Here is a 72,089-nt window from a genome sequence, read left to right on the forward strand (position 1 = left end):
CAGCAGTCCGTGGACTTCCAGGGGCTCGTGACTCAGGGGCTGCAACATCAGCACAGCATGCTGGTGAGTAACATCCCACACACCAGTATTATATGTATTTGAGATATAACATCCTTTAATGGTATTTGGCCTACTAACAAAAACATCTACAATTATATTTCACATTAAAGGGACATTAAACCAAATCTTTTTATTTCATTATTCAGATAGAGAATACAGTTTTAAACAACATCCCAATTTACTTCTATTATTTAATTTGCTTCATTATTCTGATATTCTTTGTTTATTAAATCTCAATGCACATTGGTGAGCCAATCACGAGGCATGTATGTGCACCCACCAATAAGCAGCTTCTTAGCCTATCTAGATATGCTTTTCAGCAAAGAATATCAAGAGAATGAAGCAAATTAGGTAATGGAAGTAAATTAGAAAGTTGTTTAAAATTGCATGCTCTAGCTCAGTGCTTTCCAAACTCTGTGTCGTGACACATTAATGTGTCAGCGGTAGTGTGTAGGTGTGTCCCTGCTTCAGCACAAATTTGTTTTTAATTTAATTTTTTTTGGTTTCTGACTTTCTGCCTGCCTGCTACGCATATCACATGGTTGACACGTGATTGATACATAGTGGTTCATCTTAACCTATTGGCGCAGCTCAGTGGAAACTGAAACTATTCCCATTGGCTCCGAACTACACGTGTAGTCTCTTCAATCGGCTCGTGACTGCATGTGTAGTCAGTGATTGGTACAGCAGTGTGTTTGCAGCGTGGGCAGCAGTCAGTCGGACTCACAGAGCTCTGAGGGCAGCAACTTAAATGCTGAGCTTAAGTCAGAAGTCAAAGTGTTGGGTTTTTTTTGCAGCTAGCTCCTGGTAGTGCATTGCTGCTCCTGCTCTTGATATATAGATAGGAAGGGGAAGCTTAAAAATGCTTGATGATGAAATGCGAGTATCTTTATCTAATATTTCACCAAATATTCAGAAACTGTGTTTATCCCATCAACCTCATACATCCCATTAAAATAGAAAGTAGCTATTGGTGTTATCAAACTTTTTTTTAATTCTTGCGCATACATACTGTTACTTGTTAATACATTTCTTTATTATATAATTTATGTATGTGTCCGTATCTCTTAAAATTAGTTAGTTTAACCTCCTGTTTGCTAGTACAACTGAATTACTGTGTCGCAAAATTATGTAGGTCTAAAAAGTGTGTCACCAACATGAAAAGTTTGGAAAGCTCTGCTCTAGCTGAATCATGAAAGAATAAAAATGGGTTTAATGTCCATTTAATGCTACTTAAAACATTGAAATTCATGATATGAGGTGGAATAGTGAAATACTAACATGTCTCAGAGTAACACAGGCCACATGCCACATGTAGAGTTTTCAGTAAATGGACACTATAGCCATCACAATACTTTTAGCTCAAGAAAGCACGTTATGTGCCTACATCAGGCTAAAGGAAATTGTGTGACCATAGTGTCACTTAAAGAACACATTTTCTCCATCACTGACATGTACACAGAACTATTGTATGAAACACATACATGTATAATTTGCATATTAAAATCCCTCATATCACAAATCACAATGTGCACATGCATGTTATAGAGTTTGACATGAGAATGAGTATAGGTCCTAGCATGTATCAATGTACATTGTATGCCCACATGGATATATATATGATTGTACTAATACCTCTCATCATTTGACTCCTCCACAGAACCTCCTGTCACCAGGGTGCAAACGGGCATGCATCCACCACAACCACCAGTCCAGAGAATGCCTCCACCGCAACCACCAGTCCAGAGAATCCATCAACAAGGACAGTATGCTCCCAGGCATGAGCTGGGTTGGATTGCCTCTGTTGAGGAGCCAGACGTCATGCCACCAACATTGCCAGACGAGCCCTGGCAGGATCCCTGGCCGGAGGATTGTTCTTTTGGCTTTGAGGGGGAGCCAAGTCAGCCCCAAAGGGTACATGTCTTTACCCCCCCCCCCCCCAAATATCAGGCCAGTCAGGGCTTTTACGTACAGGAATGCAAACTGGACAGGCTGAGTGGTCGCACACCAGTCGTCAATGGGACTACCAGTCCACCCGGAGAGCTTCACCATCCGCTTCCCTTGGAAGAGCTCCAGCATCTTAAGAGGAGCATATAGGTGTATTTGTCCCTGATGCAGCACCAGCTGTAGTAGTTCCTCAGGCAGCACCAGCTGTAGTAGTTCCTCGGGCAGCACCAGCTGTAGTAGTTCCTCAGGCAGCACCAGCTGTAGTAGTTCCTCAGGCAGCACCAGCTGTAGTAGTTCCTCAGGCAGCACCAGCTGTAGTTGTTCCAGATGCAGCACCAGCTGAGGATGTTCCAGATGCAGCAGAAGCTGAGGATGTTCCAGATGCAGCAGAAGCTGAGGATGTTCCAGATGCAACAGCAGCTAGAGGTGAACCTGTGCCTAGAATCCCTGCTGGTCAACAGCCTGTAGATCCTCTGTATTCTCCCATGGGCGACAAATGCAGAGAAACCAACGCAGGTTTTACAGGAGCCAACAGACTTTACTCTAGCATTCCATTGAGCTGCAACGGGACATGGCAGCATCTTTAAATGGTATAGTACAAAACCAGTCTTACATGATGAGAGTTATTTCGGATATGCAGATGTAGACTGACAACAGATAGCGGGAACAAAACCAACTGTTGGGTGTGTTGGTGGAGCATTTCACACACCAGCAGGACACTGCCTCCAGCCTCTCATCTGTGGCCATCACTCCTGCAGAATCCTCTGAATCCACACAACCCAGGAGACCCACTCCAGGCACCTCAGCCCCCTCATCTAAGAAGCCTAAAAAAAAAAAATATTGTTATATTTCAGCATAAATCTTGTCCTCTGTTATTTACCATATAATTGTCATCCACATCCATGTGAGGGGTGTTTTAGTACACTAATATTGTTGAAACATATAATAAGGCCTGTGTGGAAATGGCCCAAAAAAGGTAATATCATCATGTTTATGACATATTCATGTTCTATAAACCACATCACATAGTTATTCTGAGAACTAGAAGGGTGCAAACGCACTACACAAATATTTGGGGGATGCTAGTAAAATGCCTACTGTCGGTAGACTTTATTTGTTGGCTGGAGTGCTTATGCATAAGACAATGGTTTTGAACACTATTAGTTAAAAAAAGGAATTGTAACTCGCTGCAGGATGCATTTTGATAGCACTTCCTTCTCCCCGGGGAGAAGGAAATGCTATAAAAATGCATCCTGCAGCAAGTTAAAATTCCTTATTTTAACTAATAGTGTTCCACATCACATAGTTGTGTATGAAGGGTACATATAGTGATATTCAGTTATAAGATGTAAATCAAGGTTTCTCACATCCAATAGAAATTGACACATGTGCAGGGATAGGCACGAGCCAAGGCTGTGGCGGACATTTTCTAAGGTAAAGACCTTTAGTGAAGGACACCTTGCCTATCCCTGCACATGGGTATATATATCTAAATAATAATGTATTTACAGGTGTGAACATAAGGTATAAACATCCATTTTCATTCTTCTAAATGATAGTCAATAAATCATAGTGACCAAAACATGAATTAAACTAATGATATATTTTCAGTAATTAGGGTAGTTAAAGGGAAATTGAACCCACATTTTTTTCTTTCGGGATTCAGATAGAGCATGCAATTTTAAGCAACTTTCTAATTTACTCCTATTATCAATTTTTCTTCGTTCACATGCTATCTTCATTTGAAAAAGAAGGCATCTAAGCTTCTTTTTTGGTTCAGTAACTCTGGACAAACTTTTTTATTGGTGGATGAATTTATCCACCAATCAGCAAGAATAACCCAGGTTATTCACCAAACATGGGCCGGCATCTAAACTTACATTCTTGCATTTCAAATAAAGATACCAAGAGAATGAAGAAATTTTGATAATAGGAGTAAATTAGAAAGTTGCTTAAAATGGCATGCTCTATCTGAATCACGAAAGAAAACATTTGGATTCAGTGTCCCTTTAAGTGAATGGGGGTGTGATGTAGTAGTTTCACTTACATGCAGTGGAAATCCGCAGTATGTAATTCGATGACCAGCTGCAGCAGGGGCAGCACCATGACCAGGGACCTCAGCAGCAACTATAGAATCAGCATGTGTAGACGGAACAACAGGGGATTGTAGAGCTTCCAGCACCCCTTGTGCCCAATGATGCACCCTTGTGCCCCATGATGCACCCCTTGTGCCCAATGATGCACCCCTTGTGCCCCATGATGCACCCCTTGTGCCCCATGATGCACCCCTTGTGCCCAATGATGCACCCTTGTGCCCAATGATGCACCCTTGTGCCCCATGATGCACCCCTTGTGCCCAATGATGCACCCTTGTGCCCCATGATGCACCCCTTGTGCCCCATGATGCACCCCTTGTGCCCCATGATGCACCCCTTTGTGATTGGTTTGACACACTTGCAGGGGCAGGAATAATAAATGCTTTGAAGAGGTTAACTATTTGTGATCAAGCTGCTGATATGTATGTTGTTAAGCATGCATTTGTTAGGCTTTCAGAGTTACGTTGGTTTCTAAGTCAGTGCAAGTGCTCCTGCGCCTGCAATTTGTGGCGAGATGAGAATGGAGTCGATTTTCTGAAATCTGCGCGCGTAAGTCCTTACGCTGTATATTGGATACCAAACTGCGCGTGTTTTGTATGTCAGTCTATGGGCCAAAAAAATACGGGCAAAGGCAGAAATATACGCGCATAACTTCTAAGTTACGCCGTATATAGGATACCAAACCCGCGCAAAATTTGGCGTTGCAGGCTTTTGCGGGCGATGATTTATATTGGATCAAGGCCTAGGTGTTTGTTAAGGCTTCCAGGGAGTTACGCTGCTTTTTACTGTGCGCAAGGGTTGCTGCGTCTGCCTATGTGTGGCGACCTGAAAATGGAGTAAAATATATCCATTCTGTGCTCGTAAGTCCATGCGCTGCCTTTGTGATATCGACTGGCGATGCCAGTTCTATGTTCGTTTATCGGTGTAAAAACTGTGCGCACCGTGTAAAATCTACACACGTAACTTTCTGCGCTGGGTTTGTGAACACTCGATTAGAGAAACATTTGGTGATGCTGGTTTTTGCGCACATCTCCAAGTATGTGATCGAGGCACAAGTGTATTTTTGTATTTTCTAACTAGAAATATCAGAAGCTAAATAATTGTACATATAAATATGAGTGAAATCTAAACATAGCAAAATTATAAAAACGGCCTTCTGTGTTAAACAAACAAAAACTCAATCCCCTTAAACTGGTTTTTCTCCTGTTAAGTGTAGTCAGTCCACGGGTCATCATTACTTATGGGATATTAACTCCTCCCCAACAGGAAGTGCAAGAGGATCACCCAAGCAGAGCTGCTATATAGCGCCTCCCCTCTACGTCACACCCAGTCATTCTCTTGCACCCAACTAATAGATAGGATGTGTGAGAGGACTGTGGTGATTATACTTAGTTTTTATATCTTCAATCAAAAGTTTGTTATATTAAAACAGCACCGGAGTGTGTTGTTCCTTCTTAGGTAGAATTTGAAGAAGAATCTACCTGAGTTTTTGTATGATCTTAGTCGGCGTAACTAAGATTCATCTTGCTGTTCTCGGCCATTCTGAGGAGTGAGGTAAACTTCAGATCAGGGGACAGCGGGCAGGTTCACCTGCAAAGAGGTATGTTGCAGTATATTATTTTCTGAGGAATGGAATTGACTGAGAAAATACTGCCAATACCGATATAATGTAAGTTCAGCCTTAAATGCAGTAGTAGCAACTGGTATCAGGCTGTTATGTATATATGTTTACACTTCAGTATTCTGGGGAATGGCACTTCACTGGGACAATACTGTATGCATATAACTTTTAGCCTAACTTGCAGTGGGAACGACTAGCAGCAGGCTTTTAATGACATTTCATATTATTAGATTTTTAACGTTTGCTGGCATGTTAAATCGTTTAATTATCTGAGGTACTGGGTGAAAAATTGTTTTGGGCACTTTTTTTCCACTTGGCTGTCGTTTATTTTAAATTAAATTAAGACAGTTCACTGAACTTCCCTCACTGTTGTGTGTGAGGGGGAGGGGCCTATTTTGGCGCTTTTGCTACGCATCAGAAATTCAGTCACAAGTCTGTTTCTCTCCCTACATGATCTGGATCGTCTCTACAGAGCTCAAGGGTCTTCAAAAATTATTTTGAGGGAGGTAATCACTCACAGCAGATCTGTGAGATTGTGCATTTGACTGTGATAAAAAACGTTTATATTTTATACATTTTTTCTGCTATTAAGGGTTAGTTATCCATTACTAATGGGGGCAATCCTTTGCTAAATTTATGCCTTTACTGGGAAAAATTTGGTTTTTATAACTTCTCCGGTTCATTGTTATTCAACTGTCATAGTTTTTTGCTGTGCTTCTTAAAGGCACAGTACGTTTTACATATTACTTGTAAATTGAGTTGAAAAGTATTTCCAAGCTTGCTAGTCTAATTGCTAGTTTGTTAAACATGTCTGAATATCTCTGTGCTATATGTGCAAAAGCCAAGGTGGAGCCCAATAGAAATTTATGTACTAATTGCATTGATGCTACTTTAAATAAAAGTCAATCTGTACAAATTGAACATCATTCACCAAACAACGAGGGGGAAGTTATGCCGACTAACTTGCCTCACGTGTCAGTACCTGCATCTCCCGCTCGGGAGGTGCGTGATATTGTAACGCCGAGTACTTCAGGGCGGCCATTACAAATCACCCTACAGGACATGGCTAATGTTATGACTGAAGTTTTGTCTAAATTACCAGAACTTAGGGGTAAGCGAGATCACTCTGGGGTGAGAACAGAGTGCGCTGATAATAATAGGGCCATGTCAGATACTGCGTCACAATTTGCAGAACATGAGGACGGAGAGCTTCAATCTGCAGGTGACGGATCTGATCCAAATAGAGTGGATTCAGACATTTCAAATTTTAAGTTTAAACTAGAAAACCTCCGTGTACTGCTAGGGGAGGTGTTAGCGGCTCTGAATGATTGTAACACCGTTGCAATCCCAGAGAAATTATGTAGGCTGGATAGATACTATGCGGTACCAGCGAGTACTGACGTATTTCCTATACCTAAGAGGCTTACAGAGATAATTACTAAGGAGTGGGATAGGCCCGGTGTACCCTTTTCCCCCCCTCCTGTATTTAGAAAAATGTTTCCAATAGACGCCACCACACGGGACTTATGGCAGACGGTCCATAAGGTGGAGGGAGCGGTTTCTACTCTGGCTAAGCGTACCACTATCCCGGTGGAGGATAGCTGTGCTTTTTCAGATCCAATGGATAAAAAATTAGAGGGTTACCTTAAGAAAATGTTTGTTCAACAACGTTTTATATTGCAACCCCTTGCATGTATTGCGTCTGTCACGGCTGCGGCCGCATTTTGGTCCGAGTCTCTGGAAGAGACTCTTGACTCAGTAACTATAGATGAGATTTCAAATAAGCTTAAAACCCTTAAGCTAGCTAATTCATTTATTTCAGATGCCGTAGTACATTTAACTAAACTTACGGCTAAGAATTCCGGATTCGCCATTCAGGCACGTAGAGCACTGTGGCTAAAATCCTGGTCAGCTGATGTTACTTCTAAATCTAAATTACTTAACATACCTTTCAAGGGGCAGACCTTATTCGGGGCCGGTTTGAAAGAAATTATCGCTGACATTACAGGAGGTAAAGGCCATGCCCTGCCTCAAGACAGAGCCAAACCTAGGGCTAGACAGTCTAATTTTCGTGCCTTTCGTAACTTCAAGGCAGGAGCAGCATCAACCTCCTCTGCACCAAAACAGGAAGGAGCTGTTGCTCGCTACAGACAAGGCTGGAAACCTAACCAGTCCTGGAACAAGGGCAAGCAGGCCAGAAAACCTGCTGCTGCCCCTAAGACAGCATGAATTGAGGGCCCCCGATCCGGGAACGGATCTAGTGGTGGTCAGACTTTCTCTCTTCGCCCAGGCTTGGGCAAGAGATGTCCAGGATCCCTGGGCGTTAGAGATCATATCTCAGGGATATCTTCTGGACTTCAAGACCTCTCCCCCAAAAGGGAGATTTCATCTTTCAAGGTTGTCAACAAACCAAATAAAGAAAGAGGCGTTTCTACGCTGTGTACAAGATCTTTTACTAATGGGAGTGATCCATCCGGTTCCGCGGTCGGAACACGGACAAGGGTTTTACTCAAATCTGTTTGTGGTTCCCAAGAAAGAAGGAACCTTCAGACCAATCTTGGATTTAAAGATCCTAAACAAATTCCTAAGAGTTCCATCGTTCAAAATGAAAACTATTCGGACAATCTTACCCATGATCCAAAAGGGTCAGTACATGACCACAGTGGATTTAAAGGATGCCTACCTTCACATACCGATTCACAAAGATCATTACCGGTATCTAAGGTTTGCCTTCCTAGACAGGCATTACCAGTTTGCAGCTCTTCCATTCGGATTGGCTACGGCTCCAAGAATCTTCACAAAGGTTCTGGGCTCTCTTCTGGCGGTGCTAAGACCGCGAGGAATTTCGGTGGCTCCGTACCTAGACGACATTCTGATTCAAGCGTCAAGCTTTCAAACTGCCAAGTCTCATACAGAGTTAGTACTGGCATTTCTAAGGTCGCATGGGTGGAAGGTGAACGAAGAGAAGAGTTCTCTCTTTCCACTCACAAGAGTTCCCTTCTTGGGGACTCTTATAGATTCTGTAGAAATGAAGATTTACCTGACAGAAGACAGGTTAACAAAGCTCCAAAATGCTTGCCGTGTCCTTCATTCCATTCAACACCCGTCAGTGGCTCAATGCATGGAGGTAATCGGCTTAATGGTAGCGGCAATGGACATAGTACCCTTTGCACGCCTGCATCTCAGACCGCTGCAATTGTGCATGCTAAGTCAGTGGAATGGGGATTACTCAGATTTGTCCCCTACTCTGAATCTGGATCAAGAGACCAGAAATTCTCTTCTATGGTGGCTTTCTCGGCCACATCTGTCCAGGGGGATGCCCTTCAGCAGGCCAGACTGGACAATTGTAACAACAGACGCCAGCCTACTAGGTTGGGGCGCTGTCTGGAATTCCCTGAAGGCTCAGGGATCATGGACTCAGGAGGAGAATCTCCTTCCAATAAACATTCTGGAATTGAGAGCAGTTCTCAATGCCCTTCTGGCTTGGCCTCAGTTAACAACTCGGAGGTTCATCAGGTTTCAGTCGGACAACATCACGACTGTAGCTTACATCAACCATCAAGGAGGGACAAGAAGCTCCCTAGCGATGATGGAAGTATCAAAGATAATTCGCTGGGCAGAGTCTCACTCTTGCCACCTGTCAGCGATCCACATTCCGGGTGTGGAGAACTGGGAGGCGGATTTCCTAAGTCGTCAGACTTTTCATCCGGGGGAGTGGGAACTTCATCCGGAGGTCTTTGCCCAAATACTTCGACGTTGGGGCAAACCAGAGATAGATCTCATGGCGTCTCGCCAGAACGCCAAGCTTCCTTGTTACGGGTCCAGGTCCAGGGACCCGGGAGCGGTCCTGGTAGATGCTTTGACAGCACCTTGGACCTTCGGGATGGCTTATGTGTTTCCACCCTTCCCGATGCTTCCTCGATTGATTGCCAGGATCAAACAGGAGAGAGCATCGGTGATTCTAATAGCGCCTGCGTGGCCACGCAGGACCTGGTATGCAGATCTAGTGGGCATGTCATCCTGTCCACCTTGGTCTCTGCCGCTGAGACAGGACCTTCTGATTCAGGGTCCTTTCAAACATCAAAATCTAATTTCTCTGAAGCTGACTGCTTGGAAATTGAACGCTTGATTTTATCAAAGCGTGGATTTTCGGAGTCAGTAATTGATACCTTAATACAGGCTAGGAAACCTGTTACCAGAAAGATTTACCATAAAATATGGCGTAAATACTTACATTGGTGCGAATCCAAGAGTTACTCATGGAGTAAGGTTAGGATTCCTAGGATATTGTCTTTTCTACAAGAAGGTTTAGAAAAGGGTTTATCTGCTAGTTCCTTAAAGGGACAGATCTCAGCTCTGTCCATCCTTTTACACAAACGTCTGTCAGAAGTTCCAGACGTTCAGGCTTTTTGTCAGGCTTTGGCCAGGATTAAGCCTGTGTTTAAAACTATTGCTCCACCATGGATCTTAAATTTAGTTCTTAACGTTTTACAGGGTGTTCCGTTTGAACCCCTTCATTCCATTGATATCAAATTGTTATCTTGGAAAGTTCTGTTTTTGATGGCTATTTCCTCGGCTCGAAGAGTCTCTGAGTTATCGGCCTTACATTGTGATTCTCCTTATCTGATTTTTCATTCAGACAAGGTTGTTCTGCGTACTAAACCTGGGTTCTTACCTAAGGTAGTCACTAATAGGAATATCAATCAAGAGATTGTTGTTCCATCATTGTGTCCTAATCCTTCTTCAAAGAAGGAATGACTTCTACACAATCTGGATGTAGTCCGTGCCCTGAAATTTTATTTACAGGCAACTAAAGATTTTCGACAAACTTCTTCCCTGTTTGTCGTTTATTCTGGACAGAGGAGAGGTCAAAAAGCTTCTGCTACCTCTCTCTCTTTTTGGCTTCGTAGCATAATACGTTTAGCCTATGAGACTGCTGGACAGCAGCCTCCTGAAAGAATTACAGCTCATTCTACTATAGCTGTGGCTTCCACTTGGGCCTTTAAGAATGAGGCCTCTGTTGAACAGATTTGCAAGGCTGCAACTTGGTCTTCTCTTCATACTTTTTCCAAATTTTACAAATTTGACACTTTTGCTTCTTCGGAGGCTGTTTTTGGGAGAAAGGTTCTTCAGGCAGTGGTTCCTTCCGTATAAAGATCCTGCCTGTCCCTCCCGTCATCCGTGTACTTAGCTTTGGTATCCCATAAGTAATGATGACCCGTGGACTGACTACACTTAACAGGAGAAAACATAATTTATGCTTACCTGATAAATTCCTTTCTCCTGTAGTGTAGTCAGTCCACGGCCCGCCCTGTTTTTTATGGCAGGTCTAAATTTTTAAATCATACTCCAGTCACCACTGCACCCTATAGTTTCTCCTTTCTCGTTTGGTTCTCGGTCGAATGACTGGGTGTGACGTAGAGGGGAGGAGCTATATAGCAGCTCTGCTTGGGTGATCCTCTTGCACTTCCTGTTGGGGAGGAGTTAATATCCCATAAGTAATGATGACCCGTGGACTGACTACACTACAGGAGAAAGGAATTTATCAGGTAATCATAAATTATGTTTTTTTTCCAGAAATCTTCATTTGTTGAGTTGTATTTATTTTTCTGTAAAATGTCGTTTATTTGTCTTTTGTCGGGTAATTTTGATGAATGATGGGTTATTTTTTAAAACAACACCAAACATTTGAAAATCGAAAGAAATGTGTAAAAAAAAAAAACTGAACACGTGAAGTCCGCTCTAAAGGCATAACAAATTATAGTTTGATGTTTTCTTCAATGTATACTATGGTTACATATCGAGCAACTGCAATATTTTTATTCTAGAAAAATTAAATTCACTATCAAATATTTCTTAATAATAATAAAAAAAACCCAGAATACATCTTTTAATATAAAGAAAATAATTGGGCAAGTTTCTCATGCGATTTTGTAAACTTTCTGGTACACAACGATTATGACTTTAACAGTATTCCATTTAACCGCTTGGTTGCCAGGGAGAATAAAACGTTTTTTCGCGACCGCTTTTTGTGCCCTCGCCAAAAGTGAAGGAAAATAGCCCATAACTGTACATAATGTCACGTCAGATAAGCCTGATTGATATAAACGCGCGTAAAGAGTTAGGGAAAATAAGGCTTTATCAAATCCGCAGCCGCTCTAGTCAAGCTAACCTCCTCTATGGTGCGGAAGTGATGCGATCACGTGAGTTGACAGCTGACTGCTGCCAGAACCTCTGTGTTCATGGTTAGCTTTTGTGATGGACGAAGACGGACTGCCCATAGTTGGTTCTGGAATAGACCTCACCAAGGTGTGTATCTTACTGAATTATTCTCTCCTATGAAATGTAATGTGTAGAAATACTCCTACATATATCTTCCATATAATTTATTAGCACCTGTATAACATCATTGCATTGATGAACATGTAGTGCTGTTTTTTTGCTATTAACTAGAAATGCAAATAGAGAGAGTGAGAGAGAGAAAGTTTGAGAGAATATTAGAGAAAGAGAGGATATTAGAAAGAGAGAAAAAAAAGACACAGAGAGAGAGAAAGGAAAGGAGAGAGTCTTTGCGTTGGCTACAAGGTTATTTTTATTTACAAAGATCTCAATCATCTATCAATGCTCTATCAATACTCTTGTGTTCACATCAATGGAAGAGTTTTCTTTGCACAGTCAGCTGGAGACTGAGAGGCCCAGCTTGCTTTATTTGCCCTCCCAAATAGTGCTATACTTTTGTGAGTATTTACACTGTCATCAGGTTTTAGGCTCTCTTCGTTGTTTTCCCCATTACTATATTATACCCTATTGCAAACTCAATGACCAATATTTCATTTGATATAATATGCTTGCATTTGCATAGTTTTATAGTTTGTGTATGTTTTATACATTTGTTATCTTATTTGTAAAAATGTTTATCTGCTAGATTGAAATAAATACGTTTCAACAATTTTAGGTCCCTGCCATTCAGCAGAAAAGAACAGTGGCATTTCTGAATCAGTTTGTAGTGCACACAGTACAATTCCTTAATCGTTTTTCCACTGTTTGTGAAGAGGTAAGCTTGCATGTATTATTTTCAGTTGAAATGTGGACAATAAATGGTCAATATATATTATGACTAACACCAGAGTTTTTTTGTTAAATGTAGACTGAGGTTAAATTTAGAAAAAATACAAAATTCGGAACCTGCAGTTAAAACTTCAATGTTTTAATAATCCTTTAAAAGCGGTACATGTACATAAGACAAACACATGCCCTCAGTGCAAGCTTACGCGTTTCCGCTTAGCTGCCGTACTCATAGCTTTAAATGTAGACTGAGGTTAAATTTACTAAACGTAAGTACTTAGAATTCTCTCCAGTGATTAAACCTCTCCAAGTGAAATGCTTTTTTTTATACTACTCCTGCTTGAAGTTAAGGGACACTGAACCCAATTTTTTTATTTCATGATTTAGACATTTTAAGCAACTTTCTAATTTACTCCTATTATCAATTTTTCTTCGTTCTCTTGCTATCTTTATTTGAAAAAGAAGGCATCTAAGCTAAGGAGCCAGCAAATTTTTGGTTCAGTATCATGGACAGCACTTGTTTATTGGTGCTGTCCAATCAGCAAGGACAACCTAGGTTGTTCACCAAAAATGGGCCATCATCTAAACTTACATTTTTGCTTTTCAAATAAACATACCAAGAGAATGAATACAATTTGATAATAGGAGTAAATTAGAAAGTTGCTTAAAATTGCATGCTCTATCTGAATCACAAAAGAAAACATTTGGGTTCAGTGTCCCTTTAAGGAGAGATGCCTAATTTGTAATGAAGAGGCTAAAAGAGAAATAAAACCCCCCAAAATCCTTTTGTGATTCAGAGTATACAATTTTAAAAATATAGTAGGTGTCTGGAGCACTACATGGCAAGAAATAGTCCTGCTATCTAGTGCTCCTGCAAATGGATAACATTTTTGCAACACTGCTGCCATATAGAGGTTCAGACACATGCACCCTCCTGAACTTTCGTCCCTGCTTTTCAACAAAAGATACCAAGAGTATGTAGAACATTTGATAATAGAAGTAAATTAGAAAGTTGTTTAAAATTGCAGTATCTGAATCCTGAAAGAAATGTTTGGGTTTTATGTCCCTTTAATTAGAACATTAGACAAATGTATCTCATTGGACATATAACTTTTTCAGCTTAATCTACTCACACATCACGCAACACAAAATTTGTGTCTTTATGTATTTGAATATTCTTTCTTTCAGAAACTGTCTGCCCTGTCTCTTCGCATTCAACATATGGAAACAACCCTTAATATCTTGGATGCAAAGGTTTGTATGACATATGCTATTTTGCTAAAAGCATGTGGACACCTGACCATCATACCTATATGAGCTTGTTGTGGACATCCTATTTCAAAACCATGGGCATTAATATGTACGTGGCTCCCCTTTGCATCTGTAACATCTGTCAAGATTTTGGAGTGAGTGTGTCTGAGAATTTGTGCCCATTCAAACAAAAGAGCATATGTAAGGTTAGGCACTGGTGTTGGGTGAGAAGTTATTGCTTTCCAGTTTATACCAAAGGTGTTCATCAGGAGTTGAGGTCAGGGCTCTGCAGACAACTCAAGTTCCTCCACACCAAACTTATCAAACCATGTCTTCATGGACCTCTTCTTGTGCACAGGGTCAAAGTCATACTTTAACAGGAAAGGGCCATAAAGTCTGTTGTCTAAAGTGACTTTATCCTGTAGTATTAAGATGACCCTTCACTGGAACTAAGGGCCTAGTCAAAACCCTGAAAAATAGCCTTTGACTCTTATCCCTCTTTCACCAAACTTTACAGTAGGCACTATGCATTCAGGGTGGTATTTTTTTCCTTTAATCTGCCATCTCCAGATTCTTCCATCAGCCTGCCGGATCTTGAAGAGTGAATCATTACTCCAGAGAACTCATTTCCACTGCTCCAGAGTCCAGTGGCGGCGTGCTTTACACTGCTTCATTTGACACTTGCATTGTGCATGTTGATGTGAGGCTTGGGTACAGTGTGCTTGGTCTGGAAACCCTTTCCATAAAGCTCTCAATGCATAGTTATTGTGCTGATGTTGCTTCCAGAGGCAGTTTGGAACTCTGTAGTGAGTGATGCAACAGTATGATAGCTAATTTTTGCATACTTCAGCACTCGATGGCCGCACACTAAGTTTGCAAGGTTTACCACTTTGTAGCTGGGCTGTTTTTGCTTCTAGATGTTTCCACTTCACAATAATAGCACTTACAGTTGACCAGGGCAGCTATAGTAGGGCAGAAATCTCATGAACTGACTTAACACCTGAACTCAGCATGGTTAGCCTTTACACGTCTTCAGTGTGCATCTTCAATTCTAAGACTTCTCACAATTTTGTAGTTAAATTTAAACTACATGATAAGAAGGTAAAATAAATAATCAAAGTATATTGCAAAGTTGTTTTGCTAAGCATAATTAAACATTTTATAAAACAATCGTAAGGTCTGTACTGTCCATTAAAGTCCACCATAAAACTCAGAGATGTCTGCCATCTGATACCTTAATATTATCATTCCAAAATCTCCACACCCCATGTCTCTATAACTGTTGATAACTCCATCATTACCATACCCTCACATGCCCGATTTCTTGGGGTCACACTTGACTCAGATCTTTCTTTTTTCTCCTCACATTCAGTCCTTGGCCAAAGCCTGCCGCTTCCACCTTAAAAACATCGCTAAAATCAGACATTTCCTTACACAAGACACAACTAAGATTTTAATCCACTCTCTCATCCTTTCTCGCCTCGACTACTGCAACTCCATCCTCTCTGGTCTCTGTAGCAGCCTCCTGGCTCCTTTACAATCCATAATGCATGCCTCTGCCAGGCTCATCTTCCTTACATGTTGCTTTTCATCTGCCGCACCTCTCTGACAATCCCTTCACTGGCTTCCTCTTGCCTCTAGGATTAAACACAAAATTCTCACTCTGACCTATAAAGCCCTCAGTTGCATTGCTCCCCCCTACATCTCAGACCTTGTCTCCAGATACTCTCCCTCCCGACCCCTTCGCTTCGCTCATGATCTCCTCCTCTCCTCCTCCTCTTGTTACCTCCTCGCATTCCTGTTTACAAGATTTCTCCAGACTGGCTCCCATCTTATGGAATTCTCTGCCTCACTCCATAAGACTCTCCCCTAGTTTTAAAAGCTTCAAGTGCTCCCTGAAGACTCTACTATTCAGGGATGCATACAACCTACACTAACTTTCCTATCTCCACTGCTATCCCCTTAAACCCCCATAGCATGTAAGCCTATGAGCCCAGCTGTTTGTGGTCCACCTTCATAAGAGCCGACTACAACAGTGCAACTCTTGGCAGGACCCTCTGCCCATTTGTTCCCTGTAATTGTTTTTATATACCACCTATGTTCATAGCACTGCGGAACCTGTTAGCGCTGTACAAATACCTATGATGACGATGATAATAATAATAAATCATTGATAATAGTGTACCTGATTATTTTGTTTGTACATGTCAGTTGCTAAGTTGTGTTAATGTATTGATAAAATATGTAGTATTCAGCCATCTTTGTAGATATTTCCTTTATTTTTTTACTGTAGCATGCATAGATTAGAATATCCTTGTGAATATGTAGCAAATATACATTCTGTAAAATAACAAAAATGAGTGCAAAATATATACACACAGTGCACCAAATGAAAATATAAACAAACCAATAACATTTAAAAGTTCAACCAATAATCCTTTATTGATATTCCTCAAAAGAAGAAATAGAAACAAAATATCATAGTGTAACAATTTACAAATGTAGAATCCTTTACAGGTGGATACTTCTAGTACTCACATTCTCCAGATCTACGTTAGCTCTAAGTAAATGGCACAATATAAATCCCCAGGGTACCCGACCGGATCACTTCTTTAGGTAAAAACTTTAATTCTATAAAAACAGGGTACATACTACTACTTAACAAGGTATAAAACCGGTAGCAAGTGTAAGAACTCTGCCCACTTGGGGATATACAATAAGGTGCCGTTCAGTAGTACCACAGTATAATAACAGAGTCTACAAACACGCTTGGAATGTGTACTGGCTTCTCTCCTTCGTGGCTTTCCCCTTGTGTTAGGTACAACGTACGTTTCACCACTGTATGCATTTTTTCCAAAGATACCTTGAAAAAAACGGCATTCGAAGGAGAAGAATGTACCGCATACGTCGGTAAAACGTACGTTGGACCGAACACAAGGGGAAAACCACAAAGGAAAGGAGATGCCGGTGTTATGCGTGTTATTACACTCTCTTATTATACTCTGGGACTGCTGAACGGCATCTTATTGTATATCCCCAAGTGGGCCAAGTACTTATACTCTCTACTGGAAACCCTGGGGATTTGTATTGCGCTATTTACTTAGATGTAACATAGCTCTAAGAATGTGAGTACTAGTATCCACCTGTAAAGGATTATACATTTGCAACTTGTTACAGTATGATATTTTGTTTCTATTTCTTCTTTTGAGGAACATCTGCCAGCTGTGGTGAATCAATAAAGGATGATTGGTTGAACTTTTACATTTTATTGGTTTGTTTATATTTTCGTTTGGGGAACTGTGTGTATATATTTTACACTCATTTTTGTTATTTTTTGATTTAGTGTATTTACTCACAGGGTGACAGTGTTTTTATTGTATAAATATACATTCTGTTATTGACAAACAGGCAGACTAGACGGTAAATCAAACAAATTAATATACCATCATGTTATTATGTATTACACACAAATTGATACTATGTATTCTTCAGTGGACTGAAATTATTTAAAATTACATAAAAGTGCAAAAATGTCTTATTACTTGCTTGTAAGTATGCATTTAAACCCTGAAGTGCACTACTGATAGTTAGCTGAATATGTCTGAGGCAATGACAAAAAACAAATGTGTGTAGTCACCAATCACTAGCTAGCTCACTGTATTACTGCGCCTGTCCCTACCTAGGTATGCTTTTCAACAAAAGAATGCAGATGCAATTTCGATATTAGAATTTAAGTGTCTTAAAGGGACACTAAACCCTCATTTTTTCTTTCATGATTCAGATAGAGCATGCAACTTTCTAAGTTACTCCTATTATCAATTTGTCTTTATTTTCTTGCTATCTTTATTTGAAAAGCAAGAATGTAAAGATGAGGAGCTGGCCCATTTTTGGTTCAGCACCTGTATAGTGCTTCCTGATTCGTGGCTAAATAAGCAAACGCTATCCAAGGTGCTGAACCTAAAATGGGCTGGCTCCTAAGCTTTACATTCATGCTTTTCTAATAAAGATAGCAAGAGAACGAAAAAATATGAATAATAGGAGTAAATTAGAAAGTTGCTTAAAATTGCATACTCTATCTGATTCATGAAAGAAAACATTTAGGTTTAGGATCCCTTTAAAATCACATGGTCTGTGTTTTTGATTTTCATGTCCCCTTTAAATTGAAGGCTGACACATTAGTTGTATATAAAGGAAAACCAGCACTCACCAGCTAGCTCACAGCTAAGATTTAAAATGCAAAGGTTAGTTACCACATCTGGCCAAATGGGACAAGCTCAGGCACCACGTCAAAGTTCTTTCCAACACCTGAGTCCCTAACACAGCCACACAATGCAGGCTCTCAAAGCCAGACAAACTGGGAACAAGGGAGGGGTGCACAGGTATATGTAATCACCCAGCAACATACAAAACACGGAAAGGGGACTGCACTCCAAAACCGGACCAGGTACACATCCCATCACCCAGCAACATGCCAGCCCTGGGTGCTAAATAGTGCTGGTTTTCCTTTATGTGTTTGTATTTGTTTTGTAATCCCCCATGGTTCTTGCACCCACTCCTGTCTGGAGCTAACTGCCTATGGCTCTGGTGACGGCACAGCTTTTTGTGAGTGCTATTTAGCAGCCTTGGCTGGCATGTTGCTGGGTTATGGGATGTGTACCTGATCCGGTTTTGGAGTGCAGTCCCCTTTCTGGGTTTTGTATGTTGCTGGGTGATTCATATACCTGTGCACCCCTCCCTTGTTCCCAGTTTGTCTGGCTTTGAGAGCCTGCATTGTGTGGCTGTGTTAGGGACTCAGGTGTTGGAAAGGACCTTGCCGTTGTGCCTGAGCTTGTCCCATTTGGCCAGATGCGGTGACTAACTTTTCCATTTTAAATCTTAGCTGTGAGATAGCTGGTGAGTGCTGGTTTTCCTTTATGTGTTGTATTTGTTTTATAATCCCCCATGGTTCTTGCACCCACTCATGTCTGGGGTTAACTGCCTATGGCTCTGGTGACGGCACAGCTTTTTGTGAGTGCTATTTAGCACCCAGGGCTGGCATGTTGCTGGGTCATGGGATGTGTACCTGGTCCGGTTTTGGAGTGCAGTCCCCTTTCCGTGTTTTACATTAGTTGTATATGGTTTCTGACAACTGAGCGAACATAAACAGGACGATTTGGCAATGTGTTCAAAGTTTTTTTTTGTTTTTTTTTATATGTGGAATATAAACAGTATAAACAGTACAGTATGTCTTGTTGAAAACATTGATCAGTTGGTGTTTTGTTTATACAGAAGTATTTTTCAGAATTTTTTTTTTAACCACGTAGTGAAAAAATTCGATGCAGCTGCTATATTTCAAAATGTTGGCAACCATGTTCTACTGGGATGCTCAAAATATGTCTGGCACAAAATGTATTAATGCTCATTTTAATTATGTGAGTTTTATGTATAGTATTAAATATTATAATACAAAAGTTCTAAATGTGATATGGACTAGTAAAAGGATATTTTCCCACCCCTTTAGGACTGTGTGTATATATAATATATAGAATAAACATAAGATTCTTGTTCATGGGGAAAATGTTAGGAAGACAAGCTTGATGGGGGATTTTTAATAGTTCATGTCTTATTCCAGCTCTATGCTACATGAGAACACTCTTTTGAATGAAAGAATCCTGCCCTTAAAATTAAGTAGTCTTGTGTCCCAATAAGATGTAGGTGACCACTGTAAAAATAGTGTATTCCTGCTCCACTGGCCACCAGGTTTTGGTTTTTGTTTTGTGGAGGGAATGGATTTTTACAGCTCTCCTATTTCCCCTTCTGGTTTACTTAGAATAACCCCTTTTTTTTAAAGAGGAGATTGCCCTTATAGCATGAGAGGTCACATGCCTCTCATTTTAAGTTGATCAGCATGGTAAAATCAAATCATTTACCACATTTATACATTCAAATTTAGATACACAATACATGTATTCATACACATTGTAGCATAGTTATACTTGCTCATACAATGTGTATTGAAACAATTTTGTAACACATTAGAGTAAAGGCATAACTCATTTTATTGCGCTTTGCTATATTGCTCTTTTTGCAAATTGAAGGTTTGTAGCAACTCTGTGTTGGGCAAGTCTATCAGCACCATTTTTCCAACATATATGCACATAAATACACATGTATATACACATATCAACACCCCACCAGCAAAACGATTATGACTTACTGAAGGCTCAGATAATGGTTAGCAATTTTTTTTTTAGCAATAAAGTATTTTTTATTAAGGTATTTTAGACATAATGCTATTGCACGCTTAACCCCTTAAGGACCAACAACGTACAGGGTACGTCCCACAAAAAAAGGTCCTTAACGACAAAGGGCGCGTACCCTGTACGTTGTTGATGTTTGAAAGCGGTGGAAGCGATCCTGATTGCTTTCAGCCGCTTTCATGTTATTGCAGTGATGCCTCGATATTGAGGCATCCTGCAATAACATATTTTAGCCATCCGTGATCGGTAATGGAAAGAGCAAGAGGGGGGGCGGGATTGTGGGCGGGGTCACCGAGGGTGTGCACAGGCGGGAGCGGGTGGGAACTGCTACACTATGAAACATTTCAGTTAGTGCATACGGTGGGGAGGGTGGTAATTATTAGCTAAGGGATCTGGGAGGGGGTGAGGGGGTGAGGGGGTTGGATATCGAGGGGGGCAGCTACTCTACAGAAATTCTTTTAAAATAAAAAACATAATTTTAAGGCACATTGGGTACTTGCAGACAGCTGATGGCGCACAATAAGGTAGAGGGGGAGTGTTAGAGATCTGTTTGGGGGGGGGATCACAGAGGTTGGGGGCTAAGGGGGATCCTACACAGCAGAATGTTTTTTTTTTTTTTTTTTAAAAACACACACAAAAACAAACTTATTTTAGTACTGCCAGACTTTCTGCCAGTACTTAAGATGGCGGGGACAATTGTTGGGTGAGGGAGGGAAGAGAGCCGTTTGGGAGGGATCAGGGGATGGGATGTGTCAGGTGGGAGGCTGTTCTCTACACTAAAGCTAAAATTAACACTGCAAGCTCCCTACAAGCTACCTAATTAACCCCTTCACTGCTGGGCATAATACACGTGTTGGTGCGCAGCGGCATTTAGCGGCCTTCTAATTACCAAAAAGCAACGCCAAAGCCATATAAGTCTATTTCTGAACAAAGGGGATCACAGAGAAGCATTTACAACCATTTGTGCCATAATTGCACAAGCTGTTTGTAAATAATTTCAGTGAGAATCCTAAAGGTTGTGAAAAAGTAAGCGATTTTCTTTATTTGATCGCATTTGGCGGTGAAATGGTTGCATGAAATATACCAAAATGGGCCTAGATCAATACTTTGGGTTGTCTTCTTTTAAAAAATATATACATGTGAAGGGATATTCAGGGATTTCAGACAGATATCAGTGTTCCAATGTAACTCGCTAATTTTGAAAAAAAAAAGTGGTTTGGAAATAGCAAAGTGCTACTTGTATTTATTGCCCTATAACTTGCAAAGAACATGTAAACATTGGCTATTTCTAAACTCAGGACAAAATTTAGATACTATTTAGCATGGGTGCTTTTTGGTGGTTGTAGATGTGTAACAGATTTTGGGGTCAAAGTTAAAAAAGTGTTTGTGTTTTTTTTTCATTCTTTTCATCATATTTTATAAAAATTTTTTATAGTAAATTATAAGATATGATGAAAATAATGGTATCTTTAGAAAGTCCATTTAATGGCAAGAAAACGGTATATAATATGTGTGGGTACAGTAAATGAGTAAGAGGAAAATTACAGCTAAACACAAACACTGCAGAAATGTAAAAATTGCCTTGGTCCCAAACGGACAGTAAATGGAAAAGTGCTGTGGTCCTTAAGGGGTTAAAGGGACATGAAACCCAATTTTTCTTTCTGTCATGATTCAGATAGAGCGTTCAATTTTCTAATTTACTTATATTATCTAATGTGCTTCATTCTCGTGATATTCTTTTGCTGCAAAGCATATCTAGATAGGCTCAGTAGCTGCTGATTGGTGGTTGCACATAGAAGCCTTGTGTGATTGGCTCACCCATGTGCCTTGCTATTTCTTCAAAACAGGATATCTAAAGAATGAAGCAAATTAGATAATAGAAGTAAATTGGAATGTTGTTTAAAATTGTATTTTCTATCTAAATCATGGAAGACATTTTTGGGGTTTAATATCCCTTTAATGGACTACAGTATAGTATAAATATAATTTTTATATGCATTCACTTTATTGTGGTGGTCTGGAATCAAACCCACAATATCTCTGAGGTACATCTGTATATTTTTTTAGCATTTCCATTTTGAGAAGTACATTTTTATTACCATAAGTGGGTGTTTATTGACATTATTTCTTAATTTCAGCTGTCTTCCATACCTGGCTTAGAAGATGTCAAAGTTGAAACAAATCTTGCTCCTCAGAACCACATTACTAATGGGCATATTTCATCACAGACTGAAGCACAAAATCATGCTGTATCACCACGTTCAGAGGTGTGTATTATATTACATTTTCTTTTTTAATAACCATGCCAAAGGCAAAAGTGGGACACTTGCAAAGTGTAACCTGTATATAATCTTCAGATGTAATTTGCATAGGCAGCGATATCAGATAAGGGCTACAAGGCAGGTATGTGTCTTTGCAGATAATTCAAAACAATTGTCTCTCTTTGACTGATACAAAAGAAGAACAGGATTTGGGAATTATTATTTAGAGACAGCTGGAAATATGGTAAACAATGCTGTACTGCAGCAAGTAAGGCCAGTAGAATGCTTGGTTGCACAGGTAGAGGTGTTTGCAGCAGGAATTGTAAGGTTCTTAGACCGCTTTACAGATCACTTGTTAGGCTTCATCCTGGGCATTGTGTGTGGTTCTGGAGGCAATATGTCCATATGAATATTAATACATTGGAATGTTCAAAAGAGGGCTACTAAAATGGTACATGGTCTAAACAATAAAACTTACAAAGAAAAGCTCAATGACAAATATGTATAGATTAGAGAAGAAAAGGGTGATATGATGGTAACTTTCAACTATATTAAGAGGCTTAGTAAAGCTGAAAAAAATAAAAAATAATATATATATATATATATATATAATTATATATATATATATATATAAATATAAATATAAAAAAAGACCACCACCAGAATAAGGGGTCATGGCTTCAAACTTGAAGGGTAGCAGGGTAAGAAGTAAGTTGCAATTCTTCACAGCAAGGCTGGTTGATTCATGGAGTAAACTTCCTTTACAGGGGGTAAATGCAAACACTGTGGGCAGGGTAGATTTGATTTAAATCACTAGTCAGTAAGACAAATTTACATCATGGTTTTCATTTTTAGAATAACTTTTCAGATAATTTTTCCAGTAATATCAGACCATTATTGATTTGTTTATATGGTTATATATAATTTAGGGTTGCCACCTCGGCCATGTTTTCCTGGACACTTATGAGTTACACATGCTGCAGGTTGTGCTGGGAGGAACATGTATTGTGCTGTTCAGCAACACTTTTCATGTGATGTCCAGAGGCACAATACATGTTCCGCCCTGCTTACCTTGCAGCAAGTGTAACTTATAGGTATCCAGGAAAACATGGCCAAGGTGGCAACCCTTATATAGTTAGCTATGCATAGATAGATAGATCATTGGAATTAATTAAATTATTGAGAAGTGAACTATCTCCAGTTTAATAGGTTAATCATTCATATTTGATCAACTTTTCAGCTATACTTTATTAGAAGGAGAAAAATAATGATTACCTTAACAATTTAAATAGTTTTGTTTAACTAAAGAAACATGTCCATTACCTTAATAACAATTTAAATTGTTTTATTTAACTAAAACCATAACATTTTTATTAAATTTGTAATGCTTGCCTCTCCCTCCTCACACTTAGGTCCTTGTGCATATCTATTTTTCTCCAAACAATCTTCTATTCAGTTAGACTTTTGAAACTTAGTATGGGTTGATTCTGTGTACATAGATTTGCAGGGGAGCCATCGCATTAAAGAGACAGTAAAGTAAAAATTGTGATTCAGAAAGAAAATGGATTTTTAAACAATTTTTTTATTTACTTATTTAATCTCATTTGCTTCATTCTCTTGGTATCCATTGTTGAAAAGCATACATAGCTAGGCTCAGAAGCAATGCACTAGTGCTGCTTGTAACTGTCTCACTTAGTGTTCAGCTAGGCCCCCAGTAGAGCATTGCTCTCCTTCAACAAAGGATACCAAGAGAATGAAGCAAACTTGATGATAAAACTAAATTGAAAAAAAAATGAAAATGGTATGCTCTATCTGAAGCCCAAAAGTTTTTCTTTCATGCTTATGTCCTTTTAAAGTCTATTTCTCAGCTCTGTATGTTTATTTTATAACATTTTTGCTGTGAAGAAAGGAGCAATTTATTTCTGCAGACACAAATTCACAGTTTTGAGAACTACAAAACCAATAATATATGATAATATCTTCAAGATAGAAAAATTGCCCAATATAATCTGAAATAAACCTCTGGGAGAGAATGACTTTGTGATTGGATTCATGAAATTAATTTACTTAAAAAAAAAAAAAATTATTACAGCCTTGAATATACAGTATCTTGATATATAATTAGAAACAAATCTACATTTCAGAATGAATAACCTTTTAGATTATGTATTTTAAATAGAGACTATCTTTAGATCGCTTTTTTTCATGAATACCTGTGATAAATCTGTTTCTGTGCAATATATTGTTTACAATTTGCTGTGATTAATGCCACATATTGCCTATTCCAATTAGTACTTTGCAACATTTTGAAGAACATCTATGTTGCAGAATTTGTGTTTAGGCTTCATGCACAAAATCAAGAGGTTTTAGACATCCCTTTAAAGCTATAGCTGTGCAACATTTTTTATTAAGAGCTAGATTATACAAAGGTATGATAGATACACCAGTACTTGGGTATGAAATCTGAAACCGTTCAGAGCTCTGCATTTGAGCAATAACTGAGCACTACAAGTTGAAACAATGTTAAGAGACATTAAGCACTAAATACACTTCATTCACCTCCCTTTAATTAAGGATGCCGCCATTTTAGAACCTAGGTTACACTGCAGCTATTTGACGGAGAGTTACTGCACATTTGTAAGCACCCATTATTATTATTATCAGGTATTTGTAGAGCGCCAACAGGTTCCGCAGCGCTAACACCCATAACATATGTATATAAGTTCTGATGCTTATTTGCAGTAGAAATAATAGACGTGGTGGCAGCTAACTTTTCTTTCATGTAATTGGCAAAAGTCCATGAGCTAGTGACGTATGGGATATACAATCCTACCAGGAGGGGCAAAGTTTCCCAAACCTCAAAATGCCTATAAATACACCCCTCACCACAACCACAATTCAGTTTTACAAACGTTGCCTCCTATGGAGGTGGTGAAGCAAGTTTGTGCTAAGATTTCTACGTTGACATGTGCTCAGCATTTTGAAGCCCGATTTCCTCTCAGTACAGCGAATGTCAGAGGGACGTGAAGAGAGTATCACCTATTGAATGCAATGATTTTCCTAACGGGGGTCTTTTTCATAGGTTCTCTGTTATCTGTCGTAGAGATTCATCTCCTACCTCCCTCTTCAGATCAACGATATACTCTCATATACCATTACCTCTACTGATAACTGTTTCAGTACTGGTTTGGCTATCTGCTATATGTGGATGGGTGTCTTTGTGTAAGTATGTTTTTATTACTTAAGACACCTCAGCTATGGTTTGGCACTTTATGCATTTATATAAAGTTCTAAATATATGTATTGTACTTATATTTGCCATGAGTCAGGTTCATGTATTTCCTTTTGCAGATTGTCAGTTTCATATTTGGGGAAAGTTAATATTAAGAAATATTTTTTTCTTACCTGGGGTTTAGTCTTTTTTTTTTTTTTTTTTCATTTGACTACTTTGTTTCAAATTGCGGGCTGACTTAGGCTTGCGGGTGCGCCAAATGCTACACTTTATTGCGTCATTCTTGGTGCGATAATTTTTTGGCGCGAAAGGCATGTCCGTTGACGCAAGTTCGTCATTTCCGGTGTCGTAATTGACGCAGAGGTTTCACACAGGGTTGCGTCGTTAGTGACGCGAGTGTGTCATTTCCGGACATGGTTGGCGCCAAACATTTTTAAAGTTACGTTGTGCGTCATACTTGGCGCCAAACGTTTTTCATTATTTATTTGCCCCATTGCCGTTTGCCTCTTGCCTTTTTCTATGTCAGAGGGCTATGCTATTTGCATTTTTTCCCATTCCTGTAACTGTCATATAAGGAAATTGATAATTTTGCTTTATATGTTGTTTTTTTTCTTTTACATTCTGCAAGATGTCTCAATCTGATCCTGCCTCAGAAGTATCTGTTGGAACTTTGCTGCCTGACATCGGTTCTACCAAAGCTAAGTGCATTTGTTGTAAAATTGTGGAGATTATATCTCATAATGTCATTTGTATTAGTTGCCATGATAAACATTTACATGCAGATAGTGTGTCCATCAGTAATAGTACATAGCCGGTTGCAGTTCCTTCAACTTCTAATGTACATGATATACCTATGAATTTTAAAGAATTTGTTTCTGATTCTATTCAGAAGACTTTGTCTGCATTTCCGCCTTATAATAAGCGTAAGAGGTCTTTTAAAACTTCTCATAAAGTTGATGAAATTTCAAATGACCGAGAACATAATGAATTATCCACCTCTGATGAGAATCTATCTGATTCAGAAGATCCTTCCTCAGATATTGACACTGACAAATCTACTTATTTATTTAAAATGGAATATATGCGTTCTTTGTTAAAAGAAGTGTTAATTACTTTGGATATTGAGGAAGCTAGTCCTCTTGATATTAAAACCAGTAAACGTTTAAATTCTGTTTCTTTTGCAAGATGTACCAAGTCCACGGATTCATCCTAACTTGTGGGATATTGTCCTTCCTGACAGGAAGTAGCAAAGAGAGCACCACAGCAGAGCTGTCTATCTAGCTCCCCCCTTAACTCCACCCCCCCAGTCATTCTCTTTGCTGGCTGTAAGCAGGAAGGGTAAAGAGAAGAGGTGTTAAACTGTTAGTTTTTATTTTATCTTCAATCAAGAGTTTGTTATTTTAAATGTTACCAGTGTTGTACTATTTGCTCTCAGGCAGTACATAGATGAAGATTTCTGCCTGGAGGATGATGATCTTAGCATTTGTAACTAAGGTCCACTGCTTTTCCCACAGAAGCTGAGGAGTACAGGAAAACTTCAGTGTGAGGAATGGTTCTTGCTATACAGCAATGAGGTATGTTCAGTCATTTTTCTGCAGAGACTGTGTTAACTCAGAAAGGCTGACAGTATCCCATTTAGGGGAAGGGTATGCAGTAATCCTAGGGTTAAGAGGTTTTACTAGCTTGCATAAAGGGCTTATTTTGTTTATTTTGGGCACTCAGTTTGTATGTGAGATTGGAGGACAAACGTTTGGGTGTTCTGGGAGTAACGTTCTTTATTGGGACTTTTGCAGAGGGTTCATTTGGCTTATATTGGGGTTATTATAACCCACATGGCTTCAGGCAAGGTTTTTTTGATTTGGGTAGGCCCCAGCCACATTGAGTGTGGTGGGCGGGGCCTATTTTCGCGCCTCTGTTGCGCATTTAGTTGTACTGGCAAGCAGCAAGAAACTTCTCCTGAGGCCCTGATATTCATCCTGAGGGCCTAATCGAAGCTTTAATATCTTTCTATCATTCCCTAAGGGCAGGTAGGACCACAGCAGAGCTGTGGCAAGATGCTAATAGGGTTTTAGACATTTTGTGATCCGGTTTTGTTAATTGGGGGTGCATTGCTTATTTACTTGGGGTGCAATCCTCCTAAAGCTTAATAGGTACACTGTTAAAATTTCAGAAAATTGAAGCTATTTTAAACTGTTTTGCAGTTTGTGTATGCCTTTTTTTTCTCTTAAAGACACAGTACCGTTTTTTGAAAATTGTGTTTTTTACATTAAATAAAGTGTTTTCCAAGCTTGCTTGTCTCATTACTAGCCTGTTTAACAAGTCTGACATTGAGGAAACTCATTGCTCAATTTGTTTAGAAGCCATTGTGGAACCCCCTCTTAAAATGTGTCCCACTTGTACTGATATGTCTATAACTTGCAGACAACATATTTTGAGTTTGGCAATGGATGATTCTCAGACAAAAGGAAATCAGGTTTTGCCATGTATTTCTCCCCAAGTGTCACAACCAGTAACGCCCGCACAAGCGACGCCAAGTACTTCTAATGCATCTAATTCTTTCACCTTGCAAGATACGGCCTCAGTAATGAATACTACCCTTACAGAGGTTTTATCTAAACTGCCAGGGTTGCAAGGGAAGCGCAGTAGCTCTGGGTTAAGAACACATGCTGAGCCTTCTGACGCTTTTGTTGCCGTATACGATACTCCCTCACAATGTTCTGAGGTAGGGATGAGGGATTTGCTATCTGAGGGAGAGATTTCTGAATCAGGAAGGATGTTCCCTCAGACAGATTCAGATATATGACGGCATTTAAATTTAAACTAGAACACCTCCGTTTATTGCTCAGGGAGGTTTTAGCGACTCTGGATGATTGTGACCCTATTGTAGTTCCAGAGAAATTGAGTAAAATGGACAAATATTTAGAGGTTCCTGTCTACACTGATGTTTTTCCGGTCCCTAAGAGGATTTCGGACATTGTTACTAAGGAGTGGGATAGACCATGTAGTCCGTTCGCTCCCCCTCCTGTTTTTAAGAAAATGTTTCCCATATCTGACACCATGAGGGACTCATGGCAGACGGTCCCTAAGGTGGAGGGAGCTATTTCTACTTTTGGCTAAGCGCACAACTATACCTATTGAAGACAGTTGTGCTTTCGTTGATCCTATGGATAAAAAATTAGAGGGTCTCCTAAAGAAAATTTTTGTTCATCAAGGTTTTTTTCTTCAATCTATTGCATGCATTGTTCCTGTAACAACTGCAGCTGCCGTTTGGTTTGAGGCTCTTCAGGTGGAGACCCCACTAGATGATATTCTGGAGAGAATTAAGGCTCTAAAGCTAGCTAATTCTTTTATTACAGACGCCTCCTTTCATCTCGCTAAGTTAGCGGCAAAGAATAAAGGTTTTGCCATTTTAGGGTGTAGAGCGTTATGGCTTAAGTCCTGGTCGGCTGATGTGTCATTTAAATCCAATCTTTTGACCATCCCTTTCAAGGGTAAGACCCTATTCGGGCCTGCACTGAAAGAGATAATTTCAGACATCACTGGAGGGAAGGGTCATGCCCTTCCCCAAGATAAGTCAAATAAGTCAAGGACCAAACAAAATAATTTTCGTTCCTTTTAAACTTCAAGGGTGTTCCCGCTTCCTCTTCCCCTGCGGCAAAGCAAGAGGGGAACTTTGCTCAATCCAAGCCAACCTGGAGACCTTACCAGGCTTGGAACAAGGGTAAACAGGCCAAAAAGCCTGCTGCTGCCACTAAGACAGCATGAAGGGGTAGCCCCCGATCCGGGACCAGATCTAGTAGGGGGCAGACTCTCTCTCTTTGCTCAGGCATGGGCAAGTGACGTTCGGGACTCCTGGGCCGTAGAAATTGTAACCCAGGGGTACCTTTTAGATTTCAAAGATTCTCCTCCAAGGGGGAGGTTCCATCTTTCTCAATTGTCTGTAAACCAGACAAAAAAAGAGGCCTTTTTACCATGGCAGTGATCTGCCCAGTTCCGAAAGCAGAACAGGGACAAGGTTTCTACTCCAATCTGTTTGTGGTTCCCAAAAAAGAGGGAACCTTCAGACCAATTCTAGATCTCAAGATTCTAAACCAATTCCTAAGAGTTCCATCCTTCAAGATGGAGACCATTCGGACTATTTTACCAATGATCCAGGCGGGTCAATATATGACCACCGTGGATTTAAAGGATGCGTATCTACACATTCCTATCCACAAAGATCATCACCAGTTCCTCAGGTTTGCCTTTCTGGACAGGCATTACCAGTTTGTGGCTCTTCCCTTCGGGTTGGCCAGGGCGCCAAGAATCTTCACAATGGTGCTAGGGTCCCTTCTGGCGGTCCTAAGGCCGCGGGGCATAGCAGTGGCGCCTTATCTAGACGACATCCTAATTCAAGCGTCGACTTTCCAACTAGCCAAGTCTCACACTGACTTAGTGTTGGCCTTTCTAAGATCTCATGGGTGGAAGGTGAACATGAAAAAGAGTTCTCTTATTCCTCTCACAAGAGTTCCATACCTGGGAACTCTGATAGATTCGGTGGACATGAAATTTTTTTTGACAGAGGTCAGGAAATCAAAGATTTTAACCACCTGCTGCCGAGCTCTTCATTCCATTCCTCGGCCGTCAGTGGCTCAGTGTATGGAGGTAATCGGACTTATGGTAGCGGCAATGGACATAGTTCTGTTTGCTCGCTTGCATCTCAGACCACTGCAACTATGCATGCTCAAACAGTGGAATGGGGATTATGCAGATTTATCTCCTCAGATAAATCTGGATCAAGAGACCAGAGACTCTCTTCTTTGGTGGTTGTCACAGGATCACCTGTCCCGGGGAATGTGTTTCCGCAGGCCAGCGTGAATTATAGTGACAACGGACGCCAGCCTACTGGGCTGGGGTGCAGTCTGGAATTCCCTGAAAGCACAGGGTTTGTGGACTCAGGAGGAGGCCCTCCTACCGATAAATATTTTGGAATTAAGAGCGATATTCAATGCTCTTCAGGCGTGGCCTCAGCTGGCTTCGGCCAGATTCATCAGATTTCAGTCGGACAACATCACGACTGTAGCTTATATCAATTATCAGGGGGGAACAAGGAGTTCCTTGGCGATGATAGAAGTTTCCAGGATAATCCGATGGGCAGAGACTCACTCTTGCCATCTATCAGCGATCTATATCCCAGGGGTAGAGAACTGGGAGGCAGATTTTCTAAGTCGTCAGACTTTTCATCCGGGGGAGTGGGAGCTCCATCCGGAGGTGTTTGCTCAACTGATTCAGCTATGGGGCACACCAGAATTGGATCTGATGGCGTCTGGTCAGAACGCCAAACTTCCTTGTTACGGATCCAGGTCCAGGGATCCTCAGGCAGTACTGATAGATGCTCTAGCAGTACCCTGGTCGTTCAACCTGGCTTATGTGTTTCCACCTTTCCCTCTCCTTCTGCGTCTGGTTGCCAGAATCAAACAGGAGAGAGCTTCGGTGATTTTGATAGCACCTGCGTGGCCACGCAGGACTTGGTATGCAGACCTGGTGGACATGTCATCTCTGCCACCATGGACTCTGCCACTGCGACAGGACCTTCTGATTCAAGGTCCGTTCAAGCATCCAAATCCAATTTCTCTGCAACTGACTGCTTGGAGATTGAACGCTTGATTTTATCAAAGCGGGGTTTCTCTGATTCGGTCATAGATACCTTGATTCAGGCTCGAAAGCCTGTCACCAGGAAAATCTATCATAAGATATGGCGTAAATATCTTTTTTGGTGCGAATCCAAAGGCTACTCATGGAGTAAGATCAGGATTCCTAGGATTTTGTCCTTTCTCCAAGAAGGATTGGAGAAGGGGCTATCAGCTAGTTCCCTAAGGGGACAGATATCTGCTTTATCAATTCTATTGCACAAGCGTCTGGCAGATGTTCCAGACGTTCAGTCGTTCTGTCAGGCTTTAGTTAGAATCAAGCCTGTGTTTAAACCTGTTGCTCCGCCATGGAGCTTAAATTTAGTTCTTAATGTTCTTCAAGGGGTTCCGTTTGAACCCATGCATTCCATAGATATTAAGCTTCTATCTTGGAAAGTTCTGTTTCTAGTTGCTATCTCTTCAGCTCGAAGAGTTTCTGAGCTATTTGCTTTACAATGCTACTCGTCTTATCTTGTTTTCCATGCTGATAAGGTGGTTTTGCGTACCAAACCTGGGTTCCTCCCTAAGGTTGTTTCTAATAGGAATATCAATCAGGAAATTGTTGTTCCTTCTCTGTGTCCTAATCCTTCTTCTAAGAAGGAACGTCTGTTGCACAACTTGGACGTGGTTCATGCCTTGAAGTTTTATTTGCAGGCAACCAAAGATTTTCGCCAATCTTCTTCTTTGTTGTCTATGCTGGAAAGCGTAGAGGTCAAAAGGCTACGGCTACCTCTTTCCTTTTGGCTGAAAAGCATCATCCGTTTGGCTTATGAGACTGCTGGACAGCAGCCTCCTGAAAGAATTACAGATCACTCCACTAGAGCGGTGGCTTCCACATGGGCTTTTAAAAATGATGCTTCTGTTGAACATATTTATAAGGCTGCGACTTGGTCTTCACTTCATACCTTTTCCAAATTTTACAAATTTGATACTTTTGCTTCTTCTGAGGCTATTTTTGGGAGAAAGGTTTTGCAGGCAGTGGTGCCTTCCGTTTAGGTTCCTGTCTTGTCCCTCCCTTCATCCATGTCCTAAAGCTTTGGTATTGGTATCCCACAAGTTAGGATGAATCCGTGGACTTGGTACATCTTGCAAAAGAAACCAAAATTTATGCTTACCTGATAAATTTCTTTCTTTTGCGATGTACCGAGTCCACGGCCCGCCCTGTCTATTCAAGACAGATAGTATTTTTTATGTAAACTTCAGTCACCTCTGCACCTTATAGTTTCTCCTTTTCTTCCTTGGCCTTCGGTCGAATGACTGGGGGGTGGAGTTAAGGAGGGAGCTATATAGACAGCTCTGCTGTGGTGCTCTCTTTGCTACTTCCTGTCAGGAAGGACAATATCCCAAAAGTTAGGATGAATCCGTGGACTCGGTACATCGCAAAAGAAAGAAATTTATCAGGTAAGCATAAATTTTGTTTTTTAAACCTCCTGTGGTTACTCCAGAGGTTTTTCCTATTCCTGATGCTATTTCTGATATGATTTCTAAGGAATGGAATAAACCGGGTACTCCTTTTAATCCTTCTGCAAGGTTTAAAAAATTGTATCCTTTACCAGCAATTTCAATAGAGTTTTGGGAAAAGATCCCCAAAGTTGATGGGGCTATTTCTACTCTTGCTAAATGAACCACTATTCCTATGGAAGATAGTACTTCCTTTAAAGATCCTTTAGATAGGAGGCTTGAATCTTACCTAAGAAAAGCCTATTTATATTCAGGTCATCTTCTTAGGCCTGCAATTTCTTTGGCTGATGTTGCAGCTGCTTCAACTTTTTGGTTGGAGAATTTAGAGCAACAAGAATTGGATTCTGACTTGTTTAGCATTGTTCGTTTACTACAACATGCTAATCATTTTATTTGTTATGCAATTTTTGATATTATCAAAATTGATGTTAGATCCATGTCTTTAGCTATTTTAGCTAGAAGAGCTTTGTGGCTTAAATCTTGGAATGCTGATATGACATCTAAATCTAGATTACTATCTCTTTCTTTCCAAGGTAATAATTTATTTGGTTCTCAGTTGGATTCTATTATTTCAACTGTTACTGGGGGGAAGGGAGTTTTTTTGCCTCAGGATAAAAAATCTAAGGGTAAATCTAAGGCTTCTAATTGTTTTCATTCCTTTCGACAAAATAAGGAACAAAAACCTAATCCTTCCCCCAATGAATCTGTTTCCAATTGGAAGCCTTCCTCAAGTTGGAATAAATCCAAGCCTTTTAAGAAACCAAAGTCAGCCCCTAAGTCTGCATGAAGGTGCGGCCCTCATTCCAGCTCAGCTGGTAGGCGGCAGATTAAGGTTTTTCAAGGATGTTTGGGCAAATTCTGTCCAAAATCAATGGATTCAGAGCATTGTCTTTCAGTGGTACCGAATAGGATTCAGAATAAGACCTCCTGTGAGAAGATTTTTTCTCTCACGCATCCCAGTAAATCCAGTAAAAGCTCAGGCTTTCCTGAAGTGTGTTTCAGACCTGGAGGTTTCAGGGGTAATCATGCTGGTTCCTTTTCAGGAACAAGGCCTGTGGTTTTATTCAAATCTATTCATTGTCCCAAAGAAAAAAAATTAATTCAGACCAGTTCTGGATCTGAAAATTTTGAATCGTTATGTAAGAGTACCAACTTTCAAGATGGTGACTATAAGGACTATTCTGCCTTTTGTTCAGCAAGGACATTATATGTCTACAATAGACTTGCAGGATGCTTACCTTCATATTCCAATTCATCCAGAACATTATCAGTTCCTGAGATTCTCTTTTCTAGACAAGCATTACCAATTTGTTGCTCTTCCATTTTGCCTAGCAACAGCTCCAAAAATCTTTTCAAAGATTCTGGGTGCCCTACTCTCTGTACTCAGAGAACAGGGTATTGCGGTGTTTCCTTATTTGGACAATATCTTAGTACTAGCTCAGTCTTTATGTTCTGCAGAATCTCACATGAATCAACTAGTGTTGTTTCTTTGAAAACATGGTTGGAGGATCAATTTACCAAAAAGTTTCTTGATTCCTCAGACAAGGGTCACCTTTTTAGGTTTCCAGATAGATTCAGTGTCCATGACTCTGTCTCTAACAGACAAGAGACGTTTGAAATTGGTTGCAGCATGTCGGCACCTTCAGTCTCAGTCATTCCCTTCAGTGGCTATGTGCATGGAAGTTTTAGGCCTCATGACTGCAGCATCGGACGCGATTCCTTTTGCTCGTTTTCACATGAGACCTCTCCAGCTTTGTATGCTGAATCAATGGTGCCGGGATTATACAAAGATATAACAATTAATATCCTTAAATCCCAATGTTCGACACTCTCTGATGTGGTGGTTAAATCACCAGCGTTTAGTTCAAGGGGCCTCTTTTGTTCGACTGACCTGGACTGTGATCACAACAGATGCGAGTCTTTCAGGCTGGGGAGCTGTCTGGGGATCTCTAACAGCACAAGGGGTTTGGAAATCTCAAGAGGCGAGATTACCAATAAATATTTTAGAACTCCGTGCAATTCTCAGAGCTCTTCAGTTTTGGCCTCTGTTGAAGAGAGAACCGTTCATTTGTTTTCAAACGGACAATATTACAACGGTGGCATATGTCAATCATCAGGGTGGGACTCACAGTCCCCAAGCTATGAAAGAAGTATCTCGGATACTTGTTTGGGCGGAATCCAGATCCTGTCTAATCTCTGCGGTTCATATCCCAGGTGTAGACAATTGGGTGGCGGATTATCTCAGCCGTCAGACTTTACATCCAGGGGAGTGGTCTTTCCATCCGGATGTGTTTTCTCAGATTGTTCAGATGTGGGGGTCTTCCAGAAATCGATCTGATGGCTTCTTATCTAAACAAGAAACTTCCCAGATACCTGTCCAGGTCCAGGGATTCTAAGGCGGAAGCAGTGGATGCGCTGACACTTCCTTGGTGTTATCAACCTGCTTATATCTTCCCGCCTCTAGTTCTTCTTCCAAGAGTGATCTCCAAAATCATCATGGAACAATCATTTGTGTTGCTGGTGGCTCCAGTATGACCCCACAGGTTTTGGTATGCAGATCTTGTTCGGATGTCCAGTTGCCAACCTTGGCCACTTCCGTTAAGGCCGGAACTTGAGACTGTCTCAAGGTCCGTTTTTACATCAGGATCTCAAATCATTAAATTTGAAGGTATGGAAATTGAACGCTTAGTGCTAAGTCATAGAGGTTTCTCTGACTCAGTAACTAATTCTATGTTACAAGCTCGTAAATCTGTCTCTAGGAAGATTTATTATCGAGTTTGGACTTGGCATTGTTTTAGAATTTTACAGTTTCTTCAGGATGGTTTGGATAAAGGTTTGTTTGCAAGTACTTTGAAGGGACAAATCTCTGCTCTTTCTGTTTTATTTCACAGAAAGATTGCTACTCTTCCTGATATTCTTTGTTTTGTTCAGGCTTTAGTTTGTATTAAGTCTGTCATTAAATCAATTTCTCCTCCTTGGAGTATTAATTTGGTTTTGAAGGCGTTACAGGCTCCTCCATTTGAGCCTCTCTTTGGACATTAAACTACTTTCTTGGAAAGTGTTGTTCCTTTTGGCAATCTCTTCTGCTAGAAGAGTTTCTGAGCTTTCTGCTCTTTCTTGTGAATCTCCTTTTCTGATTTTTCATCAGGATAAGGCGGTTTTGCAGACTTCATTTAAGTTCTTAACTAAGGTTGTGAATTCTAACAACATTAATAGAGAAATTGTTGTCCCTTCTTTGTGTCCTAATCCTAAGAATTCTTTGGAAAGATCCCTACTTTCTTTGGATGTGGTGAGAGCTTTGAAATATTATGGTGAAGCTACTAAAGATTTCAGAAAGACTTCTAGTCTATTTGTTATATTCTCTGATTCTAGGAAAGGTCAGAAGGCTTCTGCTATTTCCTTGGCCTCTTGGTTAAAACTTTTGATTCATCAAGCTTATTTAGAGTCGGGTCAGGCACCGCCTCAGAGAATTACAGCTCATTCTACTAGATCAGTCTCCACTTCGTGGGCTTTTAAGAATGAAGCTTCATTTGATCAGATTTGCAAAGCGGCAACTTGGTCCTCTTTTGCATACATTTACTAAATTCTACCGTTTTGATGTATTTGCTTCTTCAGAAGAAGTTTTTGGTAGAAAAGTTCTTCAGGCAGCTGTTTCACTTTGATTCTTCTGATAATGTTTTAAGTTTTTATTTTCTTCATGAGAATAACTTATATTTTGGGTTGTGGATTAATTTTTCAGCATATGGCTGTTGTTTATTTTTATCCCTCCCTCTCTAGTGACTCTTGTGTGGAGTTCCACATCTTGGGTATTTGATATCCCATACGTCACTAGCTCATGGACTCTTTCCAATTACATGAAAGAAAACATAATTTATGTAAGAACTTACCTGATAAATTAATTTCTTTCATATTGGCAAGAGTCCATGAGGCCCACCCTTTTCTTATGGTGGTTTATGATTTTTTTTTTGTATAAAGCACAATTATTTCCATATTCCTTTGTTGATACTTTTTACTCCTTTATTTATCACCCCACTACTTGGCTATTCGTTAAACTGAATTGTGTGTGTGGTGGGGGGTGTATTTATAGGCATTTTGAGGTTTGGGATACTTTGCCCCTCCTAGTAGGATTGTATATCCCATACGTCACTAGCTCATGGACTCTTGCCAATATGAAAGAAATGAAATTTTCATGGAAGTTCTTACATAAATTATGTTATTTAGTTGCACAGTAAACAAGACCTTAATTAGCTGGAATTTGAATATTTTTGTAAGTCAGATTCAGTTTTAAATTATTTGTTCTATTGGGATGAAACTCTACTCACTGCTATTTGGTCTATGATTTTAGGTAACCCATCAAAACACAGTAACTGAAAACACAACTCAGAAGGATGAGATTCTAACAGAAAATACTACTACTGTGGCAAAAGATCCACGTTATGCCAGATATCTAAAGATGGTCCAAGTGGTAAGTGTGGGGGATCTCTTTAAACAGATGCCTTATCTTATTTTGCAGCACGGGAAAGGAGATTAACAGCCGTTAGTATATAATGAATGCATTAGTAGTTAACTTTTTGATTATTAAGTGGATATTTTACAGCCTTACGTTTAACTGTTGTTCAATTGTATAGCGTCTTTAAAAACACATTCCGGTATTCCTCAGTAACAGCCTTAGCGGGGCTGTGGTGGAGTTGAGGCACTAAAGTAATCAACGTCTTTGAACCTGTTATGATGTTTGACCATCTGGTAGTGATATTAGTTATAGGGATATGAAACTCAAGTGTTTTTATTTCATGATTTTGACAGAGCTAATAATTTTACTGTTATCAAATGTGCTTCATTCTCTTGGTATCCTTTGTTGAAGGAACAGCAATGTACTACTGGGAGCTGGCTGAGCACCTCTGCTGTGCCAATGACGAGGTATATATGTTTAGCAGCTAGCTTCCAGTACCTAGGTATACTTTTTTAACAAAGGATACCAAAAGAGAAAATCAAATTAGATGATAGAATTAAATTGGAAAGTTGTTTAAAACTGCGTGCTCTATCTGAATCATGAAATTTTAATTTTGACATTAATGTCCCTTTTAAAGATATATATATATATATATAGTGCCACCCATAACTAAACATTTAAGATGCTAATACTAAAATTGTTCCATTTAAATGAATGAAGTTGCAGTCGGTACTACAGTTGGCAGTGCCTTGTGCATGTGTGAGTTTGAAAAAGTTTTGTCCTGGAACTTTGTTACAGTGATAAATTATCTATTAAAACCAGGTCTTGATGTCTATTTATTTGTTTCTAAGTACTGGCTTATAATTACTTTGGCTTCTACGTTGTAAGCTTTGTAAGAAAGTTATTATTTGTCTAGATTTATTTATTTGTATATGGTTCAAATTTTGTAATGCATTTTAAATCATATCCAGCCCTTATATTTTCCTCATTTTATAGATATTCTTTTGTTGCTGTTTTTATAAGAGTAACTTATCCACTTGAGTTGCTTATAAATGATAAATTCACATTGTTCTGTTATTACTCAGACAAAAACCTTGAATAATCTAAAAAGTTAAGAGCTGAAAGTCCAATTTTAAGGGTTAATGGCTTCTTGAAAATCAGGAAAAAGTATCTATAGGTCAGCATCTTGATGGACCATCTTGGATAAAAGAAGTTTTGTTTTTCTGACCAAGTAATATATTTTTGTGTTTTTTTTTTGTTTTTTTTTAAATCTTTTATTTGTAGGGTGTTCCGGTAATGGCGATAAAAAATAAAATGATTTCTGATGGGCTGAATCCTGATCTTTTAGAGTAAGTATATATATATATATATATATATATATATAATGTGTCTGTCTCTCTGTCTGTGTGTGTCTGTGTGTCTCTCGCTCGCTCGCTCGCTCTGTCTGTGTCTCTCTGTCTGTCTGTCTCTCTCTCTGTCTCTGTGTCTCTCTCTGTCTCTGTGTCTCTCTCTCTCTCTCTCTCGTCCCCCACCCAATGTTTTGTTTATAGCATAAACTATAATAGAACATGTTGCATCAGTACTTATTGAATCTATAATTACTTAGAAATCTTGGTGCTAAATTCTGTAGATAATTTTAACTTTTATTTAGTTAAAACTATAGGTATTTATAATAACATGTAGACTATGTGTTTCTTTCATAAATTGATGATGGTACACAGTCCTCCATAACATATGGGATATATTTTCGGCACTAGGAGGAGGTTAAGAACCCATACAAGCTTTAAAACCCTCAATTTCTTTCATGTAATTAGCAAGAGTCCATGAGCTAGTGACGTATGGGATATACATTCCTACCAGGAGGGGCAAAGTTTCCCAAACCTCAAAATGCCTATAAATACACCCCTCACCACACCCACAATTCAGTTTTACAAACTTTGCCTCCGATGGAGGTGGTGAAGTAAGTTTGTGCTAGATTCTACGTTGATATGCGCTCCGCAGCAAGTTGGAGCCCGGTTTTCCTCTCAGCGTGCAGTGAATGTCAGAGGGATGTGTGGAGAGTATTGCCTATTTGAATGCAGTGATCTCCTTCTACGGGGTCTATTTCATAGGTTCTCTGTTATCGGTCGTAGAGATTCATCTCTTACCTCCCTTTTCAGATCGACGATATACACTTATATATACCATTACCTCTACTGATTCTCGTTTCAGTACTGGTTTGGCTTTCTACAAACATGTAGATGAGTGTTCTGGGGTAAGTAAATCTTATTTTCTGTGACACTCTAAGCTATGGTTGGGCACTTTGTTTATAAAGTTCTAAATATATGTATTCAAACATTTATTTGCCTTGACTCAGAATGTTCAACATTCCTTATTTTTCAGACAGTCAGTTTCATATTTGGGATAATGCATTTGAATTAATCATTTTTTCTTACCTTCAAAAATTTGACTTTTTCCCTGTGGGCTGTTAGGCTCGCGGGGGCTGAAAATGCTTCATTTTATTGCGTCATTCTTGGCGCGGACTTTTTTGGCGCAAAAAATTCTTTTCCGTTTCCGGCGTCATACGTGTCGCCGGAAGTTGCGTCATTTTTTGACGTTATTTTGCGCCAAAAATGTCGGCGTTCCGGATGTGGCGTCATTTTTGGCGCCAAAAGCATTTAGGCGCCAAATAATGTGGGCGTCTTATTTGGCGCTAAAAAATATGGGCGTCGCTTTTGTTTCCACATTATTTAAGTCTCATTTTTCATTGCTTCTGGTTGCTAGAAGCTTGTTCTTTGGCATTTTTTCCCATTCCTGAAACTGTCATTTAAGGAATTTGATCAATTTTGCTTTATATGTTTTTTCTCTTACATATTGCAAGATGTCTCACGTTGCATCTGAGTCAGAAGATACTACAGGAAAATCGCTGTCTAGTGCTGGATCTACCAAAGCTAAGTGTATCTGCTGTAAACTTTTGGTAGCTATTTCTTCGGCTGTTGTTTGTATTAATTGTCATGACAAACTTGTTAATGCAGATAATATTTCCTTTAGTAAAGTACCATTGCCTGTTGCAGTTCCTTCAACATCTAAGGTGCAGAATGTTCCTGATAACATAAGAGATTTTGTTTCTGAATCCATCAAGAAGGCTATGTCTGTTATTTCTCCTTCTAGTAAACGTAAAAAATCTTTTAAAACTTCTCTCCCTACAGATGAATTTTTAAATGAACATCATCATTCTGATTCTGATGACTCTTCTGGTTCAGAGGATTCTGTCTCAGAGATTGATGCTGATAAATCTTCATATTTATTTAAAATGGAATTTATTCGTTCTTTACTTAAAGAAGTACTAATTGCTTTAGAAATAGAGGATTCTGGTCCACTTGATACTAATTCTAAACGTTTAGATAAGGTATTTAAATCTCCTGTGGTTATTCCAGAAGTTTTTCCTGTTCCTAATGCTATTTCTGCAGTAATTTCCAAAGAATGGGATAAATTGGGTAATTCATTTACTCCTTCTAAACGTTTTAAGCAATTATATCCTGTGCCGTCTGACAGATTAGAATTTTGGGACAAAATCCCTAAAGTTGATGGGGCTATTTCTACCCTTGCTAAACGTACTACTATTCCTACGTCAGATGGTACTTCGTTTAAGGATCCTTTAGATAGGAAAATTGAATCCTTTCTAAGAAAAGCTTATCTGTGTTCAGGTAATCTTCTTAGACCTGCTATATCATTGGCTGATGTTGCTGCAGCTTCAACTTTTTGGTTGGAAACTTTAGCACAACAAGTAACAGATCATGATTCTCATGATATTATTATTCTTCTTCAGCATGCTAATAATTTTATCTGTGATGCCATTTTTGATATTATCAGAGTTGATGTCAGGTTTATGTCTCTAGCTATTTTAGCTAGAAGAGCTTTATGGCTTAAGACTTGGAATGCTGATATGGCTTCTAAATCGACTCTACTTTCCATTTCCTTCCAGGGTAACAAATGATTTGGTTCTCAGTTGGATTCTATTATCTCAACTGTTACTGGTGGGAAAGGAACTTTTTTACCACAGGATAAAAAATCTAAAGGTAAAAACAGGGCTTATAATCGTTTTCGTTCCTTTTGTTTCAACAAAGAACAAAAGCCTAATCCTTCATCCTCAGGAGCAGTTTCAGTTTGGAAACCATCTCCAGTCTGGAATAAATCCAAGCCTGCTAGAAAGCCAAAGCCTGCTTCTAAGTCCACATGAAGGTGCGGCCCTCATTCCAGCTCAGCTGGTGGGGGGCAGGTTACGTTTTTTCAAAGAAATTTGGATCAATTCTGTTCACAATCTTTGGATTCAGAACATTGTTTCAGAAGGGTACAGAATTGGTTTCAAGATGAGACCTCCTGCAAAGAGATTTTTTCTTTCCCGTGTCCCAGTAAATCCAGTGAAAGCTCAAGCATTTCTGAATTGTGTTTCAGATCTAGAGTTGGCTGGAGTAATTATGCCAGTTCCAGTTCCGGAACAGGGGATGGGGTTTTATTCAAATCTCTTCATTGTACCAAAGAAGGAGAATTCCTTTAGACCAGTTCTGGATCTAAAAATATTGAATCGTTATGTAAGGATACCAACGTTCAAGATGGTAACTGTAAGGACTATCTTGCCTTTTGTTCAGCAAGGGCATTATATGTCCACAATAGATTTACAGGATGCATATCTGCATATTCCGATTCATCCAGATCATTATCAGTTCCTGAGATTCTCTTTTCTGGACAAGCATTACCAGTTTGTGGCTCTGCCGTTTGGCCTAGCTACAGCTCCAAGAATTTTTACAAAGGTTCTCGGTGCCCTTCTGTCTGTAATCAGAGAACAGGGTATTGTGGTATTTCCTTATTTGGACGATATCTTGGTACTTGCTCAGTCTTTACATTTAGCAGAATCTCATACGAATCGACTTGTGTTGTTTCTTCAAGATCATGGTTGGAGGATCAATTTACCAAAAAGTTCATTGATTCCTCAGACAAGGGTAACCTTTCTGGGTTTCCAGATAGATTCAGTGTCCATGACTTTGTCTTTAACAGACAAGAGACGTCTAAAATTGATTTCAGCTTGTCGAAACCTTCAGTCACAATCATTCCCTTCGGTAGCCTTATGCATGGAAATTCTAGGTCTTATGACTGCTGCATCGGACGCGATCCCCTTTGCTCGTTTTCACATGCGACCTCTTCAGCTCTGTATGCTGAATCAATGGTGCAAGGATTACACAAAGATATCTCAATTAATATCTTTAAAACCGATTGTTCGACACTCTCTAACGTGGTGGACAGATCACCATCGTTTAATTCAGGGGGCTTCTTTTGTGCTTCCGACCTGGTCTGTAATTTCAACAGATGCAAGTCTCACAGGTTGGGGAGCTGTGTGGGGATCTCTGACGGCACAAGGAGTTTGGGAATCTCAGGAGGTGAGATTACCGATCAATATTTTGGAACTCCGTGCAATTTTCAGAGCTCTTCAGTTTTGGCCTCTTCTGAAGAGAGAATCGTTCATTTGTTTTCAGACAGACAATGTCACAATTGTGGCATACATCAATCATCAAGGAGGGACTCACAGTCCTCTGGCTATGAAAGAAGTATCTCGAATTTTGGTTTGGGCGGAATCCAGCTCCTGTCTAATCTCTGCGGTTCATATCCCAGGTATAGACAATTGGGAAGCGGATTATCTCAGTCGCCAAACGTTGCATCCGGGCGAATGGTCTCTTCACCCAGAGGTATTTCACCAGATTGTTCAAATGTGGGAACTTCCAGAAATAGATCTGATGGCGTCTCATCTAAACAAGAAACTTCCCAGGTATCTGTCCAGATCCCGGGATCCTCAGGCAGAGGCAGTGGATGCCTTATCACTTCCTTGGAAGTATCATCCTGCCTATATCTTTCCGCCTCTAGTTCTTCTTCCAAGAGTAATCTCCAAGATTCTGAAGGAATGCTCGTTTGTTCTGCTGGTAGCTCCGGCATGGCCTCACAGGTTTTGGTATGCGGATCTTGTCCGGATGGCCTCTTGCCAACCGTGGACTCTTCCGTTAAGACCAGACCTTCTGTCACAAGGTCCTTTTTTCCATCAGGATCTGAAATCCTTAAATTTAAAGGTATGGAGATTGAACGCTTGATTCTTGTTCAAAGAGGTTTCTCTGACTCTGTGATTAATACTATGTTACAGGCTCGTAAATCTGTATCTAGAGAGATATATTATAGAGTCTGGAAGACTTATATTTCTTGGTGTCTTTCTCATCATTTTTCTTGGCATTCTTTTAGAATACCGAGAATTTTACAGTTTCTTCAGGATGGTTTAGATAAGGGTTTGTCCGCAAGTTCCTTGAAAGGACAAATCTCTGCTCTTTCTGTTCTTTTTCACAGAAAGATTGCTATTCTTCCTGATATTCATTGTTTTGTACAAGCTTTGGTTCGTATAAAACCTGTTATTAAGTCAATTTCTCCTCCTTGGAGTTTGAATTTGGTTCTGGGAGCTCTTCAAGCTCCTCCGTTTGAACCTATGCATTCATTGGACATTAAATTACTTTCTTGGAAAGTTTTGTTCCTTTTGGCCATCTCTTCCGCCAGAAGAGTTTCTGAATTCTCTGCTCTTTCTTGTGAGTCTCCTTTTCTGATTTTTCATCAGGATAAGGCGGTGTTGCGAACTTCTTTTGAATTTTTACCTAAAGTTGTGAATTCCAACAACATTAGTAGAGAAATTGTGGTTCCTTCATTATGTCCTAATCCTAAGAATTCTAAGGAGAAATCGTTGCATTCTTTGGATGTTGTTAGAGCTTTGAAATATTATGTTGAAGCTACTAAGTCTTTCCGTAAGACTTCTAGTTTATTTGTTATCTTTTCCGGTTCTAGAAAAGGCCAGAAAGCTTCTGCCATTTCTTTGGCATCTTGGTTGAAATCTTTAATTCATCTTGCCTATGTTGAGTCGGGTAAAACTCCGCCTCAGAGGATTACAGCTCATTCTACTAGGTCAGTTTCTACTTCCTGGGCGTTTAGGAATGAAGCTTCGGTTGATCAGATTTGCAAAGCAGCAACTTGGTCCTCTTTGCATACTTTTACTAAATTCTACCATTTTGATGTATTTTCTTCTTCTGAAGCAGTTTTTGGTAGAAAAGTACTTCAGGCAGCGGTTTCAGTTTGAATCTTCTGCTTATGTTTTTCATTAAACTTTATTTTGGGTGTGGATTATTTTCAGCAGGAATTGGCTGTCTTTATTTTATCCCTCCCTCTCTAGTGACTCTTGTGTGGAAAGATCCACATCTTGGGTAATCGTTATCCCATACGTCACTAGCTCATGGACTCTTGCTAATTACATGAAAGAAAACATAATTTATGTAAGAACTTACCTGATAAATTCATTTCTTTCATATTAGCAAGAGTCCATGAGGCCCGCCCTTTTTTTGTGGTGGTTATGATTTTGTATAAAGCACAATTATTCCAATTCCTTATTTTATATGCTTTCGCACTTTTTTATCACCCCACTTCTTGGCTATTCGTTAAACTGAATTGTGGGTGTGGTGAGGGGTGTATTTATAGGCATTTTGAGGTTTGGGAAACTTTGCCCCTCCTGGTAGGAATGTATATCCCATACGTCACTAGCTCATGGACTCTTGCTAATATGAAAGAAATGAATTTATCAGGTAAGTTCTTACATAAATTATGTTTTTTGCTTTTAGTTTTGTTCTTGGCCTTGTAGGAGTTGGTTGAGAATAGAGGTTGTTCCAGCTACTTGCTTATGGATTACAAATTGGGAGCTCACAGAGTCCCTGGGGAGTATCATTTACAAAGAAAATAGACTCTTCACAGCAACTGAATAATACAGGGACCCAATAATACCCTGTTATGTGCACATTATTTCCCTAATGGGACGTAAGCCATAACAACCCTTAGGTGTCGCTGTGACTTGTCCTTAGCCTCCCCCTGAAGGACTCCTACTGTAATCCTCTGCGGTACTCAATACCTGCACTGGATGGGCTTTCTGCTGGATACTGCTGCAGCTGCATTAACATTGACATGCCTGGTAAGCCAGTGGAGGGGTGCTGCATAAGGTACAGAGCACATACACGGCCCAGAGGCTATTTGTAGGTACTCTGACACAGGTATAGCATATAGTCAAGAAGATTTCCAGCCTCCAAATAATAAAATTTAAAAAACCTTTTATTCACACAGGGTCCATAATACAACAACATTTCAAACCAGCAATTGGTTCTTAGTCATGTCAATGAGTAATTGCACAGGTGTGCCTTTTATACCTATCAAGCAGTCATCAGATTAAACTATACTGCCATCTTGTGGATCTTTTTCAGTATGCATGTAAACAAATATAACATTAACGCCTAGATTTAGAGTTCTGCGTTAGCCGTCAAAAGCAGCGTTAAGGGGTCCTAACGCTGCTTTTTACCGCCCGCTGGTATTTAGGGTCAGTCAGGAAGGGTCTAACGCTCACTTCCAAGCCGAGACTTTTCCATACCGCAGATCCCCTTACGCCATTTGTGTATCCTATTTTTTCAATTGGATCAAAAGTCAGTAGTTAAGAGCTTTCTGGGCTAACGCCGGTTTATAAAGCTCTTAACTACTGTGCTCTAAAGTACACTAACACCCATAAACTACCTATGTACCCCTAAACCGAGGTCCCCCTACATCGCCGCCACTATAATAAATTTTTTTAACCCCTAATCTGCCAAACGCACACCGCCGCCACCTACATTATCCCTATGTACCCCTAATCTGCTGCCCCTAACATCGCTGACACCTACATAATATTTATTAACCCCTAATCTGCCCCCCCCACGTCGCCGCTACCTAACTACAATTATTAACCCCTAATCTGCCGACCGGACCTCGCCGCTACTCTAATAAATGTATTAACCCCTAAACCGCCTCACTCCCGCCTCGCAAACCCTATAATAAATAGTATTAACCCCTAATCTGCCCCCCCAACGTCGCCGCTACCTAACTACACTTATTAACCCCTAATCTGCCGAACGGACCTCGCCGCTACTCTAATAAATGTATTAACCCCTAAAGCTAAGTCTAACCCTAACACCCCCCTAAATTAAATATAATTTTAATCTAACGAAATAAATTAAATATTATTAACTAAAGTCTTCCTGTTTAAACCTAAATACTTACCTGTAAAATAAACCCTAATATAGCTACAATATAATGAATAATTATATTGTAGCTATTTTAGGATTTATATTTATTTTACAGGCAACTTTGTATTTATTTTAACTAGGTACAATAGCTATTAAATAGTTAATAACTATTTAATAGCTACCTAGTTAAAATAATTACAAAATTACCTGTAGAATAAATCCTAACCTAAGTTACAATTAAACCTAACACTACACTATCAATAAATAAATTCAATCAATTAACTACAAGTACCTACAATTAAATAAACTAAACTAAATTACAAAAAATAAAAAAAGATTACAAGAATTTTAAGCTAATTACACCTACTCTAAGCCCCCTAATAAAATAACAAAGCCCCCAAAATAAAAAAATTCCCTACCCTAATCTAAATTAAAATAGTTAACAGCTCTATTACCTTACCAGCCCTTAACAGGGCTTTTTGCGGGGCATGCCCCAAAGAAATCAGCTCTTTTGCCTGTAAAAAAAAACACAATACCACCCCCAACATTACAACCCACCACCCACATACCCCTACTCTAACCCAAACCCCCCTTAAATAAACCTAACACTACCCCCCTGAAGATCTCCATACCTTGAGTCGTCTTCACTCAGCCGAGCAGCGATGTACCAAAAGAAGACATCCGGAGCGGCAGAAGTCTTCATCCTATCCGGGCAGAAGAGGACATCCGGACCGGCAAACATCTTCATCCAAGCGGCATCTTCTATCTTCATCCATCCGACGAGGAGCGGCTCCATCTTCAAGACCTCCGGCGGATCGGAACAGCCAATAGAATGCGAGCTCAATCTGATTGGCTGATTGGATCAGCCAATCCGATTGAATCAGCCAATCGGATTCAAGTTCAATCGGATTGGCTGATCCAATCAGCCAATCAGATTGAGCTCGCCTTCTATTGGCTGTTCCGATCCGCCGCTTCCGGATGTCTTCTTTTGGTCCATCGCTGCTCGGCTGAGTGAAGACGACTCAAAGTAGGGAGATCTTCAGGGGGGTAGTGTTAGATTTATTTAAGGGGGGGTTTGGGTTAGAGTAGGGGTATGTGGGTGGTGGGTTGTAATGTTGGGGGTGGTATTGTGTGTTTTTTACAGGCAAAAGAGCTGATTTCTTTGGGGCATGCCCTGCAAAAAGCCCTTTTAAGGGCTGTTAAGGTAATAGAGCTGTTAACTATTTTAATTTAGATTAGGGTAGGGAATTTTTTTATTTTGGGGGCTTTATTATTTTATTAGGGGGCTTAGAGTAGGTGTAATTAGCTTAAAATTCTTGTAATCTTTTTTTATTTTTTGTAATTTAGTGTTTTTTTTTTTGTAGTTTATTTAATTGTAGGTACTTGTAGTTAATTGATTTAATTTATTTATTGATAGTGTAGTATTAGGTTTAATTGTAACTTAGCTTAGGATTTATTTTACAGGTAATTTTGTAATTATTTTAACTAGGTAGCTATTAAATAGTTAATAACTATTTAATAGCTATTGTACCTAGTTAAAATAAATACAAAGTTGCCTGTAAAATAAATATAAATCCTAAAATAGCTACAATATAATTATTCGTTATATTGTAGCTATATTAGGGTTTATTTTACAGGTAAGTATTTAGCTTTAATTAGGAAGACTTTAGTTAATAATATTTAATTTATTTCGTTAGATTAAAATTATATTTAACTTAGGGGGGTGTTAGGGTTAGACTTAGCTTTAGGGGTTAATACATTTATTAGAGTAGCGGCGAGGTCCGGTCGGCAGATTAGGGGTTAATACTTGAAGTTAGGTGTCGGTGATGTTAGGGAGGGCAGATTAGGGGTTAATACTATTTATTATAGGGTTTTTGAGGCAGAAGTGCGGCGGTTTAGGGGTTAATACATTTATTATAGTGGCGGCGAGGTCCGGTCGGCAGATTAGGGGTTAATAAGTGTATGTAAGGTAGCGGCGACGTTGGGGGGGCAGATTAGGGGTTAATAAATATAATATAGGGGTCGGCGGTGTTGTGGGCAGCAGATTAGGGGTACATAGGTATAATGTAGGTTGCGGCGGTGTCCGGAGCGGAAGATTAGGGGTTAATAATAAAATGCAGGGGTCAGCGATAGCGGGGGCGGCAGATTAGAGGTTAATAAGTGTAAGATTAGGGGTGTTTAGACTCGGGGTACATGTTAGGGTGTTAGGTGCAGACTTAGAAAGTGTTTCCCCATAGGAAACAATGGGGCTGCGTTGGGAGCTTAACGCTGCTTTTTTGCAGGTGTTAGGTTTTTTTTCATCCCAAACTGCCCCATTGTTTCCTATGGGGGAATCGTGCACGAGCAAGTTTTTCCAGCTAGCCGCTACCGTAAGCAACGCTGGTATTGAGAGTTGAAGTGGCGGTAAATATGCCTGTACGCTCCCTTTTTGGAGCCTAACGCAGCCCTTCAGAGAACTCTAAATACCAGCGTTATTTAAAAGGTGCGGGGGGGAAAAAAACACGCGTAGCTAACACACCCCTTTGGCCACAAAACTCTAAATCTAGCCGTAAGTTAACATATATTTGTAAAGATTATTCACATGTATACTATTCCATAAGTTTATAATTAAAACCATATTAAAATCAAGCAAAACCCATACAAACAAGAAAATTCAGAATCCTGCACCAATCTATTTTTAAGTTTATTTAAAAGAACAAAGACCAATCAAATCCTTATTAAGCCCTTTTGGTTGTAGGGAGTCCAATTTTCTAATCCAGAACATTTCCCTTTTCTTCAATATCAATTCCCTGTCACCACCCCTCCTTGGTTTGGCCACATGTTCTATAATTTGAAAACGTTATTGACTAATGTTGTGGCCCATGGAGAGGAAGTGACAGGAAAGGGGGGCATCCATGTTGTTAGTCCTAATATTGGATTTATGTTCAGTTAATCTCTCTCTAATCTCCCTACACGTTTCACCAACGTAAATTCTCGCACATGGACACTTAATAATGTATATTACATATGTACTCCTACATGTTAGAAACTCTTTTATTTTATATTTTGTTCCATTGATAGGATGGTATAAGTTATCCCCTTTTTATAATTGAACTTCAATGACTACAGTGTAAACAGGGATAGCACCCTGTTCTTTTGGATCCTATATAAGTTTGAACATTAGACTTTTTACTGCCTATATCTGCATGACCTAAAAGATCTTTCAGGCTCCTATTTCTCCTGTATGCTGTCATTGGTCTCTCTTGAAAACTCTTAATTTGGGGGTTACACTCCTTTAAAATGTACCAATATTTATTCAGAATATGTGTAATTTTTTATCCTAATTGGTTATATTGGGTAACAAATATCATTCTTTCTCTCTCTTTACCTTCCATCTTTTTAGTTTGTTCATCTTCAACTTTATTAATAGACTCAAGTTGGTCCTTGATCAATCTCTCAGGTTATCCTCTTGCTCTAAATTTGTTAGCCATTTCCCTTAGCCTTAAATTACACCTGACTTCATCTGTTACAATTCTTTTGACCCGCATAAATTGTCTTTGGTATGGCCTCTATTGTGTTAGGTGGGTGAAAGCTGTTGTACTCCAGTACCTTATTTTTATCTGTCGATTTGGTAAATAAATCAGTTTTTGGGAAACCATCAATATATACAAAGGTGTCCAGAAATTGGACCCCCATTTTTCTCATAGTTAATGTAAATTTAAGGCCAGATACTGCTAAGTTAAAATCATTAACAAATTCCAATAGGCTACCAACGTCGCCCAACCATATGCCAATATATTCAATTACGTTTTCAAATTATAGAACATGTGGCCAAACCAAGGAGGGGAGGTGACAGGGAATTGATATTGAAGAAATGTTCTGGATTAGAAAATTGGACTCCCTACAACCAAAAGGGCTTAATAAGGATTCTGATTGGTCTTTGTTCTTTTAAATATACTTAAAAATAGATTGGTGCATGATTCTGAATTTTCTTGTTTGTATGGGTTTTGCTTGATTTTAATATGGTTTTAATTATAAACTTATGGAATAGTATACATGTGAATAATCTTTACAAATATGTTAACTTAATGTTATATTTTGTTTACATGCATACTGAAAAAGATCCACAAGATGGCAGTATAGTTTAATCTGATGACTGCTTGATAGGTATAAAAGGCACACCTGTGCAATTACTCATTGACATGACTAAGAACCAATTGCTGGTTTGAAACTTTGTTGTATTATGGACCCTGTGTAAATAAAGGTTTTTTTAAATTTTATTATTTGGAGGCTGGAAATCTTCTTGACTAAGTGACATTGGGGTTTGGCTAACCCTATTCCTGTGCCTCAAAGACTGTGAGTGTGGTGCTGGCTTCCCCTGTGAATTATTGACAGCTATAGCATAGCCACGGGACTTCACCTGCTCCCCACATGACACAATTTGTTCTCTATATCATATATCTAACAGTTCGAATAGCATTGGGAATATTATTAGGGAAACCTCTGACCCTTTTTTTTTTAACCCTCTGGCAGCTTTAGGGTTTTTTATTTGAGTACTTTAATTTTTTTTTATGTATATGGCACTTTTAAGTGAGCCGGCAATAGCTTAGTGCATGAAGGATGGGGAACACATTTTGACAGGGTTTATAGGATTATTATGCTTGGTGCACTATATTTTATACACAACCCAATTTTTTTTTCTTTTTTCGTTATAAAAACACAGCTTTACTCCTGACTTTAGCTCCGCCCTCAGTGTTTAAAGAACTTTCTCGACCAGAGCCTCTGACTAGATTTTAAAGAACCATTAAATATAGTAGATTTGCATAATCAACAAATGCATGATAAAAAGAAATTGCAATAGCACTTAGTCTGAACTTTAAATGAGTAGTAGATATTTAAAGTTATTTCCACTCCTTCTGTATCATGTGACAGCCATTAGCCAATCACAAATGTATATACGTATATTCTGTGAATTCTTGAACATGCTTAGTAGGAGCTGGTGACTCAAAGCGTTTATATATAAATAGACTGTGCACATTTTGTTAATGGAAGTAAATTGGAAAGTTGTTTAAAACAGCTTGTTCTATCTAAATCATGAAAGTTACATTTTTGCTTGAGTTTCCCTTTAACTACAAACAGTTTGGTTCTATTCCTAAATAGATTTGAATCTGATTTTCAGTGCCTGCTACACCCAGGAAAGGGATGATTAACCATATATGAGCTGCCAGGGGGTTGTTAGGGCATTTTCTTATTTCTGAGGGCTATAAAGCTGATTACATTGGCAGATTGTATAAGTGTATGAGTGAGTATTACTATAGTGTAGACTGCTCTCTTTTTTCTGTTTATTATATAAGGTGTCATTGTATACTGTTTTATATAAGTACAAACATAGAACATAATATTTCTGTCCCCACTTTTAATTTCCTTAAGAGGAGTCAGGTATAGATATCCCTCTATATACATATATATGTTTATTTTCCCAAGATGTTCCAGTATAACAGGTCATCAACAGTGCTAAATTGGGAGTTTTTAAAAAGTATTAAAAAAACATCCCTCACATTGTGTTTCCCTTAATCAAGGGTCGGTTTATCACTTCTATAGACCTCTAGGATTCTTATCTGCACTTCCCTATAGATAGGGATTATTTTCAGTTCCTGAGGTTTTGTATATCAACAACACTCTCATAGTTTGCCACTCTGTGTGGGATACACTCTTGCTGGTAATAAGAATCAGGACATTTCAGTTGCTCCTATCTGGTTGATAGTGCAAGCTTATTTTCTGTCAACAGCTGTTACTCTTTCTCTCAAACCTCTGTCTTTCAAGACAATAGTTGGAGTAGCAATGTACCTTAAGCTGCTTGTATCCTGCTATGAGGGTGGCATTTACAGGAGTCATAATATACTCAATCCTTATGCATCTATTTTCCTGACAGAACTTTGCATTATTAAGATTCTGAGGTTGTGTCTCTTACTACAATATGCTCTATCCATTGGTAGCTCAGTGCATGGAGGCGGTGGGTCTTTTTGTTGCTGCTTAGTCTCAGTTTCTTTAGCCCCTTCTTCATTCGAGACTACTTTAATGGCTATGCTACATTAGTAGGTAATGAATTATCTACATTTGGCACACAGATTGCTTTGGATTTCTCGATCAGTCAATCTTTTTCTTAAAGACACAAAGTCTGTCTTTGTACCTTGGGACATATTTCCTTCATTAGTCTTGATCTATTGTACCGACAAACTCAGGTCTCTCAGGCTGAGGGCGGTCTGGTTTCTCAAAGATTGCAAGGAGTTTGGTTTCACCTTGAGGCAAGCTTTACCAATCAACATTCCGGAACTTTGAGCGATCTTCAGGCTAGTCAGTCCTGACCTCTATTAAAGGAGAAAAGTTTATCCGTTTCCAGTCAGACAACATCATGGTGGTGGCCTACATAGTTATCACGGAGGTTAACTGCAGTCCACTGGCCATGCAGGAAGTGTCTATTAATTTGTCCTGGGCAGAGAAGAGTTATAGATCCCTATTGGTAATCACATTACCATTTGTGAACAACTGGGAAGGGGATCATTCCAGCAGTCGATCGGTTCATTCATGAGAATGTTCTCTCCATTTAACATTTTTGATTGCTTATTAAACCAATCGGCTTACAGGACATAGTTCTAATGGCCTCTCTATTAATTCTCACTCTTCCAAGCTATTTTACAATATCACAAGCTCCTAGGTTCACATATTAGTCACCTTGTTATGTCCATAGGACTTTCTTTTAGCATACCTTTTTCCTTTGTTTGTTTTGTTTTTTATTCCAAGAGTCTTTCTTGGATCAATCAGTAGTCAACATTCTTAATTTTAGTTGCTCCAGCGTTGCACGCAGGACTTGGTATGTGGACCTAGTCATATGTCCTTTTGCTTTCCATAGGTCTTTTCCTCTGAGACAGAATCTGTTGTCTCAAGGTTCTCATTTCTATCAAGATCTCTAATGGCGTGGAGTTTGAACGCTTAGTTTTGGAACATATACATTTATTTGATTTAGTCATTGAATCTTTAATGCAGGCCAGAAAGCCTGTAACAAGAGATTTAACACAATATTGGAAATGGTTTTCTTCCAGAAGGTCTTCTTATTATCCTTTTAAAATTCCTAGAATCCTTCAGTTTTAAGGATGTCCTGGTCAAGAGTTTGTCCACTTTTTTTTTCTGCCTTATCTCTTTTTCTTTGGAAGTTAGCTAAACTTCCAGAGGTTCAGACTTGTGTTCAGGCCACTGATGGAACCTATTTCTCCACCCTGGAACCTGAACTTACTTTTCTATATATTAGAAGGTTCTTCTCTTGAACCTTTGCATTATATTGCTATTGTTTATAAAGTGGGAAAGTACTCCTTTATTTTAGAAATCTCTTTAGCATAAAAGGTTTCTAAATCGTTAACCTTGTCTGATTCTACATTTCTCACTATCACAAGGTGAAGTCTATACTCAGTACTAAATACGATTTTCTTCAAAAAGGAAAATACCAATCAAGAGATGGTTGTTCCTTCATTGTGTTCAGATCCTGCTAACTCTAGGTAGCGATTATTACATAATGTGATTATAGGTAATGCTTTGAAGTTCTATCTTCAAGCAACTATAGTTTTCAGACAAACTTCTGTTTGTTTTTTCACTGCAAAATCTAGTAAGGGGCAGAAAGCTACTAAGGTATTGTTTGCCTCATAACTCATAAGAGGGGATTCAAGACTTTCTTAATGGTTGGAAGATCACCTTTCTAAGAGCATTACAGCTCTTTCTTCAAGAGCAATTGCAACAATGTGGGGTTTTAAAAGATTTTACATATTTGGAGCAGATTTGCAAAGCTGTAACTTATTTGCCTACTTTTTTTTTCTTCAGGCCGCAGTGTCGGTTAATTAAGAACTGCCAGTGAAATTGTCCCACCCTTTCCGTAACATTGGCCACTGGCTTGGGTATTAATCCCATATATTATGGAGGACTGTGGACCATCATCATTTTACTAAAGAAAACCAAATTTATGCTTTCCTGATAAATTATTTTCTTTCGGAATGATGATGGTCTACAGGCCTGACAACCATTCTAATATCACCTCTATATACCCTGCTTTGCCTTTCCTATGTTTCCTTCCTATTCTCTCTTCGGTTATACATAAATCTGAGAGAGAGATGGAAGAGGTGGAAGGGTTTTAAAGCTCTTGTATGGGTTCCTAGTGGCAGGAAATATATCCCATATGTTATGGAGGACTGTTGATCATTCCGAAAGAAAATAATTTATCAGGTAAGCATAAATTTGTTTTTGTTTTTTACTATGTATTAAACAGGACACCTAATGCCCCAGTACCTGATGCAGAACATGAAGCAGAAGAAAGCTCAGACAGTGAATCTTCTTTCAGTGACTGAAAAGTTTTTTTATAGCAATGAAAAGCGTCACCACAACTGAATTCCAAGGTCCAGTGTTTAACAAACAATTTCAGAACATTTACCAACCAAACAAAAGTGTCTGTGTATAGCTAATATCAAATTTCTATAGCTAGAAGTTACAATTTTGTAAATATATTCTACATTTAATTTTTTAATGTACAGTTTTCAAATTCTTTATGATTTATATCAGATAGATGTTCATTATTAAAAAAAAGAAAAGTCTAGAATTTTACAGAAAGAACTGTAATGGTGCCTTATCACTCACTGCTCAATCCTGCTGTCAACAGAAAAGTATGTGAATGGTCTGATTCAGTAAAGTCTTTTGAAAGTATGTATTTTGTATGTTCCTTTTTTAAATCACACACAAACACATACATATACACATACACACATTTTGTATACAGTGATTGTTGCCCTTTTTTCATGTATATCTGTTAGTGTAAGTAATGAGACTCATGTATACAATACATACACCCCTTATTTATAAGAAAGGGCTCTCTGCCATGAAATGGCCAGCCAAGATTTTACCATAACAATGACACTTTATACAGAAGATTTTCAAATATTCTGTGACAACAGGAGGCTTTAAAGGATTACAAAACTTTTTCAAGCATAATTCGATCATCTAATTCTAATCACTAACGGTTATAGATCATAACGTACCTTATTTTACTTCAAAAGGATCATTGAGCAATAAAATTGTGGAACTCATTACCAAAGGAGGTAGTGAATGCCAATACCCTAGATACATTTAAAAATTATTTGGATACATTTCTGTCTATAAACAAAATTCATGGATATGATTGCTAGTATTAAATGGGTTACCGTTTAGTGGGATTATTTAGACTTAACTGGAGCTTTTTGTATATATTTTAGATTTGTGTAGGTTGAACTTGATGGACTTCGGTCTTTTTTCAACCTCATCTACTATGTTACTATGTTATTATGTTACTATGTATTTTACTTCAAAAGGATCATTCAGAATGTAATAAACATATAATTTATATTTCAAATATGACGTCACTGAAGCCAACCCTCTATTATGGGCCGTCCACTAACAAACTAAATTGCCAATCCGATTGAGTTTTCGTGCATATAATTATTTGCTGATTTCATCACCGGACGCATGCACACTGCGATACCTTCTCTCGCGTACGCATAGATTCTACCTTTAATAGCACACTTATATCAATAATTATTGATTTAATGCACGTTATTGTTAGGGAGATTCTTTCAGTGCAGCACTTAGTTCTTACCTGGTTTATGCAGCATTGTCATCTTCTTTCTAAAATGGATTCAGAGCATCTGCTGGATGGATGGAGAGTGATGTATTCTTTGACGAGCCATAAAGATTGTGCATTACAGCCAAAGTCTGACATAGAAGCTCTTATCGATAATGGTAAGAATTCGAAATGCAAAGCACATTACATATATAATTATAATCAAAGAATCTTGCGATTGAAGATACATTTTTTGCATTGCTTAGTGTCCCTTTAACAATTTTTATATATATATATATATATATATATGGAGGGAGATGACTTTGTAAACAAAGAAACATAATTACATAAAAAGTGGGACCTCCCACACTATTTAAAGAGACGGCCCTCTGGCAATCATTCAAAGTGAAACAGAGGAACCTCCATCTTGCTATTTGCAGTAGATCTTAAGATCTCTCTTCAAATAAGGGTAAATGCATCATCTTTTCTCCTGTTAAGTGTAGTCAGTCCACGGGTCATCATTACTTATGGGATATTAACTCCTCCCCAACAGGAAGTGCAAGAGGATCACCCAAGCAGAGCTGCTATATAGCTCCTCCCCTCTACGTCACACCCAGTCATTCTCTTGCACCCAACTAATAGATAGGATGTGTGAGAGGACTGTGGTGATTAAACTTAGTTTTTTATATCTTCAATCAAAAGTTTGTTATTTTAAACGACACCGGAGTGTGTTGTTTCCTTCTCAGGCAGAATTTGAAGAAGAATCTACCTGAGTTTTTGTATATGATCTTAGCGGACGTAACTAAGATCCGTTTGCTGTTCTCGGCCATTCTGAGGAGTAAGGTAACTTCAGATCAGGGGACAGCGGGCAGGTTCACCTGCAAAGAGGTATGTTGCAGTATATTATTTTCTAAGGAATGGAATTGACTTTGAAAATACTGCTAATACCGATATAATGTAAGTACAGCCTTAAATGCAGTAGTAGCAACTGGTATCAGGCTGACATGTATATATGTTTACACTTAAGTATTTCTGGGGAATGGCACTTCACTGGGAAAATACTGTATGCATATAACTTTTAGCCTAACTTGCAGTGTGAGCGACTAGCAGCAGGCTTTTTAATGATATTTCATATATTAGATTTTAAACGTTTGCTGGCATGTTAAATCGTTTAATTATCTGAGGTACTTGGTGAAAATTGTTTTGGGCTTTATTTTCCACATGGCTGTCGTTGTTTTAAATTAAAACAGTTTACTGAGCTTCCCTCACTGTTGTAGTGTGAGTGGGAGGGGCCTTTTTTGGCGCTTTTACTACGCATCAGAAATTCAGTCACAGTCTGTCTTTTTCTCCCTGCATGATCCAGGACGTCTCCACAGAGCTCAGGGGTCTTCAAAACTAGTTTTGAGGGAGGTAATCACTCACAGCAGACCTGTGAGACTGTGCTTGACTGTGATAAAAACGCTTATATTGTCAATTGTTATACGTTTTTTTCTGATATTAAGGGTTAATCATCCATTGCTAATGTGTGCAATCCTTTGCTAAATTTGGTTTATATAACTAATCCGGTTCATTTTTATTCAACTGTGTCAGTTTTTTTGTGTGCTTCTTAAAGGCACAGTAACGTTTTTTACATATTGCTTGTAAATTTAGTTGAAAAGTATTTCCAAGCTTGCTAGTCTAATTGCTAGTTTGTTTAAACATGTCTGACACAGAGGAAACTCTTTGTGCAATATGTTCAAAAGCCAAGGTGGAGCCCAATAGAAATTTATGTACTAATTGCATTGATGCTACTTTAAATAAAAGTCAATCTGTACATGTTAAGCAACATTCACCAGACAACGAAGGGGAAGTTATGCCGACTAACTTGCCTCACGTGTCAGTACCTGCATCTCCCGCTCAGGAGGTGCGTGATATTGTAACGCCAAGTACATCAGGGCGGCCATTACAAATCACTTTACAAGACATGGCTAATGTTATGACTGAAGTTTTGTCTAAATTGCCAGAACTTAGAGGTAAACGAGATCACTCTGGGATGAGAACAGAGTATACTGATAATGCTAGGGCCATGTCTGATACTGCGTCACAATATGCAGAGCATGAGGACGGAGAGCTTCATTCTGCGGGTGACGGATCTGATCCAATTAAATTGGATTCAGACATTTCAAATTTTAAGTTTAAGCTGGAAAACCTCTGTGTATTGCTAGGGGAGGTGTTAGCGGCTCTGAATGATTGTAACACAGTTGCAATCCCAGAGAAAATGTGTAGGTTGGATAAATATTTTGCGGTACCGACGAGTACTGACGTTTTTCCTATACCTAAGAGACTTACTGAAATTATTACTAAGGAGTGGGACAGACCCGGTGTGCCTTTCTCACCCCCTCCTATATTCAGAAAAATGTTTCCAATAGACGCCACCACACGGGACTTATGGCAAACGGTTCCTAAGGTGGAGGGAGCAGTTTCTACTTTAGCTAAGCGTACCACTATCCCGGTGGAGGATAGCTGTGCCTTTTCAGATCCAATGGATAAAAAGTTAGAGGGTTACCTTAAGAAAATGTTTGTTCAACAAGGTTTTATATTGCAACCCCTTGCATGCATTGCGCCTGTCACGGCTGCGGCAGCATTTTGGTTTGAGTCTCTGGAAGAGACCCTTGACTCAGCGACATTAGATGAGATTTCACTTAAGCTTAAAACCCTTAAGCTAGCTAATTCATTTATTTCTGATGCCGTAGTACATTTAACTAAACTTACGGCTAAGAATTCCGGATTCGCCATTCAGGCACGCAGAGCGCTGTGGCTAAAATCCTGGTCAGCGGATGTAACTTCTAAATCGAAACTACTTAATATACCTTTCAAGGGGCAGACTTTATTCGGGCCCGGTTTGAAAGAAATTATCGCTGATATTACGGGAGGTAAAGGCCATGCCCTGCCTCAAGACAGAGCCAAACCCAGGGCTAGACAGTCTAATTTTCGTGCCTTTCGTAATTTCAAAGCAGGAGCAGCTTCAACTTCCTCTGCTCCAAAACAGGAAGGAGCTGTTGCTCGCTACAGACAAGGCTGGAAACCTAACCAGGCCTGGAACAAGGGCAAGCAGGCCAGAAAGCCTGCTGCTGCCCCTAAGGCAGCATGAAGTGAGGGCCCCCGATCCGGTAACGGATCTAGTGGGGGGCAGACTCTCTCTCTTCGCCCAGGCTTGGGCAAGAGATGTCCAGGATCCCTGGGCGTTGGAGATCATATCTCAGGGATATCTTTTGGACTTCAAAGCTTCTCCTCCACAAGGGAGATTTCACCTTTCAAGGTTGTCAACAAACCAGATAAAGAAAGAGGCGTTTCTACGCTGTGTACAAGACCTTTTACTAATGGGAGTGATCCACCCAGTTCCGCGGTCGGAACACGGACAAGGGTTTTACTCAAATCTGTTTGTGGTTCCCAAAAAAGAGGGAACCTTCAGACCAATATTGGATTTAAAGATCCTAAACAAATTCCTAAGAGTTCCATCATTCAAGATGGAAACTATTCGGACAATCCTACCCATGATCCAAAGAGGTCAGTACATGACCACAGTGGATTTAAAGGATGCTTACCTTCACATACCGATTCACAGAGAACATTACCGCTATCTAAGGTTTGCCTTCCTAGACAAGCATTACCAGTTTGTAGCTCTTCCCTTCGGGTTGGCTACGGCTCCAAGAATCTTTACAAAAGTTCTGGGCTCTCTTCTGGCGGTACTAAGACCGCGAGGAATTTCGGTAGCCCCGTACCTAGACGACATTCTGATACAAGCGTCAAGCTTTCAAACTGCCAAGTCTCATACAGAGTTAGTACTGGCATTTCTAAGATCACATGGGTGGAAAGTAAACGAGGAGAAGAGTTCTCTCTTACCACTCGCAAGAGTTCCCTTCTTGGGGACTCTTATAGATTCTGTAGAAATGAAAATTTACCTGACAGAGGACAGGTTAACAAAGCTTTTTAATGCTTGCCGTGCCCTTCATTCCATTCAACACCCGTCAGTGGCTCAATGCATGGAGGTAATCGGCTTAATGGTAGCGGCAATGGACATAGTTCCTTTTGCACGCCTGCACCTCAGACCGCTGCAATTGTGCATGCTAAGTCAGTGGAATGGGGATTACTCAGATTTGTCCCCTACGCTGAATCTGGATCAGGAGACCAGAGATTCTCTTCTATGGTGGCTTTCTCGGCCACATCTGTCCAGGGGGATGCCCTTCAGCAGGCCAGACTGGACAATTGTAACTACAGACGCCAGCCTTCTAGGTTGGGGCGCTGTCTGGAATTCCCTGAAGGCTCAGGGATCATGGACTCGAGAGGAGAGTCTCCTTCCAATAAACATTCTGGAATTGAGAGCAGTTCTCAATGCCCTTCTGGCTTGGCCTCAGTTAGCAACTCTGAGGTTCATCAGGTTTCAGTCGGACAACATCACGACTGTGGCTTACATGAACCATCAGGGAGGGACAAGGAGTTCCCTAGCGATGATGGAAGTATCAAAGATAATTCGCTGGGCAGAGTCTCACTCTTGCCACCTGTCAGCGATCCACATCCCAGGCGTGGAGAACTGGGAGGCGGATTTCCTAAGTCGCCAGACTTTTCATCCGGGGGAGTGGGAACTTCATCCGGAGGTCTTTGCCCAAATACTTCGACGTTGGGGCAAACCAGATATGGATCTCATGGCGTCTCGCCGGAACGCCAAGCTTCCTTGTTACGGGTCCAGGTCCAGGGACCCGGGAGCGGTCCTGATAGATGCCTTGACAGCACCTTGGACCTTCAGGATGGCTTATGTGTTTCCACCCTTCCCGATGCTCCCTCGTTTGATCAAACAGGAGAAAGCATCAGTGATTCTAATAGCGCCTGCGTGGCCACGCAGGACCTGGTATGCAGATCTAGTGGACATGTCATCCTGTCCACCTTGGTCTCTGCCTCTGAGACAGGACCTTCTAATTCAGGGTCCTTTCAGACATCAAAATCTAATTTCTCTGAAGCTGACTGCATGGAAATTGAACGCTTAATTTTATCAAGGCGTGGATTTTCGGAGCCAGTAATTGATACCTTAATACAGGCTAGGAAACCTGTTACCAGGAAAATTTACCATTAGATATGGCGTAAATATTTACACTGATGCGAATCCAAGGGTTACTCATGGAGTAAGGTTAGGATTCCTAGGATATTGTCTTTTCTACAAGAAGGTTTAGAAAAGGGTTTATCTGCTAGTTCATTAAAGGGACAGATCTCAGCTCTGTCCATCCTTTTACACAAGCGTCTGTCAGAAGTTCCAGACGTTCAGGCTTTTTGTCAGGCTTTGGCCAGGATTAAGCCTGTGTTTAAATCTGTTGCTCCGCCGTGGAGCTTAAACTTAGTTCTTAACGTTTTACAGGGTGTTCCGTTTGAACCCCTTCACTCCATTGATATCAAGTTGTTATCTTGGAAAGTTCTGTTTTTAATGGCTATTTCCTCGGCTCGTAGAGTCTCTGAATTATCAGCCTTACATTGTGATTCTCCGTATCTGATTTTTCATTCTGATAAGGTAGTTCTGCGTACTAAACCTGGGTTCTTACCTAAGGTAGTCACTAACAAGAACATCAATCAAGAGATTGTTGTTCCATCATTGTGTCCTAACCCTTCTTCAAAGAAGGAACGACTTCTGCACAATCTAGATGTAGTCCGTGCCCTGAAATTTTATTTACAGGCAACTAAAGATTTTCGACAAACTTCTTCCCTGTTTGTCGTTTATTCTGGACAGAGGAGAGGTCAAAAAGCATCTGCTACCTCTCTATCCTTTTGGCTTCGTAGCATAATACGCTTAGCCTATGAGACTGCTGGACAGCAACCTCCTGAAAGGATTACAGCTCATTCTACTAGAGCTGTGGCTTCCACTTGGGCCTTTAAGAACGAGGCCTCTGTTGAACAGATTTGCAAGGCTGCAACTTGGTCTTCTCTTCATACCTTTTCAAAATTTTACAAATTTGACACTTTTGCTTCTTCGGAGGCTGTTTTTGGGAGAAAGGTTCTTCAGGCAGTGGTTCCTTCCGTATAGAGATCCTGCCTGTCCCTCCCGTCATCCGTGTACTTAGCTTTGGTATTGGTATCCCATAAGTAATGATGACCCGTGGACTGACTACACTTAACAGGAGAAAACATAATTTATGCTTACCTGATAAATTCCTTTCTCCTGTAGTGTAGTCAGTCCACGGCCCGCCCTGTTCTTTAAGGCAGGTCTAAATTTTTTAATTATACTCCAGTCACCACTGCACCCTATAGTTTCTCCTTTCTCGTTTGGTTCTCGGTCGAATGACTGGGTGTGACGTAGAGGGGAGGAGCTATATAGCAGCTCTGCTTGGGTGATCCTCTTGCACTTCCTGTTGGGGAGGAGTTAATATCCCATAAGTAATGATGACCCGTGGACTGACTACACTACAGGAGAAAGGAATTTATCAGGTAAGCATAAATTATGTTTTTTTTATCATCGGTGAATACCTTACAGGTCTGGCACTATTTAGATGTACATGGAATCCAAAAAAGCCAGCTTTACCCTTCAGCTGTAGAAAAATGTAATCTCTTTTTAAACTAATTTAAAATTAGTTAGACTGAGGGTATAGGTTCTGCTCATGCATCCAGAAATATACAACTACAGAGTCCTATTTCCTACATATAGGTGGTAAGAGTCCATGAGCTAGTAATGTATGGGATATACATTCCTACCAGGAGGGGGCAAAGTTTCCAAAACCTCAAATGCCTATAAATACACCTCCTACCTCATTCATACATCAGTTTTACAAACTTTGCCTCCTTAGGAGGTGGTGAAGCTTGATGTGCTTGATTTCTTCTGTGAAAGGCGCTTCTACGTATATTGAAGCCCAGTTCCTCTCTACAGTGTTTGTCTGAGGGATCTGAAGGGAGTATTGCCTGATACCATGTTTTCGCCTGTGGGAAATCTATTCTAGGCTTCTCTGTAAATTCGGTTGCGGGGATTCATCTGCTGCTTCCCTTTACAGATCGACATTATACTCCTCTACCATTACTTCTGCTGATATGTCTCAGTATTGGTTTGGCTGTCTGCTATATGTGGATGGGTGTCTTCCGGTAAGTATATATACTTTTTAAGACACTCTCAGCTATGGAAGGCACTTTATATTATAAAGTTCTTAATGTATATTGCATATATTAACCATGAGTCAGGTCTGTTAATATTTTCCTTTTGCAGTCACACAGTTTCAGAATGGAAATTATGTTTATTGGAGAATTTAGGTATTTTTTTCTTACCTGAGCTTTCAGTTAGCTGTTAACATGGAGTCTGTTTTTAAAATTTTCGTGAGCAAATTAGGCTCGCGAAGACGCACATTACATAATTTTATTGCATCATTTTTGGCCTCTCCCTCTGATGCTCACTGCTCTCATATTATATTATTAGAGCGATGATGCTTGCTTTTGATTTTACTTTTTGTATAAAAATGTTATCATAAGCATTTGTTCCCATTCCTGAAACTGCTATATTGAGAAAATTGGATATTTTGTTTAAATGTTGTTTGTTTTTTTTTTCTTTCTTTTTTTTACATTTTGCAAGATTTCTCAAACTGATCCTGCCTCTGATGTTACTGTAGAAACTAAGCTGCCTGAACACAATTCTGCCAAAGCTAAGTGTGTTTGTTGTAAACAAGCTGATATTATTTCTTCAGCTCAATTATGTGGCATTTGACAAATTATTACATGCTGATAATGTTTTTATGAGTACAAATACAGGGAGTGCAGAATTATTAGGCAAGTTGTATTTTTGAGGATTAATTTTATTATTGAACAACAACCATGTTCTCAATGAACCCAAAAAACTCATTAATATCAAAGCTGAATAGTTTTGGAAGTCGTTTTTAGTTTGTTTTTAGTTATAGCTATTTTAGGGGGATATCTGTGTGTGCAGGTGACTATTACTGTGCATAATTATTAGGCAACTTAACAAAAAACAAATATATACCCATTTCAATTATTTATTTTTACCAGTGAAACCAATATAACATCTCAACTTTCACAAATATACATTTCTGACATTCAAAAACAAAACAAAAACAAATCAGTGACCAATATAGCCACCTTTCTTTGCAAGGACACTCAAAAGCCTGCCATCCATGGATTCTGTCAGTGTTTTGATCTGTTCACCATCAACATTGCGTGCAGCAGCAACCACAGCCTCCCAGACACTGTTCAGAGAGGTGTACTGTTTTCCCTCCTTGTAAATCTCACATTTGATGATGGACCACAGGTTCTCAATGGGGTTCAGATCAGGTGAACAAGGAGGCCATGTCATTAGATTTTCTTCTTTTATACCCTTTCTTGCCAGCCACGCTGTGGAGTACTTGGACGCGTGTGATGGAGCATTGTCCTGCATGAAAATCATGTTTTTCTTGAAGGATGCAGACTTCTTCCTGTACCACTGCTTGAAGAAGGTGTCTTCCAGAAACTGGCAGTAGGAATGGGAGTTGAGCTTGACTCCATCCTCAACCCGAAAAGGCCCCACAAGCTCATCTTTGATGATACCAGCCCAAACCAGTACTCCACCTCCACCTTGCTGGCGTCTGAGTCGGACTGGAGCTCTCTGCCCTTTACCAATCCAGCCACGGGCCCATCCATCTGGCCCATCAAGACTCACTCTCATTTCATCAGTTCATAAAACCTTAGAAAAATCAGTCTTGAGATATTTCTTGGCCCAGTCTTGACGTTTCAGCTTGTGTGTCTTGTTCAGTGGTGGTCGTCATTCAGCCTTTCTTACCTTGGCCATGTCTCTGAGTATTGCACACCTTGTGCTTTTGGGCACTCCAGTGATGTTGCAGCTCTGAAATATGGCCAAACTGGTGGCAAGTGGCATCTTGGCAGCTGCACGCTTGACTTTTCTCAGTTCATGGGCAGTTATTTTGCGCCTTGGTTTTTCCACACGCTTCTTGCGACCCTGTTGACTATTTTGAATGAAACGCTTGATTGTTCGATGATCACGCTTCAGAAGCTTTGCAATTTTAAGAGTGCTGCATCCCTCTGCAAGATATCTCACTATTTTTTACTTTTCTGAGCCTGTCAAGTCCTTCTTTTGACCCATTTTGCCAAAGGAAAGGAAGTTGCCTAATAATTATGCACACCTGATATAGGGTGTTGATGTCATTAGACCACACCCCTTCTCATTACAGAGATGCACATCACCTAATATGCTTAATTGGTAGTAGGCTTTCGAGCCTATACAGCTTGGAGTAAGACAACATGCATAAAGAGGATGATGTGGTCAAAATACTCATTTGCCTAATAATTCTGCACTCCCTGTACATCTACTCTTATTTCTTCTCAGTCTAATGTACCTGATATTCCTGCAGATATGACATTTTTTATTGCTGCAGCCATAGAAAAGGCTATGACTGCTATTCCGCCTTCAAAAAAACGTAAAAGGCCTTTCCAAACTTGTCATAGATCTAATGAATTTTGTACTGACCGACAGCATATTGAAATATCCTCTACTGATGAGGGTTCATCTGACTCAGAGGATCCTGCATCAGAGACAGAAATTGACCAATCTCTTTTTATTTCAAATTGAACATATTCGTTCTCTATTAAAGGAAGTATTGTTTACTTTGGGTATTGAGGAATCTAGTATTTCTGATAGCAAACTAATAATCGTTTAAATTCTGTATTTAAGACTTCTGAGGTTACTCCTGAAGTATTTTCTATTCCAGATGCTATCTCCAATATGATTGCTAAAGAATGGTCTAAACTTGGTACCTTTTTTAACCCTTCTTCTAGGTTTAAGAAGTTGTATCCTTTACCTATGGCTAGTGTAGATGATGGGGCTATTTCCACTCTTGACAAATGTACTACTATTCCTATGGAAGATAGTACTTCTGAATCTTACCTTAGAAGAGCATATTTACATTCTGGCTATATTCTTAGACTAGCTATTTCTATGGCTGATGTTGCTGCTGCCTTAACTTTTTGGTTGGACAGTTTAGCGCAGCAGTTATCAGATCCTGAACTATCTAGAATTGTTCTTTTACTTCAACATGTAAATCATTTAATTTGTGATGCTATATTTGATGTCATTAAGATTAATGTCAAATCTATGTCTTTAGCTATTCTAAGTAGAAGAGCTTTATGGCTTGAATCTTGGAATGCTGACATGGTGTCTAAATCTAGATTATTATCTCTATCTTTTTAGGGTAATAATTTGTTTGGTTCTTAATTGGATTCTATTCTCTCCACTATCAATGGGGGTAAGGGAGTTTTTCTGCCCCAAGACAAGAAATCTAAGGGTAAATTTAAAGCTCCCAATTGTTTTTGTTCCTTTCGTCAGAATAGAGAATAGAAAACCTCTCCTTCCCCTAAGGCCTCTGGCTCTAATTGGAGACCATCTCCGAATTGGAATAAATCCAAGCCGTATAAGAAACCAAATCCAGCCCCTAAGACTGCATGAAGGTGCGGCCCTCAAACCAGTTCTTCTGGTGGGGGGCAGACTAAAGTTATTTCAAGACATTTGGACAGAGTCGCGTGGAAAGGTAACTAAATTGCAAACTCTTTGTATGTTGGTAAACCCACATATATCACGCCTGGAACTAGCAAGGTAATTTCATGTCCACAATAGACTTACAGGACGCTTATCTAAACATTCCGATTCATCCAGACCACTATCGTTTTCTGATATTCTCTTTTCTAGACAAGCATTACCAATTTGTCGCTCTTCCATTTGGCCTAGCAACAGCACCAATAATTTTCTCTAAGGTTCTCGGTGCCCTTCTATCTGTAATCAAAGAGCAGGGTATTGCTGTGTTTCCTTATTTAGACGATATCTTGGTACTAGCTAAATCTTTTCATTTAGCAGAATCTCACACGAAACAACTAAAGTTGTTTCTTCAAAGACATGGTTGGAGGATCAATTTACCAAAGAGTTTCTTGATTCCTCAGACAAAGGTCACCTGCTTAGGTTTCCAGATAGATTTAGTGCCCATGACTTTTTCTCTAACAGACAAGAGATAGCCCTTCAGTGGCTATGTACATGGAAGTTTTAGGTCTCATGATTGCAGCATCGGACGCAATTCCCTTAGCTTGTTTTCATATGAGACCTCTACAGCTTTGCATGTTGCACCAGTGGTGCAGGGATTATACTCAGATATCACAGTTGATGTACTGAAATCCCAGCACTCAACTCTCTCTGACTTGGTGGTTAAACCATCACCTTATTGTTCAAGGGTCCTCCTTTGTTCGTCCTTCCTAGACTGTGATCACAACAGATGCAAGTCTTACAGGTTGGGGAGCTGTCTAGGGGAGGTTACCAATCAATATTTTAGAACTCGTGCTATTTTCAGAGCTCTTCAGGCTTGGCCTCTATTGAAGAGAGAACTTAACATTCGTTTTCAAACAAACAATATCACAACAGTGGCATATGTCAATCATCAAGGGGGGACTCTCAGTCCAATGAAAGAAGTTTCTCTGATACTTTCTTGGGCAGAATCCAAATCTTGTCAAATCTCTTCAATTCATATCCCAGGGGTAGACAATTGGGAAACGGATTATCTCAGCCGTCATTCTCTACATCGGGGGAAGTGGTGTCTCCATCCAGATGTGTTTTTTCAACTTGTACATATGTGGGGTCTTCCAGAAATAGACCTTAAGGCCTCTCGTCTGAACTAGAAACTTCCCAGATACTTTTCCAGGCACAGGGATCCTCAGGCAGAAATGATGGATGCTCTAGCAGTTCCCTGGTTTTACCAACCTGCTTAAATCTTTCCGCCTCTGGTTCTTCTTGCAAAGGTGATCTCCAAGATCATAATGGAACAATCTTATGTTTTTCTGAGAGCACCAGCATGGCCTCACAGGTTTTGGTATGCAGACCTTGTCTGAATGTCCAGTTGCCAGCCTTGGTCACTTCCTATAAGACAAGACCTTCTGTCTCAAGGCCCAGTTTTCCATCAGGATCTCAAATCTCTAAATTTGAAGGCATAGAAATTGAACGCTTAGCTCTTAGTCACAGAGGTTTCTCGGACTCAGTAATTAACACTATGATACAGGCTCGTAAGTCTGTTTCAAGGAAGATTTATCATAGGGTTTGGAGAAAGATTGCTATGCTTCCTGATATTCACTGTTTTGTTCAGGCTTTGATTCGTATCAAACCTGTTATTAAATCAATTTATCCTCCTTTGAGTCTGTTTGGTTTTAAAGATTTAACAGGCTTCTCCTTTTGAGCCTATGCATTCTTTGGATATTAAACTACTTTCTTGAAAAGTGTTATTAAGTTGTGAATTCTAACAACATCAATAAGGAAATTATTGTTCCTTCCTTGTGTCCTAATCTTAAGAATACTCTTGAAAGGTCTTTACATTCTTTGGATGTGGTAAGAGCTTTGAAATATTATGTTGAGGCTACTAAAGATTTTAGAAAGACTTCTAGTCTATTTGTTATTTTTTCTGGTTCCTGAAAAGTCAGGAAGCCTCTGCCATTTCCTTGGCATCTTGGTTGAAGCTTTTGATTCACAAAGGTTATTTGGAGGCGGGGCAGTCTCCGCCTAAGCGAATTACAGCTAATTCTACTAGATCAGTCGCCACATCTTGGGCTTTCAAGAATGAAGCTTCCGTTGATCAAATTTGCAAAGCAGCAACTTGGTCTTCTTTGCATACATTTTACTAAATTTTACCATTTTGATGTGTTTTCTTCTTCGGAAGCAGCCTTTGGTAGAAGGGTTCTTCAGGCAGCTGTCTCAGTTTAATTCTAGTCCCTATGATTTGAGTTTTTTGATTTTTTTTTTTTTTTTTTTAGAAAATTATTTTTTGGATTTAAATTCTCAGCGGAAATAGCTGTTTTTATTTTATCCCTCCCTATCTAGTGACTCGTGGACTTCCACATCTTGGGTTTTATATCCAATACATCACTAGCTCATGGACTCTTGCCACCTATATTAAATAAAACATAATTTATGTAAGAACTTACCTGATAAATTCATTTCTTTCATGGTGGCAAGAGTCCATGAAACCCACCCAATTTTTTTGGGGTTATGATTTTTTTATATAAAGCACTTTATTTATCCTGTTCCTCTGTTTTATGCTTTTACACCTCACTAACTTGGCTATACTTTTAAACTGAGGTATGAGTGAGGTGGGAGGTGTATTTATAGGCATTTGAGGTTTGAGAAACTTTGCCCCCTCCTGGTTGGAATGTATATCCCATATGTCACTAGCTCATGGACTCTTGCCACCATGAAAGAAATAAATGGATCAGGTAAGTTCTTACATAAATTACGTTATTTGCACTCCACTCAGTAATACTGGTGCGTTTGCATTGCAAAAAAACGTTGTGCTTATGAGAGCGCGCTTCCATAGGTTCCAATGGGAGCCTCAATCTCATGCCGTGAGACATGGCAGAGAACTTAGGGCATAAGCTACATATATATGTATAAGCAAATATATTTATAGGAGTAACATATTCCCCATAGACCGCAATGTAAAGGCACTTTTTAGTGCCTTTTTTTTTTTTTTTTAACTCCCCACACCCGCTCACTTAAACCTCTTAAAACTGCTTTGTTTAAAAAATTAAAGATACTACATTTTATTTAATTTAAAAAAGAAACCTTACACTTAAGTTTGGGGGCATTTGGGGCACGTTTATAAAATTAGTCAGATCTGATCTTTGGTTAATTTTAAAAGCGTTAATTGCTACCGCAATCTTGCAGTAGCAATAACCAGCCACTTGTAATGGGCTTATTATTTATTGCGTTTGCAGGTGCATGATAAATTAGCACTCCACTTGTAATCTAGCCCTTAGTCAGGGAAAAAAGATCCCATAAACCTTAGCAACATTTTCCCACAATGTATCATTAGGAGCAGGTAAAGGATCTAACTTTTTTTTAAAACGTGTAGAAGGATTAAATGAATTACCTGGCTTAGACCATTCCCTATAAACCATGTCAGAGACAGCATTAGGGATAGAAAATATCACAGGGAATTAAACAATAGTCTTACAAACTGAATTTAAACAAATACAAGACTTATCCTCAGAAACATTTAGAATGTTTAACCTCTAAAGTAAGTAAAATCTCTTTCAAAAGAGAACAAATATGTTCAATTTAAACAAAAAAGAGCACGTCTCAGGTTCAACATCAGATAAAGACTCTCCATGTCTTCAGAAGGTGAAGTTTCCTGATAACAGTATCCTTGACTTCAGGAAACATAATACTAGTAGAAGGTAAAATCTGAACTGACCTTTTACACTTGCTTAAAGGCAGGAGACTAGCCAGAGCCTCAGAAACAGCAGCTTTGATGTAATTTGTCACACTGGGTGATTTATCAATAGCTTTTTCCTGAAATAAACATACAGAAGGTGCAGTAATACCCATAGAAGTAGCATTAGGTTAAAGCATTAACATTTTCAAACATGTGTCACATAAATTAGCTGGAGGAGAGACCTCTGCATTTTTACAATAAACACTCAATGGTATGACGGTTTCAGAAGACTCAACTGCTAAGGTAAATTTAGGGACAAAATTGGACAGCTCCATTTATAGCATTGACTAAAACCCCATAAAAAAATCTTGAGAAATAGAAATAACTTACTTCCTCCTAAGGTAGCTTTAAAAAAAAAAAAAAACTTACATGTATAATGCATGCCAAGCAAAACTGCAAAACAAAGCAGGAGACGTAAATATTTCACATCTAAAGCCCAGATAATGCTCAGCACTATGAAATAATGCAAAACAAATGAGTTATAAAGGAATTTACAGCTTCAAAACCCCACATGTGCATAGCCGAGGAAATATGTGCACTGTCCCGATAAGTGTTAAACCGATTTGTGCTATCCCGACGTGCATAGACCCGAAGGCTAAAGCGCAAAATTTAAATTAAGCATGCCAAAAACCTGACGCGCACAAAAACGGCAAGTGGAACAGCTCAGTAGCAAATTTACACCTAGGAGCAACCACTTTTAGCCCAGTTGTGCTTTTCACAGAGGAATATTTTCCTGAAGTATATCAGTCTGATCCCGCCGAGTAAGGTTAGTCCTCTGAACAAGGAACATGACAACCCAGGGCCCAGTCGATCGTTTCTGCCTTCTGTGGGCCTGGTCAGTGAGGTGCAGCCATATTCCTCTAAGTACACTGGGAAAGGAGTCCACATCTCGTTTCCCCCATCATCCTTAGGGACACCTCCCCAGGGTCATAATACAAATGTATACAAAGAGAGAAGCACTCTACCAGGAACGAATGGCAAGTTATGACCCTGAGGGAAGTCTCCCTAAAGGTGATTTGGGAAGCCAGACATGGACCCGTTGCTCAGTGTGCCTAGAGGGATATGACTCCACCTCACAGTCGAAGCCCACAGAAGCCCTTGTTCAGAGGAGAATTGCCTGGTATTTCAGGGCTGGATCAGATTGTAATTAGAGTAATATGGCGGCACCTAATTGACAAGGCCCACAGAAGGCCGAAACGATCTTCTGAGGTAGCTTCTCTGGCTTTTGTCTGGGATCAAGTGCAGTTTTCTGTGTGTAGTCTTGGCCGAAAGATTTGCTGCCTGGAGTCCTTTCCCTTTGGGGTTTGGGCTCCTGCTGCTATTGAGGGGGGGCACTCCTTAGGCGCAGGGCAATGGAGTAGTAGGGGGCCGTCCCCTTGGCCTTGTGGCATTGTCTCCGGACTTCAGACACATGCTGCTTTTGAAGGGCGCTCTGAAATCCAGCCCAAAGAGGAGATAGGCACATTGGTGGCCATAATTGCCCTAACGTTCCCCATACACTTGGGGTGTTGATTACTGAGGACTTTTGAGAGAAGATTGGTTTGGCTCATGTCGAGCAGGTTGCTTTATAAGGTGTTTTAAAGATGTCAAGGGCAAGTTTGCTCTGTGTTCAGTCTTTTCCAAGAGGGATTTTCATCGATGAGCATCATATACAGAGCTAATATCAACAGACTATTGATATGGCTGCTGCTCCAGAGTTGGTGAGCATGAGATTTGTTGCTTGTGGGCAGAGGGAGAGAAGAATCCTGGTGACAGTACATATGTACAATCCATGGGTCACTGATGT

General features: G+C 39.6%; 1 protein-coding gene across 1 annotated transcript; it reads left to right on the top strand.

Moving 5' to 3' along the window:
• Positions 1–11,926: 11,926 nt before the first annotated feature.
• Positions 11,927–55,168, top strand: WASHC3 (WASH complex subunit 3). The gene is made up of 7 exons (XM_053719814.1): positions 11,927–12,033; positions 12,680–12,778; positions 13,978–14,043; positions 22,418–22,546; positions 37,248–37,367; positions 38,637–38,701; positions 54,738–55,168. The coding sequence occupies exons 1-7, from the start codon at positions 11,983–11,985 to the stop codon at positions 54,814–54,816; spliced, it is 609 nt and encodes a 202-aa protein (XP_053575789.1). The 5' UTR covers positions 11,927–11,982; the 3' UTR covers positions 54,817–55,168.
• The last annotated feature ends 16,921 nt before the right edge of the window (positions 55,169–72,089 follow it).

This window comes from Bombina bombina, chromosome 6 (assembly GCF_027579735.1).
Source record: "Bombina bombina isolate aBomBom1 chromosome 6, aBomBom1.pri, whole genome shotgun sequence".
In the NCBI taxonomy this organism is placed as follows: Eukaryota; Metazoa; Chordata; class Amphibia; order Anura; family Bombinatoridae; genus Bombina; species Bombina bombina.

Excerpts from the sequence above, each read along its gene's own strand:
- WASHC3 (XM_053719814.1), top strand. The coding sequence starts at position 11,983 with ATGGACGAAGACGGACTGCCCATAGTTGGTTCTGGAATAGACCTCACC. Across the intron at positions 14,044-22,417 it reads TTAATATCTTGGATGCAAAG|CTGTCTTCCATACCTGGCTT; the intron begins GTTTGTATGACA and ends TCTTAATTTCAG. Across the intron at positions 38,702-54,737 it reads CTGAATCCTGATCTTTTAGA|GACACCTAATGCCCCAGTAC; the intron begins GTAAGTATATAT and ends TGTATTAAACAG.